General features: G+C 41.9%; 2 protein-coding genes and 1 long non-coding RNA gene across 10 annotated transcripts in view; 1 reads left to right on the top strand and 2 right to left on the bottom strand.

Annotated features, from left to right (window-relative positions):
• Nucleotides 1-1,959: 1,959 nt before the first annotated feature.
• On the bottom strand, nt 1,960-29,020 carry LOC130142084 (disabled homolog 2-like). Of its 2 annotated transcripts, none has more exons than XM_056323532.1 (13): nt 28,829-29,020; nt 18,160-18,285; nt 16,843-16,982; nt 16,006-16,104; nt 14,348-14,479; nt 12,123-12,206; nt 11,317-11,379; nt 9,554-10,195; nt 8,554-8,707; nt 7,447-7,974; nt 6,834-6,925; nt 6,101-6,168; nt 1,960-5,409 (listed from the first exon to the last, which is right to left on the bottom strand). In XM_056323532.1, the coding sequence occupies exons 1-12, from the start codon at nt 28,839-28,841 to the stop codon at nt 6,106-6,108; spliced, it is 2,136 nt and encodes a 711-aa protein (XP_056179507.1). In that variant the 5' UTR covers nt 28,842-29,020; the 3' UTR covers nt 1,960-5,409; nt 6,101-6,105. The 2 variants fall into 2 exon arrangements, with proteins under 2 accessions (XP_056179507.1, XP_056179506.1); XM_056323531.1 differs by having other exon boundaries at nt 9,545-10,195; nt 18,160-18,279.
• Nucleotides 29,021-39,640: 10,620 nt separating this feature from the next.
• LOC130142054 (uncharacterized) lies at nt 39,641-43,066 on the bottom strand. Its single transcript, XR_008819279.1, has 3 exons — nt 42,960-43,066; nt 42,639-42,857; nt 39,641-40,984 (listed from the first exon to the last, which is right to left on the bottom strand). It is a non-coding gene; the product is annotated as an uncharacterized LOC130142054 (long non-coding RNA).
• The window catches only part of LOC130142053 (zinc finger protein 131-like), a 19,896-nt gene continuing 1,428 nt past the window's right edge, over nt 42,673-61,140 (top strand). The window contains exons 1-8 of one of the 7 annotated variants that reach the window (XM_056323478.1): nt 42,716-42,797; nt 45,601-45,722; nt 46,341-46,479; nt 47,952-48,053; nt 49,176-49,320; nt 52,770-53,455; nt 57,882-58,012; nt 60,422-61,140. The exon at nt 60,422-61,140 is cut by the window's right edge and continues 1,428 nt beyond it. In XM_056323478.1, the coding sequence (XP_056179453.1) occupies nt 46,371-46,479; nt 47,952-48,053; nt 49,176-49,320; nt 52,770-53,455; nt 57,882-58,012; nt 60,422-61,066 (1,818 nt within the window). In that variant the 5' untranslated portion in view covers nt 42,716-42,797; nt 45,601-45,722; nt 46,341-46,370 and the 3' untranslated portion in view covers nt 61,067-61,140. Of the gene's footprint in view, nt 42,798-42,997; nt 43,130-43,165; nt 44,094-45,600; nt 45,723-46,340; nt 46,480-47,951; nt 48,054-49,175; nt 49,321-52,769; nt 53,456-57,881; nt 58,013-60,421 lie in introns of those variants that run through there. The other 6 variants (XM_056323479.1, XM_056323477.1, XM_056323480.1 and 3 more) reach the window with 6 other exon arrangements.

Below are 61,140 nucleotides of genomic sequence, written 5' to 3'. Positions count from 1 at the left end.
CAGATTCTGTGCTACTCAAAAATCTGGTTTTATCAAGTATTCATGAATATTGTATTTCATCTCAAAAATTGTAAATTAGTTTTTACAATGATTCGTTGCATTTCTAAAATGTTAATACTGATTTAGAAGATTAAATAAAATTAAATAAAATTATAAATAAAAAGAGCAGAAAAACAGTGGTAGTATCACTTTTAACTTTTCTGCCATATCAAGTCATGACACATGTATAAGACTCTTGTAATAGGATTATGTCATAGAATCATAGAATCATGGAATGGTTTGGGTTGGAAGGGACCTTAAAGATCATACAGTTCCAACCCCCCTGCCATGGACAGGGACACCTTCCACTAGACCAGGTTGCTCAAAGCCCCATCCAACCTGGCCTTGAACACTTCCAGGGATGGGGCATCCACAACTTCTCTGGGCAACCTGTTCCAGTGCATCACCACCCTCACAGTAAAGAATTTCTTCCTAATATCTAATCTAAGTCTACCCTCTTTCAGTTTAAAACCACTACCCCTCATCCTATCACTGCATGCCCTTGTAAGAAGTCCCTCTCCAGCTTTCTTGTAGGCCCCCTTTACATACTGGAAGGCTGCTATAAGGAGTCCCTGGAGCCTTCTCTTCTCCAGGCTGAACAACCCCAACTCTCTCAGCCTGTCTTCATAGGAGAGGAGCTCCAGCCCTCTGATCAGCTTCATGGCCCTCCTCTGGACTCGTTCCAACAGGTCCATGTTATTTTTATGTTGGGGGCCCCAGAGATGAATGCAGTACTCTACTCCAGGTGAGGTCTCACAAGAGTGGAGTAGAGGGGGAGAATAATCTTCCTCAACCTGCTGGCCATGCTTCTTTTGATGCAGCCCAGAATTCAGTTGGCTTTCTGGGTTGCAATCGCACATTGTCGGGCCATGCTGAGATTCTCATCTACCAACACCCCCAAGTCCTTCTCCTCAGGGCTGCTGTCAATCCATTCTCTGCCCAGCCTGTATTGATACTGGGGGTTGCCCCAACCCAGGTGCAGAACCTTGCACTTGGCCTTGTTGAACCTCATGAGGTTTGCACATGCCCACCTCTCTAGCTTGTCAAGGTCCCTCTGGATGGCGTCCCTCCCTCCAATGTGTTGATCACACCACACAGCTTGGTGTCATCAATAAACTTGCTGAGGGTGCACTCGATCCCACTGTCCATGTCCCCGACAAAGCTTTTGAACAGCACTGGTCCCAATACCGACCCCTGAGGAATGCCACTCATCATTGGTTTCCACTTGCACATCGAGCTGTTGTGGGACACCGGAGTTTCTGGTGCCAATCACCAAAGCTGCCATGAATCAGCAGGAAGTAGTGGGAGTTTGACTTGAACAGCATGCTTATCTCACAAAACAGATAACAAATGCAGTCTAACAAGCAAACTGACTGAGTGACACCCAGGGTGACATGTGTTGCTTCAGAAAAAGCAAGGAAAACTCCCGTAAATCTGTAACCATAAGTCTGTACCATGAATGTGTACCATAAATCTGTACTGAATCCCCCCCACTCTGTGATGAACCATGGGACACCACTGGCCTTCCAGAATTGACAATCCTTGCTAAGGACCAATCAGCACACAGTAATTGACTTAGTCCTACCTTGCCATGAGTATAAATCTGGCATTTTAGAATCCTCTTTTTTGAGGACAAGATCTCCAACTACTGGATGGGTTGATGAGCCTGGACCTCTCTCCTCCCCAAGCACAGACACCGCTTTGGTAAGACTTGCTCCTCTGACTATGTTGGATATTACCCAGGACAGTATAGTTAACAAGAGCATTGCACTCTTAACTCAAGCTCGATTTTTGCAGTAGAGTGCATTTATCAACGGCAATTCCAAACTTCTTATATCTGTCACCTTAATAAATCATCTATCATTTCAACTTTGTGAAACTGTGTCGCGACGGAGGGAAGACACAGTCACTCAATATGAGTGATCAGCAGACTTCATTTATTGTGCCTTACAGTCATCTTTTATACCTTGTTATAATTAGCTCATACATATTACAAAAGTTAAGCTCATTATTGGTTAGTTGCCTAAATACCAAGCCCGCCCCTAGTTTCTCTTCTGTAGTTATCTGTTCCCACCTGCAACATCCTTTTCCCACCGCAATCTTCCTGTTACTGTGTAACAAGAACAGCCAAGGATAGTGTATTTTTGCTTTACTTCAGATAAGCTGAGAGCGATGTGCATTTTTGTCCAGCCAGCTGGACTATGTCTATGTGACCTTTTTCAGCTAGCCAGTTATCCACAAAACTGTTTCAGTGAATGTCCTTGAGAGGGCTCTGACAGGCAAAGGCTGACTCTGATGAGTGGCTGTGTACATATAATCCTTTAGACCTAAACCAGGGGTCATCAAACTTTTTAAACAGGGGGGCAGTTCACTGTCCCTCAGACACTGTCGGGGGCCGGACTATAGTTTGGAAAAAAATGAACAAATCCCTATGCACACTGCACATATTTTGTTTGTAGTAGTGCACAAAAAACAGGGAAAAGAATGCAATATTTTAAATTAAGAACAATTGTAATCAACAAAAACCAATAATATTTCAATGTGAACTATGGGCCTGCTTTTGGCTAATGAGATGGTCAGTGTTAGGTTCCATATTTGTCACTGCCAGTCGTAGCAAGTGATGCAAGTGTTCATCAGTTAGTCTGGATCTGACTGGAGATTTCAGATGTTTCATTCGGGAAAAAGTCTGCTCACAGACATAGGTGCTGCCAAAGATGGTTGCAATTTGGAGTGCATGGTTCCTGAGATGTCTCTGAGGGGAGAGACGCATAGAAATTAGTAAGGCTGCTTGATTTGAATGCATCTTTCAGCGAGTCACAAGTCTGTAGCTCGGCCAATTCCATTTGGTAAATCGGATCAACAGTTTCAATGTCAACAGAAAATGGGTTCCGGAAAAGCTGCATGTCCTGTTCATGGAGACGAAGCTCTTTAAATCTAATTTGAAACTCCTTTTGCAACATTTCTAGTACATCCATACACGTTTTGTTTGGGAATGCGACTGCTGGTTTTTCTGCAGACAGGTTTTGAGTTGTGGGGAGATGGCAGAAGTTTTCCTCCTTTACTTGGTTAATGAGCAGGTCTAATTTGACTTGAAATGCTTTCACATGTGAATACACATCACAGATGAGCTTCCCCTTTCCTTGAAGCTGGACACTGAAATTGTTGAGTAGCTCTGTTACATCTGTCAGAAACGCAAGGTGCCATTTCCGTTCTGCATCTTTGAGCTCTGGTACTTCTTTGTTTTTAGAAAGCACAAAATCATAAACCTGTGGAAGTAAGTCATAAAATCGTTTCAAAACTGTCCCTCGACTCAGCCAGCGGACTTCTGTGTGGTACAGAATATCTTCATAGGCAACATTTAGCTCAGACAGAAATTCCTGACACTGTCTGTGGTTTAGTGCGTGAGCTCTAATGCAGTTAACACAAGAAAGCACAATTTTCATGACAGAGTCCAGCTTCAGTGATTTACAACACAGGGCTTGTTGGTGGATGATGCGGTGTATGGCTATTGGATGTGAATGGCTGCGTTTGTCCATCTCTTTGTTAATGTGTGCAACCACTCCTTTCATGGACCCCACCACGCTAGGAGCACCACCAGGTGTCACACTGAATAGTTTACCCCAGTCCAGCTCCAAATCGTTCATAGTTTGGCAAACTTTCTCATGGATATCCTCTCCTGTAGTTGTTCCTTTGGTGCTTTTCAGTGCAGCAAGCTCCTCTGTGACTTTGAAACGATCATTTGTCCCACGAATGAAAATTAGAAGTTGTGCAGAATCACGAACATCATTGCTTTTGGCGAGTGCCAATGAGAAACAGCAAAGTTTTTTTGAGGAGTTTTGCAACTGCAGATTCAAATTTTCCCCCATTTCTTCAGTCCTTCGTGTAATTGCAGGTCCTGAAAGCCTCACTGTACTAAATAAATCCGCCTTCTCTGGACACATCTCTTTGGCCACAGAAAGAAGGCATTCTTTAACAAATTCTCCCTCTGTGAATGCTCTGCCAGTGCGCGCTACGAGCTTGGCAACTTGATAGCTTGCTCGAAGTGATGACATATTGAGCTGCTTTTGCTTCACAAACGTATTTTGCTGAGTTGTCAATCCATGTTTCAGTCTTAATATTTTATCTTTTCTCACTTGTCCGACCAAAGAATCATATTTACCTTTATGTTGAGTTTCGTAGTGTCGACGCAAATTGTATTCCTTTGACACAGACACTGAATTCTGGCATATCAGACAAACAGCTCGCTCTTTGTACTCCGTGACAAAATAATCAGAAGTCCACTTTTCTTGGAACACCCCGCACTCGGAGTCAATTGTTCTTTTTTTTGACACGATGGTGCGCGCGCTTCCTACTGGTGCTGGCTTGCTTGTCCTGCCTGGGAGCTGGAGGGAGGGAGGGAGAGACGGGGGAGCCGCCCCCCTCGCTGATGCCGCCGCCCCCCTCCTCAGCCCGGCCGCGCAGTCCGGACAGGGTGGCCAGAAGGGACTGAAGGGACTTTGCCGCGCCGGGGCTCTGGCGATTCGCCCGAGTTGGCTGGACCTCGCAGTGCAGAGGCTGCCGACTGAGCTTGCCCGGCAGAGGAGATGGGTGTGTGTGTGTGTCTGTAAATACCAGGGGCCGGATTGAGGACCCTGGGGGGCCGTATCCGGCTCGCGGGCCGTAGTTTGGGGACCCCTGGTGTAGGCCTCTAGTACTCAGGACCCCAGCAGTTCTGTTATAGACCCCACAGTTAGTCCCTGTATTATGTGTTTATGGCAGATTGCTACTTTTACCATCAGTTGAATGGACAAGTATTGGATTTTTCCCTTCCTACCTTACAGTTTACATCTTTGTGGATCAGAGACCAAGTCATATGTCCAGTCACCAAACAGAAGTAGTGTCCACTTAACTTTACAAATGGCTGCTGTTGTGATAACATGCAACTGACCTAGTTGTTTAAAGCATGCAGTTTTAGCTACTAATTCAGTTCCCTTACATGAAGGCAACATTTCTTCCCCAGGTACATTCAGTTTCTATATTTTAAAGACAGTAAGTGCCACAGAGGCATTGTGGTGACCGTATTTACAAGATGCAAAACTTAATGTTTTTAAGCTCTTCTGTGGAAGATTGCAAAGAAATAAAGTAAAATGAACATCCACCAATTTGAATTTGGGTCTTCAGCATGAGTCAAACTTTCCATTTGCTTTGCCCTGAATTATCATCTTCACAGCATATTCTTTGAGGGTTCATGTTTCAATCCACCTGGACATGTTTTAGATTACAGACATCATGGAACAGCAGCAAGAGTGGCAGACAGCAAAATGAAACAAGTAAAAGAGTCATGTTGAGAAGAGGTCCAGTTATATTCCATTTGTACTTTTCTGGTTATGCCTAGCATGATGAAAAAGACTTAAGGTTAGGATGGCTATAAGTTATAGTTCTATTGCTTAAACTAACTTAGAGCCACTAAGAGAACAAAAACTAAAGCAATAAACAGCAACACTTGTCTTCTGTTAGAAGCTAAACAGTATTTCAGAGGAAGACTTAGAGGTGTGGCAGAAGAATAGATTTGCCAGTCTGATAGTTCATGTTATCTAGTCAATGATAAGAAGTTTGAGTTACGTTAGTTTCTGGTGACAAGAGCTCTAATAACCCTTATCCTGTTTTTACTCTGGAAGGGGTTAAACTTCAAAAAGCTGTATAGGACACTGTGTGCTAACAGGTTCCTAAAGAGATATCCAAAAGATTTTAGTCAGCCCCTCTGAGTTTTTCCAGCACATTTGTTCATTAACTTTCCTCAAGGAAGGGAAATCTAGATCTATTGTGACCTTGAGATTTAAGCCAGTGGAAGAATAAAATCTTTATTTCTAATAAAGCAAAGCCAGCTAAGGCTTAGCCAGAATGCAGCCATATACAAGTGTGAATAGAGGTACTCTAGCAGAAATGTTCTTTTAGGGACTGTTTGACATACTTCAGAGAAGCATTAAAGTTAAGCCAGTGTAGTTTAAGACAGCTCTTTGACAAAGATTTTCCAAATCAATTTTGGAGAATGAAGTAGGTTGTCTTATTAGTGAAGACTTACCCAATCTATGCAAATGGGTTGCCAAAAGAATCACCAAGAGGACCAGAAGGTGGTTTCTGAGACTCCTTCTAAGAAAGGGAGATCATAGGTTGTTAGTGGATTTACAGGTTTCATCAGATTTATTCTGCAAGTTTGTATAGTTACTGTTCCAAACACCTTCTGGAAAAAGAATACTGCAGAGTGCTTGCTAAATACATATTAACTGTACTGCTTTAATAGGAGAAAAGAGCTCTAAATTCATGTTAGCAGTTATCCTAGTCTGAGGCAAGGTATCTGTCAGAAAAGTCATGTGTGCTTAATGAACACTCATTTGGAGCTGAGCCAGTATAGTCATTAGGTCTGTTTTAGCCAAATGCTAGATGTCTCAAGTCAGTATTCCAGGATTGATCCAGAGTTTCCACCAAGGGCTTCAAGTGCTGTATCCCAAACAGCGGTTAAGCCACTTCCTCCCCCAGGGGGTACTGAACATGGGGGCCTCACATTTGTTCAGCTAGAGCTGCACAATCCATACTCAGTCTTTCTGCAGAGAGGTAAGCATAACCAAATTGGAAGACTTCTGCAGCTACATTATTTTACAGTCTTTTGTAAAAGCTCCCAATACAGGGCTGAAGAACTTCCTGGTAGGACTTGCAGCTTGGGGTACTAATCATAGACTCCTGGGGGAGGTGTTGTGGCTTTGGTGTTTTGGGGGGTTTTTTGGTTGGTTTTTTTTTGGTTTTGTTTTATTACTTACAGATGAGGCACTGAAAAGGTCTGGTTTAGCTTGACTTTCAAACAGGCCATCAGCTGGCAGCACAGTTTGTTGGGAAATAGGCTTTGGTGGTTCTAGGGAAGAGACAAACATACTGCTATATCACTAAACAGCTTAACAAGCACTCAGCTATGTCTGTATAGCAACCAAAGCTCATCTAATTAGGTGTGCAAAAACCCACACAGAAGTTGCTTTGAGCAACCTCACAATTTTATCTCCTGCTTGTCCCTCAATACACTTAAGCTAGATGGGACTTCTAACACTACAGACCTAATTTACTTCAGTCTAGCACAGTAGTTTAAGACACTAGGTGTCAGTGTTTGGCCACTGACATTGGTCAATTCTTTAAAATTCTTTAACATTATTAGAGGATAGTCCTTCAATCCTGTCTCAGTAACCATTAAATCAAAACTTTAGTTCTATCAGAAAAGAATAGTGATCAGCCATCCCTCTGCCTGAGCAGCTATCCAAGCAGAAAGAGATTTTTCAGTCATTTTGGCAGACAGCTTGTTAGCTTCCATGTTATCATGACCTGTACTATTTTGAGAAATGCCTACTTTACTACTAAAATAATTGCTGAAAGATCCAGAAGCACCTGAAAGGCTTTGCTGCTCTCCTCTCCTTGCTGGTACTGCAGGTGGCTTTGTCAGCTGGAAGTTTTTAAACATTTCCTTGACATCCTTCATCTCTCTATCACCAAGTGGATCCAGAGCAATAAAAACATCACACTCTCTCTTGGATAGCTCCTTCTGAGGTGTAGTTGTAGGTTGTGGCTGAGGTGGGCTAGTTGTCGACATGGAGGGTAGTACAGATGAGGTCTGAGTGGGTAGTGTTGAAGATGGGAACACACTACTCTGGAAAGGATTTACAGCAATGGATGGCTGTGTCCATGAAGTAGGTGGAACTTGTGCTGGCTGTGCCCAGAGCCCAGAGGTCTGAGAGGTTACTGGAACAAAAGATGCAGGCTGGCTCCAGCTTGGCACTGCTTGAGTACCAAAGGCAAGTGGTTGAGTAAATCCTGTAGGCCAAGCAGGCATCATAGACACAGGAAAGACTGATGCAGCCTGAGTGAAGGCAGATGTCTGTGCATGCCCTGGTGATGAAGAAGTTGCTGGCAAGCCACCTGGGGGGAAGATTGTTGTTACACAGCACTTCAGTGATCTGAAGACCTCTAGTAGGAGTGTATCAATTCCACCAAGGGTACTGGCAAAACATTTTTCATGTGCTGTTTTCAAAAGACTGTTGATTTACACTTTAAGTCATTGGAGGGGGAGAAGGGGGTTAACATTTTTTTACTTGGCTCCATTTTGGTCCTGGAAAAACAGAATTGAGCTTGATAGAAGTAGGAACACACATCTATTACTTCTGTGCTGGGACTAAGTATTTACCATTTCATTACTTCTGTGTAAATGATTACTAAAGACTGCAGCAGTGCTACCCTGTCCTCCTAAGTTGTGCTTGGCAAACTTGAACCTTGTCTACCTGAAGCAGCAAGCTGCTGTCAAAGTTTAAGCAAAACACCCTGTTCTGGTTAAGGATGTAAAGTTTAGGGGTCTATTTACAGAATTTAATAGTTTAGAGCAGACAGCACATGAGTTAAAGGGTGAGGTACTGCACATGAAGTAAAGGACAAGTAGAACCTCTCTGTTGGGTATTAACAAATATCTTAAACTGGAGCAAGAGCTTCACTTTGTGAACTAACCTAGACCAGCCAATGGAGGTGCTGTGGTAGGACTTGTTTTGAAGAGGTCCAATGGATTAGTTGGCATAGGTCCTGTCTGTGCCACCGAGGTCAAGCTGAGGCTCTCTGTAGTTGGCGCAAACAAGTCTGAGCTAAATATGTCATTTGATGCAGTCTAGAAAGAAAAAAAGTTGTTGTGAGATGCATGGCAGAACACATGCTAGCTTGATCAAGACCCACCAGTTCAGAGCTACAAGCTTTTATTTCAGCTACAGCAGAGCAGGGGACTTTGACACATCCTTTAGAGACCAAGTATAAGAGTTTCAAACCTCACCATTTTGTTCACACCTACTGAGATGCATGGCATTAAGTAGGTATAATATACAGTAGTTACAAGTTTGCAAGTCAACAGCAGAAGAATGAGACTTAAAGTGACCAAATTATTTACTAGCATAATGAGCTTCATACCACCCCCCCACCCCACCCCCCCTTATTCCTGCTCAGTCTGCACTGACCCCTGCAGTTGCGGCAAGGTCAGCAACTGAATCTTGCATCATTTCAGTGCAAGACAAATGCAGCTGACTCAGAGCCACCCTGTGTCTGAGGCAAGTGATTGAGATTGCTCTCAATAGGCAGGTACTGCAAAACTATATAGGTTTCTGTAAGCTAGTACTAGTTCATTGTTATGAAACCACAGGCTGATGGGCATATAACTATCATAACAGGTTCTGATATCATATCAAGTGACAATATACATAGCAGTATACTTACTAGACCTTTACAGAAGTATGGCAGCATTAAGGAAGAAAATATATAATTTAGTGATCATAGTTACTATGAAGCATTCATGAATGTTAGAATGTACCATGACTGCAGAGAGGTTAGAAAAAATGGTAGGTAAAAAGAGTAGGTGTGCTGTGAAGCTGTTTAGATAGTTACATAATATGAAGAAAGAAAAGCTTCCTTCACCCAGCTTCTTTAAGTAACAGCATGCATATCACCATTAATTCACCTTGTTCACCTTGACAGACCTCCTTCCTCTTCCTGGCTTAGTACTTTGTGGTGGTGGACTAATTGTTATAGACTCATGTGACATGAGCTGGATACTGCTTTCAGAATCCAGCTTTACTCCATTCTGCAGAGATACTCCTCTGGAAGGACCTTCCACAAACAGGTTTGACAAGGCATTAAGAAAGCCATTCTGTTCTTTCTCTGGTACCCCATTTGGCATTCTTGCTGCAGGCAACTTGCTTGCAAGTGGCCACTGGTTTGTTAGTGCTTCTTGTTTGCCAGTTCTATTAGAAATCTGGTCAAACTGTTTACCGATGTAGTCAATATCACTATTTGAAGCACCATTACTCACTGGTGTCAAGGTACTCAGACTTCCCTTCTTCTGATCAGCAGACTTTAGAGAATTAAATAAAGGCAGTGCAGGTTGGTCTTGGTCTGGCTGTGCAAAAGGATCATCACTGAAAGGGTCTTGATTAGGTGCGGGAAAGAAGCTGAGATTGGTAGAGAAAGAACTCTCAGGCAAGAAGGGTAGCTGTGACTTTGGTGGTAGAAGAGAGGTTGTGATGCCATTCAAGAAGAGATCCTCTTTTGCAAAAATCTGTTTGGTCTCAATTTCAGAGTTTAGATCCACTAACAGAATCTCTTTAGTTTCCTATTTGTTCAGAAAGAAAAAAAAAATGTTGGCTTTACGTATTACTTGCTGCATAATACACAAGCTCAAGGAAAATAGCTGAAACAGGAGAGATCCTGGTATCCGGAACATCATACTAATAAGTATTCAATGTCACAGTGAAGTTACACTAAAGCTTCATCTTATAAGCCATTAGGGCAAGCACCACAAACTGGTCATCACAGCTATTTAGTGTCAGAAGCTCAATGTTAAAAGCACCTGTTTTAAGATCCATTAGTTAAATATCAGATGCTTGTTCTACAGCCAAATATCAGATGCTTGTTCTACAGCCTAGAGACTGTAGAGTCATTAAGCACTAATTGTATCTAAACTTTCACTTGAGTCAAGAAGCCCTTGTCAAAGGACTAGAAATCAACAAGTTGAAGTTGCATTGCTTTAGCATGACTTCAAGTTGCTGTCTCAGCTTCAGAGTAAGATTAGAGAGCTATTTGCAGGTGGAAGAGGTGAACATGCCATCTTTCCACCAAGCTGGCAGTAGAAGGGTAAGACTTGGTCATTAGCTGGACTGTCACCTATTGCAGCGCCAATTGGATCACAGCTGATGGTGGCTTATAGTCCTAGGATAAGCCAGTAGGATTTGGGGGGGTCACACTGAGCTATGACAAGCTAAATGCATACTTTTGTGGAGTTAGGCCACATCTTGAGCTAGGGCCACCCATCTAGAATGGCCTGGAGTCTACTCTGAGGGACTTATTTAAATATTTGCTTGTCCATAAAATGAGCTTTAGCTTTAAGGGTCTTTAGTTGAGTTTCTGTAATAGCTCTCATAACACCAGAGGCATATACTGCTAGTATATATTTCTAAAGGCATCTGACTAACAATACAGAATTATCTCTGTCATGCAGTCTCAAGTGAACTCTGCTGGATAAGAATGACATTAGCTATTCTAGTTAGTAAGTAGATACTATTATAGCCCTAAGACACTTGTACACTGATGATAGCTAAACAGATGTCTCAGTGAAACCAGGACTAACAAAGTAAAAAAAAACCAAAAACAAACCACAAACAACACAGATCTATTACTAGGACAAAGTTTGCTCTCAAAGCAAGAGCCAAGACAGCTAAGATAGATTCTACTTACTGTGGGACTGCTCACATCAGGAGGTGTTGACATATCCCCGAACAAGTCCATCTGGTCAATTCCCTTGAAGCCAGAAATAGAAGAACCAGTATCTGTTACAGTTCTTACAAGAGCAAGAATCAAGCATTATGCAGATCTATTGCAAACACATCTATAAATACCACATTTCCCACACTGTAGACAGTCAGTTATTACCTCCTTAATAGCATCAGCATAAAACTCTAAAATGCAGACTACTGGTTTGTTTGCCAGCTTGATCAGCAGGTAGTACTTCACTACCATTCTGTAATAGCTAGACAATAGCGTCAATAACTGGAATATCGAAACTTGCCTTAAGCAAACAACTTGCAGGCTTGAAAAAGCAAGTAATGGAAAGAGGAAGCATGAGGAAGATCACTACATAATATTAATTGTGGAGAGTCCTTTTACTCCCATTTCCAATGCAACTGGGCATCTGATGTTGCCTCCATAATGCTAGCAGAAAGTTAAAGGTAGTTGTATCGCAGCAGCATACCAAATCAAGTGAAGCTGAGTTAGACTGACTTACCTCAGTCTTATTGCTTCTTCATTCTAAAGAGAAGGCTTTTAGTACCTAGATATCCCATAGAATATCCAAAGCCTCTTGCTTTGGAGAGCTTACCAGATCTAGGAGGTAATCAAACTGCTGGTACCAACCAATAGCCTCAAAGGATCTTGGCTCCAGACAGACCTCAGTGTAAAGTCTCACAAGAGCCCAAAAACCAAGCCAGAGCTGAAACAAGCTTTATTTCTATGCAGACTAATGCAGTTTCTACAATTTTACTTGCCTTTTTCTTGTCTTCCTCTTCCTTCTTCTTCATATTATATATTAGCTGGAAAAGGTCCTTAAGATCAACAACTAGAGGCTCAGCCTGAAAAAGAATATAGATTTTAGGCCATATACTATTTCACAGCTTGCTTCAGTAGAAGTCCTTATTAAACATGACTGGACTGATAGTGGTAAATTGGACACCACTCAGAATTTAAACCTAGCTGCACCTAACCTCCCACCTCGGTGAGGAGAGTTAGAAGGCAAGGGGGTTTATTTTCTGCCAAATTACTCCATCCCCTTTAACGCAACAGAACAGCAAGCCAAACTTTCCTAAATGGTGCAACACTAAGGTTGAGATAACGGGAAAAGCAAGAGTTTAAATGACTGTTGAGTCTCTGCATAAAAGAGCTTATGCAGAATCCAAGGGTAATGGGGCACAACCAGCTTAGAACTGTTGTTAACTCCCCAGGGAAAGTAACTGTACTTGTGCCAAGCCTGCCATTTTTAATTTTTTTTCTTCTAAAAGCATGTAGTGCAACCCTTTAAGTACATAGCAAGTCCTAATCACATTTCCTCAAAAGTGCAAAGGGTATCCAAACCCTCTGGTAGCCTGATGAGAAGAAAAACAATTTGCATCACTGTTTTCTGCCAACTCTAACACTGAACCTGGAAAAAGCTCCTATAGCTAGTACTACATTTACTTTAAACACTATGCAAATGGTAAATCAATGATGCAAGCATAAGGCAAGATTATAATCACCTCAAATTTGTGGAGCAGACACCAGTTTTAAGTGATACCTGTATCAGGATAGAAGTTTAGTGAGAATTAGAAAGGCACTGCATTCCCTGCACGTGCATTAACAAGAATGTTTTGAGTAGTTGCTGACATAGTGGCAGGTTCAGCTACACTGATTTGGACCTTTTGCTTGAGGCACATAGCAGCTGTGTCAGTATCTAAGAGCAGGACAAGTCCTCCTGTTCAGGCACTACCTTCTGCTCAAGCAGAGAATGTATTGAACAGATCTCACTGTTTACATGTGAGCATCATCCTCTCCTGATCAAGGGTTTTAAACATGCAACTGCAGGAAGAGCCATTTCAAGAGTTATCACCTTTGACAAACAGTACAGCTGCAGCAGTCTTGAGCTGCAGAAGTGCTTACTCATCAGCTAGACAAGTTTGTGTTAAAAACAACTAGCAGCAAGTCAAGAGCTTTCTACAGTTTGGCTATACTTATAGGCTGGCAAGCAGCACCCCATGGTGAAAAGCTCAGAGAACAGACTCCATTCCAGAGCACATACAGAAGGCTTATGTACTTGATCTACAATTCCAGTGAAGCCAGTACAACACAGGACTCTATAAACTAATAAAACAGGCTTAAGAACGGGTGTTACAGCTATTACTGGAGTAACATACTCCAACAAGGAGCCCTTCAGTCTCACCTGTAGTGGATCTGAAGCTGCCAACAATTCTCCAGGAGCATGGGCAGGGATGTGTATAAGGAAATTACTAGCTTTGAAGCCTTGGCTCTTCAAGTCATTTTAATGACTATTATAATGACAAGCTAATAAGTGTCAAATATTCAACTTAAGTTCATGTCATTTACAAAGCTGCATAATACTCAGGAGTAATTCCAAGTACTTGTTTCCAGTACTGCTTATGCATAGCTTCTCTTCATAGAGACAAACCCTGCATATGGTTTTCATCCATGCAGAAGTCCTGTAACAAAGATCAGTATCCCTCCCAGAAGTAACTCTAGAACCAGACATGCCATTCATTGGACCCAGAAACTCTGTTGCACAAGACAAAGCATCATGAGAACTAACTAGACTAGTGCAGTTCTAACAACTTTCCTGCTAATTCTGAGTGAAGCTCTGGATATCTAACTCAAGAATTAGCGTTCTCACTCACAGCAACAGGCCACTGTACAGGAAAGCCCATGATAATGGCTCCATTCATCTCACTAATGACTTCCATGGCACATGGACGTGTTAAGCAAGATCATAGTAAGCAAGGCTACTAGAGTGCTTTTATTCTGGACTACAGAGGAGGTGAACAAAATAAAAAGCCACTTGTGATGCAGTCAGTTCCTACTGCCCTTCTAGAAAAAGGCCAATCCATCTGTGCTGATGTTCTCCTACACCTCATAGGGCTACTAGCAAAACACTACACCCTTATCAGATAGCAATACTATTGTGTAAACACTTACTCATAGCAAGTGAAAAAGGGCCTCTGATCCATACCTGTTGTGCTGTTTTTATTGCAAAAAATTGGTGCTGGCCTTCTCCTCCACAAATATAGCCAAAGGCACGATTGTCTGTTACATCCCGAGCAATGAAGGAGACTTTGTTTACAGGATGCTCATGCTCTATGATCTAGAAGGGGTGGGTGTGTAAATATTAGTTTAAATTGAAGGAGACATAATAGTTGCTCTTCTCTATAGTTAGAATTAACATTTTTAGGAGGCTCCAGTTCAAGACTCAGATTCACCAGGCTTTGACTAACCACAATAGGATGTAGCTTTACAACCCATTCCACAAGCCAATTCTTACATGCAGAAGAGGGGCATGATCATAGAATGGTTTGGGTTGGAAGGGACCTTAAAGATCATACAGTTCCAACCCCCCTGCCATGGACAGGGACACCTTCCACTAGACCAGGTTGCTCAAAGCCCCATCCAACCTGGCCTTGAACACTTCCAGGGATGGGGCATCCACAACTTCTCTGGGCAACCTGTTCCAGTGCATCACCACCCTCACAGTAAAGAATTTCTTCCTAATATCTAATCTAAGTCTACCCTCTTTCAGTTTAAAACCACTAACCCTCATCCTATCACTGCATGCCCTTGTAAGAAGTCCCTCTCCAGCTTTCTTGTAGGCCCCCTTTACATACTGGAAGGCTGCTATAAGGAGTCCCTGGAGCCTTCTCTTCTCCAGGCTGAACAACCCCAACTCTCTCAGCCTGTCTTCATAGGAGAGGAGCTCCAGCCCTCTGATCAGCTTCATGGCCCTCCTCTGGACTCGTTCCAACAGGTCCATGTTATTTTTATGTTGGGGGCCCCAGAGATGAATGCAGTACTCCAGGTGGAGTCTAACCAGAGTGAAGTAGGGAGGTGATTCTCAACCTCTTGATCTCCTGGCCATGCTTCTTTTGATGCAGCCCAGGATTTGGTTGGCTTTCTGGGTTGCAAGTACGCATTGCCAAGCCATGTTGAGCTTCTTGTCCACCAGCACCCCCAAGTCCTTCTCCTCAGGGCTGCTCTCAATCCATTCTCTGCCCAGCCTGTATTGATAATGGAGGTTATCCCAACCCAGGTGCAGGACCTTGCACTTAGCCCTGTTGAAGTTCATGAGGTTTACATGGGCTCACCTCTCTAGCATGTCAAGGTCCCTCTGAATGACATCCCTTCCATCCAGTGTCAACTGCACCACTCAGATTGGTGTCATTGGCAAACTTGCTGAGGGTGCACTCAGTTCCACTGTCCATATCACTGACAAAGGTGTCAAACAGCACTGGACCCAGTACAGACCCCTGAGGAACACTACTAGTCACCAGTCTCCACTTGGACATTGAGTGGTTGACCACAACTCTTTGAGTGTAACCATCCAGCCAATTCCTTATCCACTGAGTGGTCCACCTATCAAATCCATGTCTCTCCATTTTAGAGACAAGGATGTCATGCAGGACAGTGTCAAATGCTTTGCACAAGTCCAGGTAGATGACGTCAGTCACTCTTCCCTTATCCACCAATGCTGTAACCCTCTCATAGAAGGCCACCAAAAAAACAGGTTAGCTGTTCACCAATATGATGCAATTAATGAAACTATAGTTCAGATTGGCCTAACTTCCAATCACCTCACTTGCTTTAAGAATCACATTAAGCGAATGAGTCCTATCTTACCCCAGTTTTCTCATCTGTTATCTTGATACCAGAGAGGGAGATGTTCACCGAGATCTTCTGTTTGTGCTGACCTTGGGAGCGGGCTGCCACTGCCATGCCCTGAAGAGGATGAATATCAAAGTATTGATGAGACTTCTGTTAGACTGAGCTTTAACTTGTTTCCTTACATTTCTTATAAGCACATGACTGTGACTGTACTAGTGCTCACCTAGATATTCCTATGCAACTGTACAATTAGAGCAGCGTTCTTCTTGCAACATGTCTGACTAGGTTAGAAATGTTACCTCAGAACTAGATTGCATTTCCTCTGTAAATGTTTAAGAATGTTAAAGCCTCTTATCTTAGTTCACAAAACTGCTGCAGTAGCAGCATCCTTACCAGCTTTCATGGCCTGATTGAAGCTATGTGAGGGTTCTGCTCTCTAGAAGTAGTAATTTTTGTTGCTGCAGGGTCTCATTTATTCTTTGACTTATCTATATCTCTTGGTGTCACCATTGCCATAGGATGATAGCTTGTGCTTTGAGTTCTTATGTTAAATTGCACAAAGTTCCCCCCTTCCTCACCCAAACCTCAAGCTCATTATTTTTAATCAAGTTCATGCTATTAACATCCATACTGAGTGCTAACAAGAGACCCAAAGGAGTATTCCCAAGCCATTAAAGAAACACTGTCCTTCAAGTAAGGGGTTACAGCTTTAGAAGTAGTGTCCATCTAGGAGGGTGCTGTTATTACATGTTACCAATAAGCTGTATTTTAAATTATGCTAAAGTGACTATTAGATCAGCTTTCTGAAGGCTACCCGGAAGATGTTCCTTACATGCTAGCTCAAGCTTTTACCTTCAGCTTCATCATTGAATCTTGACTCATTTTGTCACCTCTTGCCTCTGGGACATCATCAATGCCAATGAGTTTAGCTTTGTATCTTACACCATCACCTTTGAACCTGGCCAAGAGAGATTCATTTGTCTTTTCTGGCCCTGGAGACAGAGAAAGGTTTGGGTTATTTTGGGGTGTTTTTTTGTTGTTGTTGTTGGGTTTTTTTGGTTTTTTGGTTTTTTTTTAAAGAGAGAAACGTCTGTGCTGTAGCTTTGAGAGTTTTTTTTTATATATATAAAAATATGTCATATTAGTACATATTAAAACTATCCCTTGAGTATAACTGAATAATAACCTTAGTCCTTCCAGTAGTGCATGTACTGCGAGATAGTTACTCTTTTAAGGTTACAGTGTTCTTACAGAATCCGGCCTCAGTTTAGAGTGGAGCCCAATGCTTAATATTTGGGGACTTCAAGAACAGTTGTTTGCCATATATAAGGCTAAAATATTTATAGGCAACAGCCAAGTAGATATAAGTGCTAAGCAACAACACCAAGCAAAGAGGTACTTCCCATGGCCATACAGGATGTTCAATAAGCCTTTCAGATGTTAGCCTCTAGCTCTGGCACAGTCAGAACTCTTCTTGGCATGCAAGAATCATCTAGTCCCTGTGCTAGAACTTTCTATCAGTACTGTCATTTCTACAAGTCCTGGTACCCCCATCCCTGTAATCACTTGATATTTTAGCTATATTTGCTATTTCCACTCTTCCCACTTCTCAGAACTGTTTTGTTTTCTTCTCTGCATGCTCAACATACTCAGTGTGTGCATCTAGGTATGTACCTCTGAGGTTTTTACATTTACATGACCTAATCTATAAAAAAAAAAATCAATTATCTTATCTACAATAATTCTTATGAAGTGAGTTTTCTGGCTTCTCTGGACTAGAATCTGTATCCATGTCCAGCATGTCACTCCCTCTCTAGAGGGAGGGGAGAAAGCAAGTTCTTGTTCAGACTGACAGCTACCAGGATGTTCCTGAGTCTGGTCACTTCCTCAATAGGCTTTTAGTGACTTGTCAGGCTCAGCAAATGAGTCATTTAACAAGTGGAACTGAGAGCTTCAGATCTTAAAGCTAGAAAAAAAACCACCACACCCTTTCAAGCTAAAAGCCTGCTTTCTGGTTAGATTTATTTTACTAGCTTATTTATTCACTCTTCTAGTCAGCTTGAAACCTCAGAATTATTTCAGCTATGGTGTGAGAATGATCTTAGTTTTAGGCAAGTGCAAAAGATTGAGGAGACTGACTAGAGGAGGTGTTCAAGAAGTATTCCTTACCTTTCTTTTTTTCCTTCTTTGAAGGTTGTGCTTTCAGTGGAGCCTGTTGCTCAGGTTGGCTGTTGATAGTAGTAGTTTCAGCTTCAGTAGACATGATGAGATGGTGGTCAGCTATGTTTGCTGTAGCTTTTAAAAAACAAAATAACAGTCAGTAAGCAGACATAATAATTCACTTTGAAGAATAAATATTCTCATTAGACCTGTTAGTCCAGGGGTTGTTTTCTGCTGAATATTGAAGCCCACTAATGCCTGAAGACATGCTCTCTAGGAGCTGAGCTTTAGGACATTCTGTTCAGCTCCATGCTGAAAAGAAGAAACAGCAACCTCAAGGCACTAAGTCCTGCCTGTCAGTGATTCTGTTTCCCCAGTTTAGTTGGCAGAGCTATACCCAGCTCTGGTGTTATACAGCCACAGTATCTGACTCTGAAGTTAAGGGGCAATAACAAACAACCTAGGAAGGAGCAAATATACACAAGCAAGACCTCACTTTGGCAACTGTAAAGTGGTAGAACTCCAGATGGAAAGCTGTCATCTTTATACTCTAGTCATCCCTCCATTATTGCCATCTGCCTTCATCCCATGGAGGTCAGACCACTTATTTGCATAGAGCCAGACAGTCACAAAACCCCAAGGCAAGTACTTCCATTAGTTTGTCTCCTCTATGAAAATAATAAAATTAGTCTGTTAATAACTAGCATAGTCAGTGACTAATACACATGAAAGACATTAGCCTTACCTACAGGTAGGGCTATACCTGATATATATTGTTCACACTAATACATAACAAGTACCTGCTTAAAGACAAGTGGTGGAAGAGTTCATAGACAGCTTGGGAACTCTTCCCCTTCAGTTTATGCCATGTCTGGAATGCAAGAACAGCATCACTTGCCAGAAAGCTGACTAAATACAGGCTCTTATTCTGCCAAGTCTAACCCAAGCCCCTGTGCTTAGCCTTGTAAGAGAGACAACTGAAAAGGATGTTGACCTACATTACCTGACAAATGAGGCTATCATTCCCTCAACCAGTAAGGTCTAGATTAACGATGCCCCCGCCACTCAGTTTCTCCAGTGATTCCTTGACAGCAGGGAAACCAAGATCAGTGGTTTTAACCCAAGTTAAAAAACCTATTCAGCTGTCCTGTTTAGGCCATAGGAAGTTAGAAATGCAATTTGTGGTTAAGAGATCATTTGCTTGGTATCATGGCCTTGGTTAAGCCAGACACTTAGCCTGTTGGCCAGAGTATTTCCAGAGTAACAGGATTTTACTTTAGGGAGCTGCCTCTACTTCTTTCATGCAAGTTTTTTCAAGTCCCATTTGATGTCCTCTCACCTAGGAGACTATGGATCAATACTTTGCAGAGGTGTTAAGGCAGCCTTATGCCAAGGGCTTCCTCTGCCAGCAGGAATACCCTTTTGGAATATGCTACAGCTGTACTTACATATCTGAGATTAGGGCACATGTTCCAGCTGTCTTGATCATATACAGCCAGTAATGAGAAACAGGGAAGGGTGACGTTCATCTACTTAGCAGGATAGAAGTGTGGTAATAGACACCTCAGGGAATACCTCCTCCATGCTGCTCCCTTCCCCCCAGTACCTACTGTGAAGTATATAGAGATTTTATTACTCTAATTAGTCATGTCAGCTACAGTTGTTGGCATGTACCACAGGATCATGCCTGTGAACCACTACCCAGACATCTTACCATTTCAGCCTATTTGCCAACTGCTATTTTATTAATTGAACAGAACAGCATTCTCAGTCTCCTCTGAGCTGTTTGGTTTTTAGTTTAACTTTGTGTTCTTGCTAAGTTCCCAAAAGTGCTTTCCACACACTTGAATTACAGTCAAGTGAACATCACTAAGTTAACAGCTGGAACTGAACAGATTGCTCAGTTCAGGTGGTGCAATTGGACCAGTACTTTTCTACCATTGTACTATGTTTTTGAGCACATCGTTACTGATTAGATGATTAGTTACTTCTCAACCCAGCTACCACAGTAGCTCTTTTTTGAAATTTACACACACACACTTGTCATGGGAATCAATATAGCTGTTGCAGGACAATTAGAACAGAGGTCTTGGGAGAAGTCATGACTGGTTTAAACAAGCTGGTATGATATAAATAACTTGCTATGATATAAGCTAGCAACTATTACCCTCTGCTTACTTTTAAGGAAGAAAGTGAAATGCTCTTCATGTGCTATTGCTATCTGGTTCCCTGAAAACTTCATCTCAAGTTGAAGGGAACTAGCACTGTCACAGTCCATTTGATAGACAAGCTATTCTTCAACCAGGCACTTCATTGTTCAAAGGTAGTGTCCAGACAGACTAGCTAGTCTATCTCAACTTATGAGTTGTTCCAGGAATAATGCAGCATCTTGCAACAAGTCTTGGTCTTTCCAACCTCTGTGTTCAGCATTTAGGATACCAACCTATTAGTTAATTTCTCAGATTAAGAAACCCATTCAGTCTTAGTATCAGCAATACCAGCATCTTAACTCCAGACTGTTCTTTTACAAAGAGATTGATACTCTAGTACATTCTTCCTTGTTAGAGAGCTATTCAGTTGATAACACAGGTTTATGCTTAGATTATATAGTTAGATTATCCACTAGAAGTTTCTTCATATCAGCCTTCCAGAAAGACAGCATACTTTGCAACTTGCTAAGGGGCCACACCTCTATACCACTAACTCCAGACTCCAGTGCTGAAGCCCTATAAGCCAGTGGCTCCCAAGCCAGAGTTCAGTTGTCTGTTGTAGCTATTGCTCAGGAAAGTATTCACCTGCCTGCTCACAGGATGAGGAATCTCAGGCCATGTGCCTGCAGTGCCTACCACTCCGTCTTCTGTCAATACTACTTGTTGAGACTGGATATACCAAGCAACTGGGAAGCAAAGCAGTTGTTAATCAAGGTAGCTAGTGTTTACTCAGATGCAAACCAGAGTTTGAACTAGACAACAGCTCAAACACTTCACTTCCAACTGTATACCTAACACCCTACTGCCTAGAAGGATTATTTCTGATCTTCTTACTAGTTAGTACAGCAAAGGACTCTTGCCAATAGTCATGCTTTTCACCACCCCACCCCCCCTTCCTCAGAGCAGGAACTTGACACATATTGAAGCTGTTATCATAGGTTATTTCAGCTGCATGCTGTTAACTGCCCAGTGCTGGCAGAGTTATCCCTCTTTGCAGTTTGGGTGTATGCAAGCTGTACTGAGAGATTGCATATGTTCTGCATAGCCTATACTGAATTGTGTTCTCTACCTGTTCACAAATGTATCTGCATGATAAACAGGTTTTTGCTGTATTATTCTTTGAGTTTACCCAACTTAAAACCATGTAGTCATTACCACAGTGTCAAGGTACTGCAGTTTGCTTATCCAGAAAGTGCTTACCCAGCCTGATGATACCATGAGCAATCAGAAACCTATGCTTAAACATTTGTTTCAGCACAATTTGAAGAACCCTCTACCTAGCCCCCAGCTACTTGCTGGACTCTGGTTATATAAGTGTCCTAGTTTCAGCTGGGATGGTGTTAATTATTTTCTTAGGAGCTAGTACAGTGCTGTGTTTTGGCTTTGATATGAGACTTTTCAGTTCCTCAGGCCTTGTTATCAAAAAGGCTGGAGGGGCACAAGGAATTGGGAGGGGACACAGCCAGGACAGCTGACCTGAACTAGCCAAAGAGGTATTCCATACCATGGGATGTCATGCCTGGTATATGCCTGGGGGGTTGGCCAGGGCGGGCAGATCATTGCTCGGGGACTGGCTGGGCATTAGTCGGCCGGTGGTGAGCAGTTATATTGTGCACCATGTGTTTCTTTCTTCCTTTCCTTCTAGATGTTATTCATTTCCTCCCCCTTTTCATTATAACTGTTATTGTAATAATTTTTCTTTCATTTTTATTCTATTTCAACTATTAAATTGTTCTTATCTCAACCCTTGAGTTTTACATTCCTTTCCAACTCTCCTCCCCATCCCTCTGGGTGAGGGGGGAGTGAGCGAGTGGCTGCATGGTACCCGGTGTTAAACCACAACAATAAGCTCTCATACCAGTCACTGGTCACAAGAGTCACTCCTTAGTGTCTCTTAATAGATGCACGTTACCACAGAATGGTCAGGGTCAGAAGGGCCCTCTGGAGATCATCTAATCCAACCCCCTGCTAAAGCAGGTTCACCTAGAGCAGGTTGCACAGAATCACATCCCAGGTGGATTTTGAATATCTCCTGAGAAGGAGACTCCACAACCTCTCTGGGCAGCCTGTTCCAATGCTCTGTCACCCTCAAAGTAAAGACTGTTTTCCTCATGTTCAGGTGGAACTTCCTGTGTTGCAGTTTGTGCCCATTGCCCCTTGTCCTGTCACTTGGGCACCACTGAAAAGAGCCTGGCCCCAGCCTCCTGACACTCGTCCTCAAGGTATTTCTATGCAGGAGCGGTCTGCAAACTAGGACCATGCATGGCAATCAGTTAGCTGAGGGGAATTTGCTCGAGCTTGTCTAGACAACAATTAACATGATGAGGCATGTTTGCAGAGCACAGGGGAGTGGGAGACGGATGGCGCCATCCTTGGCGCCAAGGAAAGGTAACACCTTGCGGTTAATTGATGGCAGTTAACCACCAATCAATCGGGGATTGCCTAGTATGCAATGCTTAGCTTCAAGAACCAATCTGTTTAAAATGCGCAGCTTCTGAAAGTGTATAAAAACTCGTGCTTCTGTACAATAAATTGACATTTGCTTGCATCAAGCTGCGTCCCGTCTCTTCATTCGCCGCATTTCTAGGTATTGATAAGATCATCTCTTCCCCAGGCTAAACAGGCCCAGCTCTCTCAGCCTTTCCTCATAAGGGAGATGCTCCAGTCCCCTCATCATCTTTGTAGCCCTCAGCTGGACCCTCCCCAGTAGTTCCCTGTCTCTCTTGAACTGGGGAGCCCAGAACTGGACACAGATGTACTCCAGATGCGGCCTCACCAGGGCAGAGTAGAGGGGGAGCATAACCTCCCTCAACCTGCTGGCCACACTGCTCCTAATGCACCCCAGGATCCCATCGGCCTTCTTGGCCACAAGGGCACACTGCTGGCCCATGGGCAACTTGCTGTCCACCAGGACTCCCAGGTTCTTCTCTGCAGAGCTGCCTTCCAGCAGGTCAGCCCCAGCCTGTACTGGTGCATGGGGTTATTCCTCCCCAGGTGCAGGACCCTACACTTGCCTTTGTTGAACTTCATTCGGTTCCTCTCTGCCCAACTCTCTAGCCTGTCCAGGTCTTGCTGAATGGCAGCGCAGCCACTCTGCCCAGGTTTGTATCATCAGTGAACTTGCTGAGGGCACACTGTCCCTTCATCCAGGTCACTGGTGAATAAGTTGACCAGGACTGGACCCAGTACTGACCCCTGGGGAACACCGCTAGCTACAGGCCTCCAGCTAGACTGTGCTGCTGTTCACAACCCTCTGAGCTCTGCTATTCAGCCAGTTATGCAGTTATGTTCCTGATGTATTATTAGAAGGCTGATTAACTTGTTTGCACCTTATGGAGACAGGTTTTTCTACAGCAGTTTCAACCCTCAGTTAGGTAGTATCAAGCATACTGCTTAAGACAAGGGTTACTCTTGCCTTCAAGATTAGTCGTTACCAAGGGCCCCAGCTCTCCCTTGTATATGCAGTAAAAAAGGCAACAAATAAGACGAATCTAAAAAGAAGGTACAGAAATATCTGTACCAGAGGTAAAAAAAAAAAAAAAAGTAAATCTAACCATGGTTTTCAGAGCTCCACTGCAGCTTCTTCAGTAGTTGTCCCTACTGAACAGCTAGTCAAGTTTCCCTATAGGTAGTTGTAGTTACACGTTTGTGATGTACATTAGAGGAAGTTTACATTATTGCTCCTAAATCCAGACTCTGAAGTAATCCTGACCAGGCTCCCTCTAACTTTCCATCTCTGATGGCCTTGATATCAGATTATATGGATATCCCCATCCATCAGACATATGCAAGGGCAAGTGTCAGCCTTCCATCCTGCTCTAGAGTTTACCTTCCATCACCAGGCTAGCAGCTGTTTGCAGCTACAACTACTATTCAAGCTACTAGAAAACTACTTCTTACTCAGTGACCCATGTGCCCTCCTTTAAAGCAGAAATAACCCTGTTTTGAGGGAGAACAGAAGATAATCTGTAAGGTAGAAATGCAGGTTGCAATACCAACACTACATCCTTAGTGTTCCCAACTTGTCCTGTCCCTTCCTAGGAAGGGAGTCTCATCCCTAAGTGTTTTAGCCATAGGGCAGGTGTATTAGAGCTCTCATAGGAGGAGACTTGCAGTTATGTGACACATCAGCATTAAGAGTTCAGTATACTTTGTTAGAGGAGCCAGTTCCTAGCTGACATTGTTATGAAGCCTCCTGAAAGCCAAGGTAAAGGTCTATTATCCTGGGTTTGACCTACTTGTTCTCTTCAAGAGATAATCCTTATGAAACATTTCACTTACTGCTTCATCATACAACATGAACTGACAGGGCAGCAGGAAATTCAGCTCCAAATCCAATAGTCTGTCCTTAACTAGCCCTGTAATGTCTGAGCTTTGAGCTTTAAGGTGACATGCACCAGCTATGAAGCTTTTAAGAAAACCCACGTAGTTGGGAGTAAAGGTCTGCAGGGCATTTCAGCTGAGACACTTCATCCTCAAACATTTCATAACATTTTCAAGGCATATCCTTTCAACAGAGGGGAAACTGGAATAGTCTATGTCCCCATCAACCAGAGCTGACATGAGTTAGATGAAAGAAGATGCTTTGTTCACTCAGCTGCCCAGCTTATGTAAACAAGATAATCCTGTTGAAACTGGTACCTCTTGTTTATTGACTAGGCCTGCCACTATGCTTCATCCAGCTTATTTATAATGCTGAGACCCTTGAACCCAGATACAGCCTCAAAACCAGGTTCCTAAAGTCAGTTTGTTTTGTGAGCTATGGTATTTAGACACCTTATTCTATTTGAGCCTTCTAACATAACTCCAAGTTGTATTTCTGTGGAGTCCATGCTGAGGCAAGGGAGTAGTAGACCTCTTTTTGCCACCCTTTGCATCTATCATAGTCACCTGTTTAGAGTGCTTCTTTCTATATCAGCTCATGAAGTAAAGGCCTTAAGCAAGAAGTATATCCATAGCTGCTACTAGTCTGTAGTGTCCAATAATAAAATTATGCAGGCACTTTGACAAGCAATACTCTTCCCAATGAAAAAAAGTGGGTTGGATACTGCAGATATATATAGATACTTAGAAACACAGCAGAAGGCACACATCAGAATGGATAATCACCTCTACCTTTAGAAGAGGAAGCTGATGCCAGATTTTTGGCATTTGGCCCATCCTTCCAACTAATAGTGCTGAGCACAGCTGCTGGTGCTCAGCCAATACCTTTACTTGAAGTAAAAGCACAATAGTTGAGAATCATCGTAAGTCACAGGACTATCAGAGTAAGGTTCATCATTCTCCCAGTCTCCTGTCTGCAGTAACAAGCACAAAAGACCTTGTTAGATTCCCTCCCAGCAGAATGATCTCTATTTAAGACTTAGAGCAACAGACATTCACTACACTTTACCCCGAACGTTCCTAAACTAGCAAACTTCGTGACCTAAAGTTTTGATGGTTTGCCTGACAGTCATTTAGCACTCACATACTCCTTACTATCAGGCTTGGGGAAGAGTGGCTGGAAAGCTGCCTGACAGAAAAGGACCTGGAGGTGCTGGTTGACAGCCGGCTGAACATGAGCCAGCAGTGTGCCCAGGTGGCCAAGAAGGCAAATAGCATCCTGGTTTATATCCAAAACTGTACCCAGCAGGACTAGGAAAGTGATTGTCTCCCTATACTTGGCACTGGGGAGGCCGCACCTCGAATACTGTGTTCAGTTTTGGGCCCCTGTCCTGGTTTCAGCTGGGATAGAGTTAATTTTCTTCTTAGTAGCTGGTGCAGTGCTGTGTTTTGGATTTGGTGTGAGAACAATGTTGATAGCACACAGATGGTTTTTGTTGTTGCTGGGTAACGTTTATACTAAACGAAGGACTTTTCAGTTCCTTGGGCCCTGCCAGCCAGAGGGCTGGAGGGGCACAGAAAACTGGGAGGGGGCACAGCCAGGACAGGTGACCCAAACTAGCCAAAGAGGTATTCCATACCATGGGATGTCATGCTGAGTATATAAACTGGGGGAAGAAGGAGGAAGGTGGGAACATCTGGCATTATGGCATTTGTCTTCCCGAGTAACTGTTACATGTGATGGAGCCCTGCTTTCCTGAGGATGGCCGAACACCCGCCTGCCCATGGGAAGTGCTGAATCAATTCCTTGCTTTTCTTGCATGCGCAGCTTTTCCTTTACCTATTAAACTGTTCTTATCTCAACCCTTGAGTTTTACATTCCTTTTCAATTCTCCTCCCCATCCCTCTGGGTGAGGGGGAGTGAGTAAGCAGCTGCATGGTACTTAGTTGCCAGCTGGGGTTAAACCACGACAGCCCCTCACTTCAAGAGGGATGTAGAGGTGCTGGAGTGTATCCAAAGAAGGGCAACAAAGGTGGTGAAGGGTCTAGAGAACAAGTCCTATGAGGAGCAGCTGAGGAAACAGGGGTTGTTTAGTCTGGAGAAAAGGAGACTCAGGGGATCTCATTGCTTTCTACAGCTACCTGAAAGGAGGCTGTAGGCAGGTGGGGGTCAGTCTCTTCTCCCAGGCAACAAGCAACAGGACAAGAGGAAACAGCTTTGAGTTGTGCCAGGAGAGGTTTAGGTTTGATGTTAGGAAAAATTTCTTCACTGAAAGGGTTGTCAAGCATTGGAACAGTCTGCCCAGGGAGGTGGTGGAATCACTATTCCTGGAGGTATTTAAAAACTGCATAGATATGGTGCTTAGGGTCATGGTTTAGTGGTGTACTTGGCAGTCCTGGGTTAACAATTGGACTTGATGATCTCAAAGGTCTTTTCCAACCTAAATTATTTATTTCTACCACTTGGTTCTCCTCCTGTAAATGCAGACTCTAGTGAGTTACTATTAATAGCATTTTCTGCTTTAGAGTTGACCATGCCCTTGGACCATTCAGGGAATTTTGGAAGCCCAGTTATGCCTCAAGAGCAGTTCTGTTGGATGTGACTGCAGTGATTCTTTAAACATACATAGATGATTACTCCCTCAGACAATCCCCTTCTCACCTGAAAAGGCTTGTTTTGGTATCTGATTTGCTCCTCTGATTAGCCACCTACTGCCTCACCCACCTCCTCGAAGGTCCTATAATCACTTAATGGAAACTTATCTGAAGACCTACTAGCATAGTGACTTATTGGCAGTTATCAGACATCAGGACATGTTTTCAATTTACCAGTGCCTGATAAGTCTTCACAGCCAGCTAGAATACATAGCTTCATAATTGCTTTTCTCTAATTGAATCTGCATCTCTATTTTACTTATCTACATAAGAGTTCCCATCCCTAAGCATACCTATGCCCATTCCTTAACATACAATGGGCAAAGCTAAGCCTACATGCTCTCAGATTTGGTCCATTTTGGACAGTTTTGCTTATATAAGTGACAAAAGACATCGAGTCAAAAATATAACCTTTTAAAGGCAAACTAGCTTCATTAAGAGAAAATGGAAACAATTCCTTCCCAAGTTAATCCTACCTTACTAGTGGATTTGCATGCTTCCCTAGTAAGTGCTCAAATAACCAGCCTCAGCTTATCCAAGGGGTAGAAGCTCTGCTACTGATAAATCTAGCTTTATTAGCAACACCTGCATTTATTTTACTGCTCAGAGCACAGGTACTACCCCAACATAAGTGTTATCATAGGATGACCGTTAGACTTGAAGTCTCACCAAGTGAGACTTTAGTTTTTCTGACAAGAGAAAAGATTCATTTCTGTTAATCCTGGACATCTTTAACTATACTTATTTACTACAGACACAAATAGCATCCTGAGATTCACCAGCAGATAGACGGGTGCCCAGCAAGGATACTCTATCCAAAACAAAAACCCACCCCTGCTTCACAGCATCCTAACCCTTTCCTCCTCTCTGCTACTAGATTCTTTCATCTCAGTTAATTATGTGAAATTTTGTGCTTATATACATACTTTGGCATTTCTTAATCACCTCCTCTTCACGCACACAGAAGTGAAAACGCATATTTAATTTGTTTTGCGATCAAGCTTCCCCAGGGCGCCGGCCCTGCCAGAGCAGGATGCAGGCGGCTTCCACCCCGTCTCAGCCGGGACACACTCCCCCACAGCTCAGTTCGGGTAGCACGAGCTCCCCACACACACTGCGGCGCGGCCGAGCCCAACCGCTCCCGGCACCCTCCCCCACCCTTCCGCGCTGACACCGCCGCAATCTCGCCGGCTTTCAGTGGAAAAACTTAGCCCCACCGGCACCTTTTGCCCGGGGCTGCAGTAAAATGCGAGTAGATGGGAAAGGCCAAGCCCCGCCCCGGCCGCGGTTAGAGCCTCCCCTGGCGCCCCCTTTTTGATAGCGCCCACCACCCGCAGCCCGGCCAATCCAGAGAGCCAGTGGCTCGGGCAGCCCCACCACAAACATCTACTGTCACTTCCTTGGTGGAAAAAAAGCTCTCCCTTTCCCCTCGGGGACGACAGCCCCCGCATGCTTTGCGGGAGCCCAGCCACGCTGGCACAGCTACTTACAGGTTAAATTCATACGTCTCTGCACATGATCCAACTACAACCGGTAGCCTGGCTAGAACCGGGGACCCGGTTAAATATTCGGTTGTACTCTCGCCTTCAGATTAGTTAGCCACTCACAGCGAGAGATATGGTTTTAATCAGATGCTGGCAGCTGAGATCTACCCAGGAATGTGCTATGATGTTTTTGCTGCTTGGCCTTGGCTACTCCCCCCTCAACGCGTCGGTGCTCACAAGCTTAACCCCTTGCGAGCCGCCGCTTGGGCCCCTGCTGCGGGCGGCAGGGAGCTGGGGCCCGGAATAGCCCCCTCCCAGTGATATAAGAATTATTTACTTTAAAAAGAAAAAGAGAGTAAAAAAAGTAAATATAGTGAAAAACAAGAAAGAATTTGAAAAACAGAGGCTGTTAGTTAAATCCTTACAAACAGTTAACAACACATGGCCTTGGGAGAAGGAACAGACACCATAAATACATCAAGCTGAGGCACCACAAGATAAGCTCTAGGCCAGGGGTCCTCAAACTTTTTAACCAGGGGGCCAGCGCGGATGAAGTGGCAGGCAGTCATCTGCGGCTGCTTGGTTCCCCCCCCAACCCCCGGCGGGGGGGTTCTGTAAATACCGGGGGCCGGATTGAGGACCCTGGGAGGCTGTATCCGGCCCGCGGGCCGTAGTTTGAGGACCCCTGGCTAGGAGAACCAAATAGTTAATGAAACTAAACAGAAAATTACTGGAAATATGGGTGAACTATCCTAATTAGCATACTAAAAGATCCACCCTCGAGCAAAGAGAGCCCCCTACTAACAAAGGCCCTCCCCACAGAACATGCACGGGGGAGGGGGAAAACACGACAAAAAACCCCCCCCACCTTTAAATAGAAACGCGGCTTGTAAGAACCAATGAGAATTAAGTGTGACTAAACGTAATTGTAAACAATTGTTCAAAGTGTATAAAAAGTTCTACTACGTGTTAAGAGGTGTGATAGCTTTGTGGATTTATCACTTAGTGCTCGTCTCTGCACAGACATGCAGTAAACAAATATCTCGGCTCTGTGTGTGGGTCGGCTCTCGCACACCGGGTGAAGAACCCAGATTTGTGATAACACCAGGAGATCAGAACCCCCCAGAGGACATGCCGGGAGGGGAGTGGGGTGGGGGGCCAGGGGACCCTGCGGGGATGCAGGAACGCATGGCATCCACAGTTTACAGGGCACGGATATTTATGCTTCTTAGGCAGCTATAGGCCTGAAACACTCTTCTAGAAAATGGGTCCCCTCATCTGTCTGTATAAGCGTGGATGTGGTGATGGTATTTAAAAGTTCAAATCTAAACCAACAGCTTTTTTTGTTTGTTTTGTTTCACAAAAGCACCAAAATCAAAATACCACACACACATACAAATCTGTGGCTATCTGTATCTGAACCAAAATATTGGGTCAGTGCAATTCAGTTTCTGGGTCACATTGATTTAAAGAATCAGCCACCAATATTCGAGTGAGCAGAGGTTATCTTTATTCGGCAGCACTGGGTGCATGGGGGATCGCTCCACCAAAGTCATGCACACCGAGGGGACTTTTCAGTCCCCTCTTTATACGTCACTCATACCTATTCATTAGTTTTCCAGAAAATCGTTTACATATTCATTACAATTTCAGGAACTCATTTACATATCTCACTAAACTAGTGACCATGATTTAAGTCTTTGTCTTTGCCACATTGCATAAACAACAGGAACTTAGGACCAGATAGCCTTTTTAAAGATGACAAATCCAAGGACTTGGCAATTAGTACATCCGTCATGTTAGCAATAAGGGTCCTTGGACATTTCCCAACTTTTAGATAAACATAAGTACATCATCCTATAGATAAGTGGTACATCATTCATCATTCATTCCCCCCTTTTCTAGTAACTTTTGCAAATTCTTTCGCAACTACAAAAAATCATTATGCCTTATGATCATTCTTTGACAGCACCAAACAAAACATTGAAGTAATACACATATTATTCCTAAAACTATTACAATAAGTATTATAATAAAAGCATGCTTTAACCATTCCAAATTAGGTAACGATTAAGTCAGTTTGTCCCATATAGCTTTAAAACTCCATGATAAATCGTCTTTAGTAATTTCATGCAGGATCTGCACCTTGTTCCATATCTTATGGATGTCTGTTTAATCATTCCATCCATCAGATTGGGAACAAGTATTTTGCCCTGGGTTTCCAGGACATGTTCCTCCTGTCTTGTTTGAGCTTTCCAATGAGAGTTATTATCACTTTTCATATCTACTGTGGTGGTTAGGTTTAATATTTGTAAATGAAATCTGGGACCCAACTCATATGTTTTCTTATCAAATAGGCAATATCCTCCACCATTGTTTGGCTTTTTCCAAACGTCTGGCCAGGTAGGCCATTTGTCATCGAGATAATTCCAGTTTTGAGAGCCCACCCCATACAGGGGTGTTATCAAGCCTCCTTTAGGAAGAGAGGTACATATCCAGCATTCCTTAGCTTTCGTAGCATTAACAACCATTTGCAATGTTTGAAGATGGGTATTGTTTACCCATGCTTCAGTTTCTAATATCTCTACAACAGTTACAATTAAGATCAGAATAACTTTACACAAATGTCCCTGATCCTTTTTGACAGTCCATTGTGTCTCCGGAGATTTCTTTAGGATCTAAAGAACTGTAGTTTCATGGGTCCTGCCAGGGTGACTGCCCATGATTTCTCAGGAGCTATCTTTATCTGATAGTAGTGAATCCAGGCTGGTTGTTCTCTTATCTTGACGGTGGTGAAGGTTGTGAGCAGCACCTGATAGGGTCCTTCCCATTTTTCTTCCAAAGGTTTCCCTGAAAAAGTCTTTATATTATACACATAGTCACCAGATTTAAAGGAATAGACTGGTTGATCCAACCCTCTGGCCCTTGTTCCCAACATTTGTTTATTTATAACCTTTAATTGTCCCTGGAGGGCCTTCTCATATTCACACAAATATCCCTCCCCTAACCGCCTTAAATCTTCTCCAGCAAATTGTAACTGGTACGATCTCCCATATAATATTTCAAAAGGGCTCAAATTCTCCTTTGTTCTCAGTTTAGTTCGGATTCTTAATAATGCCAAGGGAAGAGATTGTGGCCAAGTTAGATTTGTCTCTTGTCCTATTTTCGCTATCTGTTGTTTAATTAAATGGTTTATTTTTTCCACTTGCCCACTTGCTTGAGGCCTATAATGAGTGTGTAATTGCCAATCTATTCTTAATACTGCACTCACTTGTTGTATTATTTTGGCACAAAAGTGTGATCCTCTGTCAGAAGAGATTGTTGCTGGAACCCCAAAGTGGGGAAAAATTTCATTTAACAGTCCCTACGTTTCCTCTCTTATTTTATTTGTTAGACAAGGGAAAGCTTCTGGCCAACCTGAAAACGTATCAGTCATAAGTAATAAATATCGGTACCCCCCTTTTCTTGGGAGTTCAGAAAAATCAACTTGCCACTGTTGTCCTGGATAATTTCCTCTACTAATGTTCCCTAGTTTTATTCTTTTTGCTACATTGGGATTATTACGTAAACACACTTCACATTGCTGAGCCACTTGTTTTATTACAGTATATAAATTTCACCCTATCAATTTCTGATTTAGACTTTTATATAACGTATCAGATCCCCAATGAGACTTATTATGTTCTGTTAGGGCTGTGGTCCATATTAAATTTGATGGTACCACTATATGGCTATCTGCCAAATAAGCCCACTTATTTAATTTTACTTTACCATTCATGTCCTGAATTAGCTTTAGGTCTTCCTTAGAATAGTTTGTTTGCTGATCTGTACTTACAGTTTGGATTTTACCGTCTGGTATTAAGGATAATTCCTCCTTTCCCACCTCCCCTGCTACTCGTCTGGCCTCATGGTCGGCCAGGCGGTTTCCAATTTCCAAATCATTGCCTCAATGGATCATCTTATGTTCTTCCTTCCAGAATGACCCTCTTATAACACAGGGGGGCATTCCTCGAAGAGGGTCCCCCGTGGAGAGTCGGCCAAGTAATGACAATCACATCAATATGGCTACATGCCGTGCTCACTTTATTAAACAAACAGGTCATATTTATAAATTAAACCAGTCGCTCACCCAACTCTACACACAGGTGATTGGATAAAAGTTTCTGACCACGCGGGCGTCCGTTTCTCTGATCGGTGAGCATGCTGCAGGCACCTGATCAGAGTGTGCCGATCAGAGTGTGTTGATTCCGCGGTTCCCAGGACTTGCTCTGCATCTGGCTTCTTGTTTGTGCATAGCTTGTTTTCTTTCTCACACTGCTTGTTCCCAGGACAATTTAAAGCTGCTCTGCAGCTTCACCTAACAGGCCTGGGTTGTCCAACCCGGAATATCGTAACATAAGTCCTCAGTACTTTAAAAATTCCTCTACATATCCCCCTATCTTCAAACAAGAAAATAAACAGCTAAAAACATAACAACAATGATTATAACAAAGCGTATTCCTTCCATCAATAACGTCTTTAACCAACCTCTTATCCCCAGTCCTCTCAACCATTCATCGAAGGGATTATCATCAGCAAGAATATGCTTCATGTTTCCCTGCAGTTGTGACAACTTCTTGTGCATCGGTATGGAATGATCGGAAAGGTTCATACAACACATCCCTTCAAAATCCTCACAACCGTGTCCATGTGCTAATAACAAAAAATCTATTGCAGCCCTATTCTGTAATGTAGCATGCCTAACACTATCTACATCAAGCAATAATGAACTTAAAATCTGTGATGTAAGATTAAATTGTTTCTCTCCCCAGCACACTAACCTTCGCATATTCTTAGCATATAATGCAGTCATTGCCCCCAGAATAAATATGGAGGCTAGGACATTTGCTGTTAAAGACTGTAGATCGACTCGGTCATTACATGTTTCATCAAAAGTGCGCAGTGTCCTCCGTGATCTGTGAGATTGTTGAGTCATCTTTAATAAGTCTTTCATACGTGGAGCAAACAAAGTCAAACGCCCTAAATAACATGGTCCACCGACAGGATACAAAGGAATCCCTGGCCACGCTCTGTCCCCACATATCAGAAAGACTCCCGGTGGCAACTGATAACCCCCTGGTACATCTATATGGAAACCCCCAGTTTTCAATTCTCCCCAAATAGGTGAACCGGTTAGATTTTGAAACCCTGTATAAAACCCCCGTTCACCTGGACGTGTTAGCCATAACTGCCACGGGTCACCAAACCAAATTACTCCAGTGCCATTCACGGGTTAAAGTGGTGATGACATGCGGGTACAGTCTGCCATACCAGTTGCAGTTACATTAACATATTCAACAGGTACAACGCTAGCCAATAGGTCTAGCTCCTGCAAAGGTAAATGATGTGGCTGATTTAAATTCTCAATAACCGTCTTCTGCCACGCTGCATTACGCATAGAAGGCCAAACATATTGCCCATTTGGACTCATACATGTACCATTCTGATTGGAAAACAGATCCACTCTTTTAACATTCCAAAAAACATCAAAATTTGTTTCCTTCTCTTGCAGGGGAATACCAATTAAACAAGTTCTAAAGGGTTTGTCTAAATGTTTCAGAAATAAAGAAAAGTCTGTTACTCCCGTGATATTTGCCCATGTCACCCATATGTTTGTCCTAGGCGGATGTCAAAAATACTTTGGCCAATGGGTAAAAAATTCATCAAGACCGTAAACCAAGTCCACCACTCAAACATGTTTACTCCTACAATTTCCATTTTTTAATTTTTTTTTTACAGCCAAATTGTTTTAAACAAATCTTTTTAGTCTCTTCCCCATCTTGCCCTAAAACAGACCAAATCTCAGAAACAAAAATGAGTTTACTGCGTTCCACACCACAAATCTGTGCTTTCACAGATTCGGGTGATGTATACCGTCTCCAATCAGCATGATATTACTCTAGTCGTATGTTTTCCCTTGCTTCATGCCTGGTTACTAAATCAAACACATACACTCTTTACACCATTTACATTTAAGCTTTGGCTTACAGAACCGTTTTACCCCACATAGCATACACTGGCACAATACCCGCGGGTTACATCCCTTACAACACAGACAGTTTATTCTGTCTGCTCTCTCTCTGAGTCTTCTCTTCCGTCTTCTGATCTTGACATACAGGTCGCACAAACTTGCTAGGGACCCATATAGGTCCTTTATCTGTGGAGATACAAAAATAACCTCTACCGATAAATAACACCGGATTAGGTCCTTCCCATACGCCTGAAGCCATATTTTTATACAGAACATTCAAACCAGGAACTGTAGTTGTTTGGTTCCCTCGCGCTGTTTGGTGATGTATAACAACAGGTGGTCCCTCTCTATCCTCCGTAAGGGAGAGATAGTTTAAGGTAAACAACACCTTAGTCAGCCGTTTAGTTACATCTATGTCCCGCGATACTTTCTGTCTCTGAAGATAATCCTTCAGGGTACGGTTTGCCCTTTCAACAACTGCTTGCCCCGTTGGGGAGTGAGGAATCCCTTTGACGTGTTTAATTCCCCAAGTTGTCATAAACCTAGCGACTCGTTGACTACTATACGCTGGACCATTGTCTGTCTTTATTTCTACAGGTACTCCCATGACAGCAAAACAAGACATTAAGTGTCTCTCCACATGTAATGCCTTTTCACCGGTTTGTGCAGTGGCCCATATGAAATGAGAATAGGTGTCAGTTGTGACATGCACATACTTAAGCTTCCCAAAGTCAGGTACATGTGTTACATCCATTTGCCAAACCTGAAGTGCCTTCAGACCTTTTGGGTTAGTGCCCACACCTAAACCAGGTCCATGATGACTACACTGAGGACAGGAGCAGACAATACCCTTTGCATCTGCTATGGGTATTTGATACTGTCGATGCAAAGACTTTGCATTCTGATGAAACATCTCGTGGCTGTTACGAGCGTCTTCAAACTTATTTGTTGGAGGAGTTATTGCCAGATAGCTGACTGCTTCATCAGCTCTAGCATTACCTTTGCCCAAACCAATGGTCCGCTGATGACTTCTAATATGCATAATACAAAATTCATGTTTTCTCTGTCGAAGAGTACTACGCAGTTGTAGAAACATTTCACCAAGATGTTGGTTCTTTGTCTCTCTCAACAAGGCATCTTCAATGCGCTGTACTACACCAACTACGTACAATGAGTCTGATACTATGTTTACAGGTGTGTTGTTCCAGCTTCCCAATGCCCAACACACTGCTTTCAGTTCTAAGGTTTGAAGGTTGTCCCGTGGTTCACCAGTGATCACGTGTTTCTGCCACTGATTATCGGATTGCCAAACACACGCAGCCTTCTTCATCTTTCTTCCTGCATCTGTGAACACCGTTGGACCTTCAACTGGTCTTTTTGAGCATAACGGTCTCGCAATCCACTGGTAATGCTCTAACATCTTCCAGAGAGGTCCTTTTGGCCGGTTGTTGTGAACAACACCCGTATAGCCCATCAAGGCTTCCTGTATGGCTGTTGAATGTCTCAGGAGCCACTCATAATCCTCACCACGGACTGGAATACTGATATCTGCTGGTTCAGTCCCATCAATTCCAACAATCCTGTCTCTTCCTTTTCTCACCAAGGCTGCTACTGCTTCAGGACGACTTAAAATACGATGTCTGGGTTGCAATGGCAAAAACAACCACTCTAAAACGATCGCCGTATTTCCCCCTTTTTCTTTTGCCATTGCAAAATAAGGGCAAAAGGTGAAGCGGCAACATTACAAACCAAAAAAGATAACGGATGATTCGCCATTCGGCGACCACACCAGCCAGTCTGAATCTTGCGGGACACAACATCTAGGGCAGCCCGCTGTTCTGGTGAACAAGTTCGAGGACTGTTGGCTTCGGTGCCATGCAACCAGGATCGGAACGGTTGCAAATCATCGTTAGTGAGTCTCTTTGTGTGTCATCAGGGTGTAAGGGAATCGTGAAAAAGAGTCTTTCAAGTCTATCACAAAAATTTGCCAAATCTGAGGGATCATCATAAAAGTTGGAAGACCAGGTTGCAACACTCCAATCACTAACATCTGATCATTAACCTTCCATAAATCATATTCCAGTTATGTGCACCAAGATTATTAACCTACTACTGGACAAGCTAATGTGCTGGTCACACGTCAATCACCCTCCAAAACAGCATCACGAACAACACCAAACCAACGCTGTAGAATTGGATCTTTTCTCGAGTTCAGCATCGGAGGGGTAGTTGGGCTAACTGGAGGAACTACAGGTATCGAAGTAGTAGGCAGGTTCATTTAAACTCGCTTTACCAGGTTTCTTAATTATCTATTACCTCCTGTAAGGATTTCTCTGTATTGTTATCACAAAGTTTCTCCCCGATTTCCTCCTCAAATTCGTCCAATGATGTTTCAGAAGGAGGAGGATACAACCCGCCCTGATGTGACCTACGAGCTGTCGCCACCCTCCGTTTTGGCCTTGCTCCACCCACAGCTCCGATTGGTGCAGCAGGACTCGCTGCTCCTCCTTCCTGGGGAGGCTCAGCTGCCTCTTCCGGGTCCGGCTCAGTTACAACAGACCCCCAAGGAGTAACTTCCGTTTTGTCTGCTGTCTTATCTAATACTGCTGTACTGTTGAGCACGCAGGGGCTGACATACCCTTCCTAGGACGAGTATGCCCAACTCCGAAAAATGTAGCCAAGAGAGAAGGCTTAGGTGAATCACCCTTCTGCTCCACCGGCTTTTCTACCACATCTCCTCCCAAGGCTTCCATAGCTGCTGCTGCTACTTTTTTTTCCGCCTTCATAGTTTCCAGAGTGTTAATTATAGACCGCCACGTAGCTCCGAACGCTTTAGCTTCCTTTCCTTCTTTGCCTCCTTTGATCGTAGTATCCCAGAGGCAATTTCCCATTTCTCTCCATTCCGCAATACTAAACAATAACGCGGGCTCGGGGACCTTATTCTTTTTTCATGCCCAGCGAACTAAGGTCTCCATTTCTGTTTCTTTAATGCCCTCCCCTCTCTCAAAGAGGATGCTAGTTAACGGTTTAATTGCCGCGTCTAATTCCATCGCGGTCTTCTCAGAGCTCCCCCCTCTCACAGAAAGGGGATCAGCAGGGAGCCCCGCCGCACTCATCACGGTCTTCCTGAGTGCCCCCCCCTCACAGAGAGGAATTCAGCTGAGACCCCTGCCGCGATTTACTAGACGCGGTCTTACCTCCGGCGGGGGTGCGATCTGCAGCTCTACACCGAACTCTGGACTCCGCTTTTCGCCTTCCAGGTTCTGTCCGCCTCCAACCTCCAGCTCCCTAATCGGACAACTTCCCTTCGGGTCCGATGCACGGAGACTTCCGCATTTAAGCGAACATCATTTAAGCAAACCGCATTTAAGTGAACCGCATTTAAGCGAATAAATGGGTCCCTTTTCGGGCGCCAGATGAAGAGGGTCCCCCGTGGAGAGTCGGCCAAGTCACAACAATCACACCGATATAGCTACATGCCGTGTTCCCTTTATTAAACAAACTGGTCATATTTATAACTTAAACCAACCGCTCATACGACTCTACACACAGGTGATTGGATAAAAGTTTCTGGCCACGTGGGGGTCCATGTTGCTGATCGGTGAGCATGCTGTAGGAGCCTGATCAGAGTGTGCCGATGAGAGTGTGTTGATTCCCCGGTTCCCAGGACTTGCTCTGCACCTGGCTTCTTGTTTGGGCATAGCTTGTTTTCTTTCTCACACTGCTTGTTCCCAGGACAATTTAAAGTTGCTCTGCAGCTTCAACTAACAGTCCTGGGTTGTCCAACCCGGACAATGGTAACATATGTCTTCAGTCCTTTAAAAATCCCTCTACAGATTGTCTTTCTGATTATCATGCTAGTATATGCTTGTTTGAAGAAAGTTTACCAATAGAATTGCAATCAATCGCATGATCATGAGAGAAGTACCAACTATTCCACCAAGATATAGTCCACCACCAAAATATGCTTAAACAAATGTTATGTAAATAATGTGAAAGTATTGAGATAATAATTTTCAAAACTTTCAAAGGGGGGAAATATTATAGATCTGCTAATAAGTTAGAATTAATTGACTTTATTTGATTTTATAAAATCATTTGGAAAAATAAATATATTTTAATGAAACTTGTACTTGCACAGCAAAAGCTGCTATGAAATCCTCTGTACAACCCTGTACCAAGGCCAGAAGAATGGGCTAGAATCATTGTTTAAAACTTAGGTAACAAATTTGGGATTTTACAGATTTCTTTGTATTTGACTAGTCTTCTGTATGTAGAAAGTGTATTGAAATGTCAGAATATAGAATTAATGGGAACTGGGGAGAGTCGACTGGAACAACTCGTAGCTACCTGCCAAGAAATCGTGAACTTTAGTAAAAGGTAATTCCGGCAGGGGGAGATTGCGACCACCGACCCAAATACCACCTACCCAAATTGTACCCCAGACCCATTTCTGGACCTTTCTAACCTTTACTGCGCAGAATCGGATATGGGAGGAGGGTATCTTAATGATTTCGGGAAATATTATGATTATGTATGAATACTTAATGAATATGTATGAATAAGTTCTATATAGGGTGCATGATTTTGAAACTTGGCGTGCGTTGATCGTGAGAGGACTCACTCATGCACCCGGCTGTCAATAAAGAAGTGTCTGCTTATCTGCATCACATTGGTGTTGATAAGTTCTTCATTCCGAGATTTTGGTAACAGTTTAACCCCAGCCAGCAACCAAGCACCACGCAGCCGCTCACTTACTCTCTCCCACTTGGAGGGGTGGGAAGGAGAATCAGAAAGGAATGTAAAACTCAAGGGTTGAGAGAACAATTTAATAATTTAAACAGAATAAAAAAGTAAGAACAATAATAATAATAATAGTTATAATGGAAAGGTGGGGAAAAGGATAAAATCCAAAGGGAAAGGGAGAAAGGAAAACAAGTGATGCACAATACAGCTGCTCACCACCTGCTGACCAATGCCCAACCAGTCCCTGAGCAGCTATCAGCGGACCCTGCCCAACTCCCCCCAGTATATCAATACTGAGCATGATGTTCTGTGGTATGGAATATCCCTTTAGCTAGTTCAGGTCAGCTGTTCTGGCTCTGCTCCCTCCCAGCTTCTTGTATACCTGCTCACGGGCAGAGCATGGAAAACTGAAAAATGTTCCTGATTTAGAGTAAGCACTACTTAGCAACAACTAAAACATCAGTGTGTTATCAACATTATTCTCATACTAAATCCAAAACACAGCACTGTACCAGCTACTAAGAAAATTAACTCTATCCTAGCCAAAATCAGGACAAAGGGGCTCTACAGAAATGTTTTTCTCTTGCGTAATAGCACACATCTGGCTTGCTCTAGGCATGACAGTAAAGTCCTTTCATGGACAGAACAAGTCATTGTGTAATGTGACATGTTGAGTCTTCTGATACAGAGTTTTACTGCAAATGATTGTACCATTACAGTAATGAGCAATTGATTTCATAAGACTTTTTTTAATAGATGAGACCAGAAAAGGCCACGTTGTAGCTATCTGAATTCTGCACCTCCCTGGGTGAATGAATCATTTGGTCATAATGCAGGACAGTGTGGTGGGAGATCTGGCTGTGTGAGTGCACTAAGCAGCTTTCAAACCTATTTGGCGAGCCAGAAAGAACTCTCCAGCAAGCTGGGTGTAGGTCACAGGCTGCTAGGTGGATAGCCTTGTGATAGATAAGCTAATGGTCCCTTTTGTCCTTCATTTATAATCTGAATCAACTGCTTTTCGAAAATAGTTATCTACTCAATTCTGCACATAAGCATGGCTTCTGAATTTTTGGGTTTACATCTGCAGTTTATTAATTCCTTCATTTCTTCAGACAAGATGGGTTTTTTTTAAAGAAGGGAAATGTATGATTCACACTTTTCTATGATTAGTTTGGTATTCATTTTTGTCTGTTTGCTACTTCACAGCTCTCCCTGGGAGAGGCAACCAACACTCAGTCTGGCTGGATGTTCTCTGCCTTCTTCAACACTGCCATGAGAAGCTCAGAACTGGAGGAGAACATCTATGCTTTAATATTATTCCCAAACTCATCTGCATGTCGTGTTCAGAAGGCTTATCAGGTTGTCTTAATTAATACAGATTTCTCCAGAGTGTCATTGAGGTGATTCTGGAAAAAGAAAAAAAACATAGGAAATTTTTAGTCATAGAAATGGCTAATAAAGATTAAACTAGAGATATGGATAAAAATAATTTGAATGTTTGGTTAACATTTTTTTCCCTAATATAAATAAAATGCACTATAAACCAGCTTATTTTGAGACTTACAACTACATTGTATTGTTTTGTAACATAACTCTCAGAAGTCCTAGAGGTAGGAGGAAATCCTGGAGGAAAAGGAGAACCTGAAAAGTTTGGAATTAATTTTTGCTTGGTATCCAGTCAGTCAGCAAAATAGAAATTATAAAGGTGTGCTAGTCCACCCAGCACCCAAACTTGTGCAACTTTGTATTAAAGGCAATATCTCTTATTCTTAGACTTTTTCTTTGATTTTGCACACTGGGTAACAAAGTCACTTTTGAGACAAGGTAGTGCTCAGCTGTTTTCTTCAGCTGTGGGGACTTGAAGCTACAGGAGCAGGGCTGGGCACCATGGAAAGGAACGCTTAGACTTGCTGAGTAGTATTTCAGTGCAGTTTTTGACAACCCTTAAGAATAATCATTTCAAGTACCACTCAAATTATAAAAGAAAAACAACACAGCGTGCATGCACCGCATATAAGAATGATTATGTAATGGAAGGAGGTTGGTTCAGTGAGGGGAGCTGAAGAGAATCATGTGTATTGATTCATGCTGGTAAGGGCTGGGGTTGTAAGCACTCCCAGGCCTCCCCACTAGTCAGGCTTCCAAAATATTTTGGCAGATCACATTAGTCACTTGCACAAAATACTTTCCAATATAACTTGCACAATATAACTTTCCAAAGCACATCTAGAAGAAGAAACATGCATTTTCCTTCAGCAATCAGAACGTACCCATGTATTTGTTTGTTTTGATCTCACAGTTGTGCAATTTGGTATACTAATACAGAACTTGTTTAGCATAACTTGCTTAGCATTAGTAGCTAAATTTGCTGAAGCTTTAGGCTGCAAGCTGTGAACTTTCACCTAGTCAGCAAAAGAAGGCCCCAGAGCTGGTTTAAGCTGGAAGATAAGGAAGCTACATTCATTAACAGAAGCTGCAACCTTAGAAAAAAAAAATAGCCCGCCTAGAGACAATGAAAAGACCCAACGAAGAACAGGGAGACCCCAGACCCTAATATTACTACTGATCCAAACTGTCACGAGGGGCAGGGAATTTAGATTGTAAGGGTATAATTGCCTCTTTGTTCAAGGTCCCTCTTCAGAGGCACCCAGCTCAAGCTGTAGTGCTATTAATAAAAAGGACTTTATAGAAGAATCTCTTTGCAGCTTATTGATTCAGCAGAAACCCTGTTATGATTGCTGGCATGTGTAATTTCCATAACACAGCAAGGGCTGTCAAACATTGCTAGCACTTTGTTACAACGGTAATTTGCAGACTTACTGATTCATTCATGAAAGCGGTGAACACACAGACTTGAGGTCTGGGAAAACGGACGGTGTTTCAACTTATCCTAATAGTAAATTTAATTGTATTTTTCTTTCATATTCAGAAAGCAGCCGTACCCCTCCCAGGGGCGGAACAGCCAAAGTCACCTCCCCACCACACCGCCCTCCGGCGGAGCGTCAGGCGGCACCCAGAATGCACCGAGAAGTCGAACCACGCCCCGCGCCACCTGCGCACCCTGTCATGTGAAAGGTGACTCTGCCATCATTTCCGCCGCGTAGTGCAGGCCGGGAATGCGAGTCGCGATTGGCCGGCGCCTGCCTCGTTTTTCAGCGTGCTGGGGAGCAGGAAGCGGTAACGACAGAAGGAGCGCGGTAGGGTGAGGGGCTCCTTACGGTGAGTACCTAGCAGAACCGTCTCCCCACTCGGCGGAGTGGCGTGCCGCTGGGGCGCGACCTGGCCGGGAATTGAAAAGGGATCGATTTAATGCGCGCTTTGATGACGTAACAACGACTAACGAGGCGGCGGTGCCGCTAAACGCGTGGCTCGGGCCGGTACCGGTCTGGTCCTCTCCTCGGAGGCGCCCCTGTAGGATACCCGCGCCTGCTGGCGGTCGCCCGCGCCGCTCTCAGAGCGCCTGTTCCCAGCTGGTATTCGGCGTTGGCTAGGCCTTCCGCCTTCTCCTGCTTCTGGGACTCGGTGGACGCTCATTGGTTCCTCTGCCTAGGGTGGGCTATGATGCCGCCTTACGATTGGTGGGGATCGCGCTGACTGCCATCAGCGCCTGCTAATGGGGCTCTGGCTGGAGTGCGGGAGGCTGCGGCTAACCATGGGGTCCGCGGGCTGAAGTTCGGAGGTGGCGCGTGCGGCTGCAAGGGCCTTCGGCGGGCCTCGCCTCCAAGAGTTCTGCAGAGCCTCGGGCCGGCGGGAACTGCAAGAAATATCGATGCCATGTCGTGGTGCTGTATCGCAGTCGCTATGGGCAGCGTGAGGCCTCTCCTGTCCCTTGGCAGTGCGACGCTCGCGTGTGCCCTGCTTGGCTCGGTAGGGTGTAGGTGCCTAGGTCGCCTCTGCCTCAGCGGTAGGCCTCGGTCTGTGGCTGAGAGGGGACCGAGGGCCTGGCTCGCATCCATGCTTTGCGGTTGTTATTTTTGAAAAAAAAAGAAATGTATAGTGGAGTTCACAAGAAGTTCTCGTTTCTGTGTTATCGTGAAGCAACCACTGCTGTTACCCACCAAGTACCCTTCATTCTCTTTTCTGGAGATGGCAGTGGCTTGGCCAGTGTGCAGTCTGCTGATCCATGTTGTCTGAATTGCCATAACTCTGCTTTGCCTGCCTGTGTTTGTGTATGATCCATATAGGCAAAGAAAACAAATGTCTAGTGCCTAAAATAAGAGGAGTTCCTGCTGAAGTCCAGGATTATGGAAATAATGAGGTGGCTTCATTGAGGTAGATTTATATGAACAGATCTGTAAATTGCATGCATATCATGTGAGATGCATCTAGTGTCAGAAGTTGATGAGGTTAAGTCAGTGGTCAACTGAGTCTCCCAAGAAAATGCAAGTAAATAACTGAATTAATCCAGTTTCCATCACTCATCTATGAGCCTGCATGTAAGCATCAACTTGGATTGCTTCCGTCTGCCTGCCTTGGCGGCTTGTTTTTTCTCTGAGGACTCTTGCTCCAAAGTAGGTATTGAACATATGCTGTTCTGTTGGGCTTTCTTCTGCAATGTTACTGAGTTTAAAATGAGAATACTCAATGCTGCAGCTGTATTTAGATATGTGATAAATTCATGTGTTTTTATTAGCTTTGTGTTAATTTAGGACACTAAATTACTTATCGTTAGTTGTTTTCTTATTCTTACTTTTCAGTGTTCTGAAAAATACTTGAACTTTAAAATTTCTTAGATTGGGGGGGTGGTTAGAAGATCTTCCTATAAACATGCAATTTGGAAATTTGGATAGGTGGAAATCTTGATTTCGGAGTCAAAATTTTGTTTGGTTTAACTTTTAGGGAATTATGCTTTTAGCTGCAAGTCATCTATACTTGTACAATGTGTCAAAAATGGGCAAGAAGAATTAAATGATGAAGTAAGTGGCTGATAACTTCCCATGTGAGACTTTATGTGGAATACCAGATAACAGAAGAAAGCCTGGAGCTGTTGATCATCTGTCTTAGACCCATTGTTACAGATGAGGTGAAGTGAAGGCAGCAGCGTTCTCTTCCTTCAACCTCACCTTCCCCCTTGTGCCCTCACAAGATCCTAATGTGTATTTCAGCATCTGCTTGGGAAAGTAGTGATAGCAGATAGAACTAGACTTCCATAAGCAGTTGCTTCTGCTCATCTTTTTCATACTTTTGGCAAAATGACTTCTCCATTGGACAGTTTATCTGAGATGCAAGAAAGAGTGTGTTTTGTGGTAAAAATAGGAAATCCACAATTCCCTTTATTTGATGTTAGTCAGTCATAAGAAAACTTTGCTTTTAGCGTAACCAGGTAGTGCTGCTCCTCTACTTCTATTGAACCTCATATACCAGTATGTGTGTTTGTTGGGAGCGAGGTAGAATTTATGCAGCTGCACGGGGGAGTTAGCAAGCATGGTCGCATCAGCTCAGATGTGGTTAGTACACGTAAGGAACAGGTTTGTGCTCGGGACTTTCCAATTCTAGTTGCACACAAAATCTGCACCAGAAGTTAGGGACCACCTGTTATCTAGTTTCTCCTAGCACTCTGAAGATAATTCCCCAGAATTTTCTGTCTCTTTTGTTTGCAAACAAAAACCTTCAGAGTTGTGTGCCCAAGCTCAAAATGAATGTTTGGTTTGATACTAACTGCTCACCTGACTTTCTTCCTTCTGTTCATACTAAGTATAACAATAATGGAATTTGAGACATACCTTCACTCATTCAAGCCTAATCACTGTCTTCTCTCAGAAACAATGCTCTTTAAAGTGAGTTACTGTGAAATGAAACAAAGTTTCTATGTTAACGTGACTTTGAAATGTCTCTGCTTTTTCTGTGGCATTCTCAGCATGAGAGTCATGTGAATGTGGGAGTTGAAGATGAGTGCTGCTGCACAGAACTGAAGTCATTTTGCTTGGAGTTAAACCATTTCACAAATTAATTGAAGCGCTTGGCCTCTCTCCAGAGATTCTGCTGCATAAGCAGCAGACTAACATCTGTGTCTAATCCACAGGCACAGAATTCTGCTAAACCTCTTCAGGTTTGAGAACCTCTGCAACTCCTACCCCCAGCTATGTTTGCTGTATAAGTGAGGAAGGGCCATCAGGTTACAAGCCTACATGTCTCTTTCAAAAGGTTGGCAAAGAATATTTCACCTTGCAGGGGGAGAAGCATAAGAATGCTGGGTGAATAAGAAGCTCTTTGCTCTTGAGCATGACAACGCATTAAATCCCTGGCAACTCCTATGTAGTCAGAAGCTGAAAAGTGCTGCTTTATTACATCCTTATTTAAAGGAAGTAAACATCTTCTGTTCACTAGATACAAAATGTGACTTAAGTATGAAAATTTTCAGAACCGTTCTTCCACCAAATGGATTGGTAGAATTGCAAGAAGTAACTTTAAAGATTCTGATGTTATGCTGCTGAGATGTTGTAGAATAGCTAGCTATGGAGATACTAAATCCCTGCAGTACTTGCTTTGAGGGAGGTGGGCCCTTGTTGAATCTGTAGAATAAAGAAATGCACTTACCCACTTTGTTTTTTCATGTGTATAAATAAGGCCATACTCTAATTCATTAACCTTAATGTTTCCTACCTGTCAGGTAAACCTGTTACCAAGGCAGTTTGGTGGTTTTTTTCAGGGACTAAAAAACCAGTAAAGTGCTAGTTAGTTCATGTTTGTATACTAACCTGACTGTGCATAGTATTTACTGAGTGGCGCGGTATTTTTACTGTCCTACCACATCTTTTGCAGGCTAGTCCTTTTGCCACGGAAGCTGAAGAAATGATGGAATGTATCCAGGAATTCCCTGAACACTATAAAGTTATTTTGGATAGACTGAATGAACAACGTGAGCAGGACCAGTTTACAGATATAACTCTGATTGTTGATGGTATGTACAGGCCTGAGAACCAGTTGGTATACAGAGAATTTTGATAAGCTGTGCTAGGAAGCTGTTTGGTTTGTCACAGGTCAACTGGGCTGCTAACAAATTCTTGGTTCTATATTGGTGTGCAAATTGCTTGCAGAGTTTCATTTAAAATCTTGGGCTGAACAATCTCTCCAGCAGTGATTAATAATTTTGCTTCTGCTTTTCCAAACAAGGGGCTAAATATTTTCAGATAGAAGCCCACTTTGAAACTGCTGTACTACATTTAATGTATTGTCTAAGGATTTCCAAAACATTGTAAAAATATCTTTTCCTAACTTGAGCTGACTGTTTGGATTCGGAGAACTTATACATATATTGATATTTTTTAAAAAAATTAATATTAAACACAACCCAGAAAAACGAACAAGCAAAAAACCAGCATAAAATAGGATTGCCTTCTTGCTTCTCTGGTATCTGCCTACTCTTTTAATATATAGTTAAAATAGGGTAGAACAACTCTCTTTTTTTCTATGTGTTCTAAAGATACTAGTATTGGTTTCAAAGGAAGATGAAGATATAAATGCTTATTATCTCATTAGAAAAGGAGGTGTCTGATAGATCACCTAAGACTGCTTCTTATCCCAAACGTGTCTTAGAATGGATGAGCACTTCAAGAAAGATAGGCAGTGTCCACTAGGACAGAACTAGCTAAAGGAGTACCACTTGATCCTTAAAACGATAGCAAGAACTCACTTAAAGGAAAAGGGTCCTACAGAGCCTAGATTAGAAAAAAGTAAGCAAATGAAGAAAAAAATTACTCTTCTGGAATCACCATAGTTTCACTGGCATTTGCATAAAATCCTGAATGTTTGTTCCTTCTCTAGTATTACCAAATCCACATGTTGAGCTCAAAACTGTTTTCTTGTGTAGCTGTGTAGTTCTAATCCATGTTGCTTCTCTTACCTCTGTCCATGGAGCCTTATGAATGTTCATGTCTGCACCAGGGAGAAGGCAACACAGTGATGGGGAATACACAGCCTGGAAAACGGGAGGAACAGAGCAGAACTATTCTGCAGGGGTCTTTATGCTGGCAGAAGTGATGATAAAATACATCCGTATGTAAGAGCAGTAAAAACAAAGGAGAGCCTGGATAAAACCTGAGAGCTGAGCCCAAGACATACAGGAGAAAGTTTGCACAGGAACTTCCCATAACCTAAATATCTGAAAAGAGAAATGCTCTGGAGTGGGTCCTCCAGTTGACTGAGTTGCCTCTGCAACTTCAGCAAAGGTCTGTGATGTCAGCAAGGGTCTGCATGAGATAGGACAGGCTAGCTGCAGTAGTATCCCATGTTACAAGGAGACATACTAAGTGACTATATGCTGCTGGAATAGATTTGTAGACTGTGTGGTCTCTGTTTTGCATCTGCACTTATTTGGCACTATGAGTGAGGAAAGGTGTTATCCTAAACCAGAATTTTTGTCTCTCTTTGTAGGTCACCATTTCAAAGCCCATAAGGCTGTTCTTGCTGCCTGTAGCCAGTTCTTCTACAAATTCTTCCAAGATTTCACTCAGGAGCCCTTGGTGGAGATTGAAGGTAGTCCAATTCATGCAAATAAAAACCTTCAGAGTTGTGTGCCCAAGCTCAAAATGAATGTAGTATCCTTGGTATGGGCTTAAATGCGTGCTTAGTCATATCGATTAGCTTTCTAGATCTCAGCTCTTGGGTTGTTCTGAGGTAGTATTGTGGTTTAACCCTGGCTGGCAACTAAGCACCATGCTAGCCAGGCTTGCTCATTCCCCTCCGGTAGGATGGGGGGGGAAGAGTGGGGGAAGAGTCAGAAGGGTAAAAGTGAGAAACAAACTCATGGATTGAGATAACAATTTAATAATTAAAAAATAATATATTTTTTAAATGGTAAGGAAAAGAGAAAAAATAAGAGAAGAAAATAAAACTCAAAGACAAGTGACACAAATGAAAACAATTGCTTGCCACTAACTGACTGATGCCCAGCTAGTCACCGAGCAGTGGTCCCTCTGCCTGCCCCCCCCCAGTTCTATTGATGTGTCCCCTCCTAACTTCTTGCGCACCCCCAGCCTGCTCACTGATAGGGTGGTGTTAGGAGCAGAAAAGGCCTTGACTCTATAAGCACCTCTCAGCAGTAACTAAAACATCCCTGTGTTATCAGCACTGTTTTCAGCACAAAGCCAAAGCATAGCCCCATACTAGTTACTATGAAGAAATTTAACTCTGTCCCAGCCAAAACCAGTACAGATAACTATTGCCACTAGAAAAAACTTCCCCTGAAGAAAAATTAAAAAGATACCTTGGCTGGGGTGCAGGAACAGGATAGATATAGAACAATGCTTGCCTGGTAGGCAAGGAGTAATTTCTTAGAGCAATACTTCAGCTTCTAGTAACTTGCTGCTCAGAGGTCTTTTGAGAGAGCTATCATATTTTTATGTTTAAATTTATACATTTTTATTATTCTATACAAACAGCTTTTTGTCTATCTTATCCTTCCTTTTATCTTTGTCATGGCATGACTTTAGTTATTCCAGATTCACATGCTTCTGACTTCTTATTCCAACGTGAGGCTTTCAAGGGCGGCATCTTCATGAAACTGGCTGTCAAAGTACTGTAAGCAAAATGGTGAGCAGGCAAGTGTGCAAAACTGAGGAATTGCTGAAAGAGGCTGTTTGTCTTGCTTGTAAACAGGTGTAAGTAACATGGCATTTCGTCACCTAATTGAGTTCACCTATACAGCAAAACTAATGGTCCAAGGTGAGGAAGAAGCAAATGATGTTTGGAAAGCAGCTGAGTATCTACAGATGTTAGAAGCAATCAAAGCACTTGAAATCAGGTAAACACATAAGCCTATTTTTTTTCCCACCACTGAAATGTTGAGTCTTAAGAATCCTTTTATGAGAACTGGCTGCCAGTGTTTTGGAGTGCTGTTCTTTATCCTGGAACCTCCTAAACTTGTGTGGGACCATATACTCTACTGTAAAATATGGGTCAGAATTATAAAGGCTAAAAAATGAATGTCATGTTCTTTGGGCTGAAACTTGATGACAAGTGATATAGCTGGTAAATGTTGCAGACATTGTAGGGCTGTGAGTTGGTGGTAATTAATACCAGGTCTCTGTGGTATCTGACTGCCCACACCTGATTGAGAGCTGGATGTACAGTGATGATGTCTCTCAGGTAATTAGACCATATTAACAAGCTTGTGCTGGTGTTCTGATTTCATGTAGCTTTCTGCTTTTGAGAGAATAGGCAGTGATTTTAAAACTTCTTGGTGCAAAATTAATCTCTCAAACTTTTTGAACAAATGTAATTTTTATAATCTGTTTTATATGGGATCAGTACTTAATCAAACATTGCTGTGGCACCTTTTATCCAGTATGAGGAACTGTACTCCATTACCGAACTCCAACTTGAAAAAAGCAGGTGCCATTCCCATCATGCTGTTTTCCTTCCCCTTCCTTCCCTTTCACAAAGTGCTGTCATGTTCTCATTCCTTCTGTATGCTGCACCATTCTTCTGTCATGAAGCAGAGGGAAGGGCAATAAATACCTCCTGACATTACAGTTAGCCTTGCTTTCTCTTCTAGACCTGCTGGAAGGTTTTTGCATTCAGGCTAAGGAAAGACTGTTGCTGCTTCTTTATCTCCCCATAGACATGCTAGCTAAGGAGAGTGGCATTGGCCTCGAGTTTCTCTAGTAGCTAAACAAACAAAACCTCCATTGCATGGTACACTGGGAACTTGGTTTTCAACATTAGCGTTGATTTTTATTTTTTTTTTTAATCAATTTCTGTGGATTGGTAGCAGAGCTGAATAAGTGTGTGTGTGTGTATATATATATATTTTTAATAGGAAAGATGGGATTGTGCATTTCTAGTCTTACCCTCCCACCCCACCAACACCTTTTTTTTTGACATTATTAAGATTAAGCATGGTAACACCAAAAGAACTTTTTTTTTTCATTCAGGAAAAAAGCAGACCTTTGCTGTATTCTTAAGAAAATTAAGACATTTGAAACTGAAAAAGTATGTTCTAATTGGTATCACTTTGAATCTGTGTACACTGGTAAAGCTGTTGAACCAGGACTCAGATCAGTCAATCAAACTTAACTGTCCAGCCTTCAATTATTTCCCACTATTGTATAATGTTATGCAATTTGTTGGTTATGCATCACTAGTAAATGCTGTAATTCTTATGTTACAAGGAAACAAATGTTTTGCTTAACAAGCACACATGTAAGCCAGTCTATTCTTAAAGTTATTACCATTGTTCATAGGTTTTGAAAAAAATAGTGAGGGTTTTTTTGGTTAGAAAAACAAATTTGAGTACCATTGTCAGTCTGGTTTTCCCCTCCACAGTAAGAGGGGGAAGAATTGCAGTACAGTGCCTCTGTCTGAGCTTTAACTGAAAGGTGTAAGCTTCAGAAAGTTCAGCTAAAGTAGAGATTATTATAGAACCATTTGTGTAAGGTATCAGAGTTGCACATCACATAATCTAGACTAAAAAGAAAACAACCAGCTGTTATTCCTTGAAGTACAGTGTTGTATGTGTGTACCCCATTCAAAGTTTCACACCTGAGCCACACAATGTGCTCAAGGACGGTAGCCGCCTCTTTACTGAGCGGATTATTATTTTGGTACGTGATTCTAGAGCTACTTGCAGTAATGTGCAATGTAACTGTCACCTACTAGACATCAGGAATCTAGGCTAGGTGAAACTTACAGTTTAGCTGCTCTGTCTTCCTGTATCTGAATATAGTAAGGTGCAATTTAATAAGCTGTATCCTGCATTAGATCAGTAGCCATACATCTCTGCCATATGACATACAGATAGTGGAGAAAAACCTTATCTCTCCTATTACTAGAAAACTTGAAAGTAATAGGGAACAGGTTACATAAAAGGATTCATAAGGCTGCAAAGGAAGGTAAAAGCACAAATTACTTTTGTCAGTCTGATTTGAGGGGAAGATAGCCAGTCATTTTTGAAACCAATAATCAGTAGTAAAACCTCCAGCATGTAAGGATCGTGGATAGTCATGAGGGTGTGACTTGAAAGCATTGGCCCACTCAGCTCTGTCTGTGTTTGAGATGGCATGCTGTCCCTGACATCTTGGAGGAAGGGGGTTGTGTGTTTATGGTGCAAGGAGAAGAGGAATGGAGCTGGGGGTTGTGTTTAAGCCCAGAAAATTAAACTAGAATATTCTTTCCACATCCTGGTGGCTTTTTTTTACCTCTGCTGTTAGCTGTGTGCTTTCCTGAAGTACAAGATGTTATAATAATCATTGTGTGAAGTCACAGCTGCAGTGTTTTCTAATAAACTGTAAGTGCAGCAGGCAGTTGCATGCACTCCAGAGCTTAAGAGGTGAATAGCATAGGAAGGACTTGAATCTTATTTCTGAGTAGGCAGGCCAAAGAACTTCCTTTGGGGAAGTTTTCAAGTACAGAATTTCACAAGTTTCTTAGATAAACCTATGTCATTATGTTGGAAGAAGGGTTCGCCGGAGTCAAGAAGATGCTCAATATGAGTTATGCATCTTGCTCAACTTTATTAGTTTCTAATACTACTTATATAGAACCGATACACATGCATATTCGTAAAGCAGAAATATAATTGGTTAGTAGTCTCTAAACGCGCGCGGTTCTCACACCCCTAATAATCATGACTAAAATAAGCATTCTATCCATGTAGCTAATTGTGTTGCTGTGCTTCAGCCTTGTAGTTTGTTACTCCCTATTTTCCCATACCGCTCCCTATCTTTCTTGGCCCTGCACCTGCTTTCCCAGCAGCTGTAGCTTGTTACAGCCACAGCCTGTTGGCACAACATAATTACTTGGTCTCAGGATTCAAGAATAGCTCAAGGCTACCTTTCTTGTTAACTTCAGCACAGCAACTTCAGTACAATTCTGATTACAGGCCTATTCTAATACCAGGCCTGCGTTGTGCAGATCTTCAGAGATTCTAAGGCCGCACTTCTGCAGCCATTCTTCTACATTATTAGGCTAACTGGCCTCTCTTCTTGATAAGTGTCATGTATTGTTCAAGCGGAGCTATTTAAAACACTTTAGTAACCCTATGTCAAAGGCTCTGCAGCTTTAACCATGCTATTCTACAGCTCTAAGGGGTATAGGTTAAGGACAAATTAACTTCTGAAATGCATGCAGGTTATGTCGTTGTTAATCATTCAGCTTTGAGAAATAGCGAGTGTTTAATGCAGAAGCTCAGTAGCAGGTAGGAATTGTTATGTAAGTGCTTATGGATCTTAACTTTATGCAAATGCTTTGCAGGAACAAAGAAAATTCATCACCCTTAGAATCAAATCAAATGCAAGGTAAAAATAAACCCAAAAAGAGGAAGATAGCTGAAACCTCTAATGTTATCACAGAAACACTGCCATCTGCAGAATCGGAGCCTGTTGAAATTGAGGTTGAGATTGCTGAGGGGACAATTGAAGTGGAAGATGACAGCATTGAAACACTTGAATTAGCTTCTGCAGAGCAACGTATAAAGTACATACAGACAACGGGTACATCGGATGAATCTGCCTTGGCTCTTTTGGCAGATATCACCAGTAAGTATCGTCAGGGAGAGACAAAATGCCAGATCCAAGGAGAAGGTGATAGTGCAACTGATCCCTCGTGCAAACAGGTAGAAGGTATTGAAATTGTGGAACTTCAGCTGTCACATGTGAAGAATTTATTCCACTGTGAGAAATGTAACCGTTCATTTAAATTGTTATACCATTTTAAGGAACACATGAAAACACACTCTACTGAGAGTTACAAGTGTGACACGTGCAATAAAAGGTACCTACGAGAGAGTGCTTTGAAACAGCACCTCACCTGTTACCACATTGATGAAGGTGGTGCCAGCAAGAAGCAAAGACCTGGCAAAAAAATACATATATGCCAGTACTGTGATAAGCAGTTTGACCACTTTGGACATTTTAAAGAACACCTCCGGAAGCACACAGGTAAGAGCACTGCTATGGCCCTGTATTTGTGGCTTTGGCTCTAGCATTTTGGGGTTTTGCATGTTTGGGGGAAATAGAGAATATGTTGAAGAAAACACGTGAGTCCGGAGTGCTAGAAATACTTGGCTTCTAGTTATAACTAAAATGTTCTTTTGGTTTTGGGTTTTGTTTTGTTGGGGGTTTTTTGTTTCTATTTATATAAAATTTGAGGGATTGATGTGGTTAAAAATAGGTACCCAAAACCAGCTAAAAAGTGCTAATGAAGCTTCTCTCTCAAGTCTATTAAATCTTAAAGATTTTTTTTCAAAATCACTTCTTAAAGCACGTGTTCTTCTTCAAAAGTACCAAACTGAGGAGATTCTCTCTTATTTTCCTTTTCTTATTTATTATGTTAGTAAATGTTTCTGTTGAAATATCATCCGAACTGTGAGCTTCTTGATGGAATAAACCATTTAAAGGGTTTCTTTAACTAACAGAACTTCTGAGCAAATGCTTATTAATGCATTAGGCATAAAATACTTCCCTAACAACTCTCTCTTGTACCACCTTGTTTGAAAGTTTCATCCTTGCTCTTGACATCTCACGTACGATTTCATTTTCTTTGTTAATTAACGCAGCAAAACATTTCTAGTGACTATAGTAGACTTTATAATAGTTATATATATAATATTTACTGTAAAATCTTCCTCTCTGAAATCTGGATAGCATCTTTTGGGTACAAAATTACTTGTGCTCCTTCTTCTGTATAATATGGGAGGTTAAGATGTTATTTTTTAATCTCGCTGAAAAGTCTGTACTATCTGAATAGGTACTGAGCATCATATATTTTACATTCAGAGAGTTATCTATATATGTTGTCCTGACCTTTCAAATGCTTTTGTTTAATATGTCAGTCATGAGTCATCAGTAAGAATTTAATGGAGGGTAGCAGTCCTATTTCTTTCATGGCTTGTTGTTGCTAAAGCCTTTAAATTAGAATTTCTTTGTATCTGTGTATGAGACTGCTGGGTATTGATATATGATACTCTAGCCTACTCCCAATAGTCCCTTAAAAGTTGCATTTTATAAAAAGTCTTTGATAAATCTTTATCCCCTATGAAGTAGGGAGTGTTTCTCCATTATGACCAAGCCAAATACAAGCTACTTAACAAGTCCTTTCAGAGAAAAGTTTGTGGTGGATTTAACAGAGGTAACCCAAATATCAGTGTGGTGGTTGCTGTTGTAATGAAGGATTTTAGGGATGAAGCAACTTTTAGCGTATCACAGGAGATGCAGAGTACTTTTGAAATATTTTTTGATACAAGTATAACATATGGAATCTAATTAGTTTCAGTTCAGCATTTTGAAAGCCTTAAGCTTAAAATTCAACTAGATACTGCTGTTTAACTGTGGTCTCCTAAGGTCAGTGGAAAAACTCCCATTGAGCCAAAGGCTTTTGAAGTTCTTAATTCTGTATAGCACTGGTTGAATACAAAAAATTAAAAGGCATGGGAGAAAATGGCCTACAAAGTATTTGATACTGTTGCTGCTTAATTGCACCAGCAGCAATAACATGAAAGTAGCAATTGGAGCAGAAATAGATACCTTATCAGGGTTAGTAATTCTTCTTGATGTTGGAATTTGACATTACCAATGGCTATTATCTTTGTCTCAATAAAAGAAAGGAAGGAGAAATATGGCGTTTTTCTCATGCATGTGTACAGTGCCTTAAGCAGTTTCTGAATCTCGGGGAAAAAAAACCTCAAAATTGTCTTGTATGTCATGTAATAGAAACATATTAATATAGTCATCTCCAGAACTTACAGAGAGGGAAGCTTTTTGGCCTGATCTAATGATTTTTATTTTTTTTCCCTTAATGAGAATGAATGAAACTTAGCAATCATAAGTAATTCATAAGACAGAAATTCTGCAAGGCTGCATTGATAATAATGTATATCTGCTGAGTTCAATAGCTCTAACTTGTCTTATACAAGAAAAGCAATTTTTTCATACAGAAATCAATCTTAGAATTAAGCTAGATCTAATCCTAATATTTTGCAAAGTTTATATCCCCTAGCAGACACTGAATAGCTTTGTTTCCCTCTGACTTTATTGGGAGTTTTGACTGCTGAATATTTCTCAAAGTTAGGCCTTCCTGATTATATTTTTCTTTTTATGGAGAATGTGTGTGTGCTTATGTGAGCAAAGGTGGAATGAAGGAGTTGTGATGCGTTCCAAGCAGCTAAATTAATCTGACCTTGTCTGAAAACCCTGTAACTGAAGTAATTTGTACACAGATTATACAAACTTCTTGGGAAAAATTATTCAAGGTCTTTGCCATTCTTCATAAATCTAAAATACATTTTACAGGTGGTGTACTTCGAACTGCAAATAACATCTTCAATTAGAGTGAATAAACCGACTCTATTTACATACCTTGAATAAATGATCCCAAGAAGTTAATTTGATAAATGCCTGCCTTTGTGGTGGTGATGGGGGAAACCAACCAAAACCCCCCAACTAGGCTTACTATTTCTTTCTAAACCCAATCTAAATAATGATATGGCAGCTTTATGGTTATGGTTTAATTTCCTGGTATTTTTTACATATTAGGTAAATAAAAGTCACTGTGGTGTTATGAATGTCTTTGGGTTAAAAGAAAATCCACCACTTATTTTGGGCAGTCTCCTTCCTGTGGCTGTAGGATTATAAAGGACCAGTGCAATATTGGACTGTCTTAGATCAGAATTTCTGTCCTGTGAGTTAGTTAAGACTGGCAAGTGAAATCTCACCTGTTCTCACAAATGGAAAAAAGATAATTATAAAGGAGGGTTCCGGCCTGATTAACAAAAATCTCACTTAGATGAGACTGAACTTGTAGTTGGATGACACCTTGGGGAAAGAGAAGCAAGTTGTCACCTTTAGCAGAGTTGTTTATCCCCCAGTTCGCCAGTGTTTCTTAAGCTGGAGGCAGGCTGACATGCTCTCTGTATTTTCCATTGCCGCTGTGACCAGCGCAGCTGAGGTAGCAGCATTGATTTACACTGTGCAGGAAGTCACACAATGTCTTTTGGCCTTTGGATATCACCACTGTTGTCTTTGAATTGTCACTTTCAGATACTTTTGGCAGAATGCATTGAAGATTATTGAAGAATTTGAGTAAGACTAAAATAAATCTGTCCTTGACTGGGTGGTGCCTTGCTCCAAGTAACTCTTTAAATGTGACCAGATTGTAGGGTAGGTGAAGATCTGTGGTGTTTTGTTCTGTAGTATCCTCTTGGCTGACCAATATATTTGGTTGCTCATGCAAAATCTATGATTTTTGATCTGTAAGACTGGTGGCAGTTCAGCATCCTCTGTGTTACCTGTACTACAGTCTCAAAAAACAGCCTTTTATAACCATCAAGGGGAATATTCCCACCATTTAACACTTTTCTGTGGCCTTTAGGTATATAAGTGAGAATTATAGGCTACTTGGCTATTTCTTTTGAAAAGTTAGTTAGGCACTTCTGAATATCTTTTTATTTCTGAAAATACAGGTTTATTGGCTTTCCATCTCAGTAGTCAATAACTACTGCGCTTCTGAAAATGCATGCTTTTAAACTTAATCATCTAGAATAGATTATTACATTTTCACTGAAATGTCTCGGCCTCTTTTAGAGTTCATTAAGCAGTTTGTTTCAGTAATGTTTGTATCAGTACCTCCACAGATTAATTATCAGACTTTCAGAAGAAACACACTGTTCCTAATTTTTTTTAACGTTAATTTCCTTGAATTTCATTGTGTTTGTGTATGATAAAATTAGTAAACAGACACCAGTTCTTTGTTACTACTTGATGATGGTAATAACAATGTACAACTTTGGATGAAAGTTTCGGGTTTTGTTTTCTGTGTTTTAATACTGATGCATTGTTACTTCATGGTCATTCTGTGCCAGCTTCTTTTTCTGGAGCTCAGTTTCAGCTCTCAAGCATAAGCTATTATTCTTGAAAATAAAACTTTGTATTATTTATATATGACTTCTTTAATGTGTCAGTATACACAAATTCTGAGTCTTTAACTGTTAATATTATCAGGTAAAAAGAGAGAAATAGCTGCTATTTTTTTAAGATATTTCATCAGAATAATAATTAACTTACGTAAAAACCTAAGTATACCTTAAATAGCACTGGGAATTATGTTGGGGTGGGTTTTTTTGTGGATGGGTTTTTTGTTGTTGTGTTATTTTTTTAAATAAATGAGAGCTATGACTTGATAGGTTTTTGCCTTTTATTTATATTTTAAAAGTTTATCTAGAACATCTTTCACTTCTGCAGAATAATCTGGTTGGCCATGTCTTTACAGCATGTTTATCAACCTACACAAAAGGGAGAGGGGAAGAAGGGAGAACTGACCAATAACTGGCTGGTTTTATACACTTACAAATCCCTGCGTCTGTCTTAACAGGTGAAAAGCCATTTGAATGTCCAAACTGCCATGAACGTTTTGCTAGGAATAGCACGCTCAAATGTCACCTGACGGCTTGTCAGTCTGGAGCTGGAGCTAAAAAGGGAAGAAAGAAGCTGTATGAATGTCAGGTGGGCAATAGAAGTAGCAGAATCTGAGGCTAGATAACCTTCCTGTCCTGAGGGAGTGTGGAAGTACTGAGCAGGAAAGGCAACAAGAGTGGGCTTATGTCTCCAAGAACTACTTTTAGTAAAATAAATTATAAAGATTGCATTCAACCACAACATGAGGGTAAATTCTTATATCTAAGTAGTTCTATTTAAAATATGGAACTACTGATGCGGAGCTTCATAATACTTTGTTAATCAGAGAGATTCTTGTGAGTAGGTAAGTGTTCACCTGCATCTTGCTGATCTTTCTGCTTCCTTTTTAAGGTTCTTGATGCACTGACCTAGACCTTTCCTGCTTGTGAGCATGCTTCACTAAAGTCCAAAATATAAAGTACTATTTTGTTTCCTATTGTATTATTCCATTTAATACCAATATATTGACTTTGTTTGGAAAGTCATTACAGATTGTCATCATAAGTTGGAATGTTTTAAGCAAATATAAATGCTGTAAATGGATAGCTATGGTATTTGGTCGCTGTACGTAGCTGACATTTGAAAAGCTGTTCAGAAGAATGTTACTTAACTTTTAAAAGTTGATTTTGAAAAGCTATAAAATATGAGAGCTGAGGTTGGTTGTAGCATTGTTATTTGCCATTTTGCTGCTCCACTGCTGTGACAGTCTCAACCCCCCTGTTAAGGCTCACAGAATGGCTGTGGTTTGAGGTTAAATTGGGTTGTGTAGTAAGCAAAACTGCTGGATGTTAGCTTTATTTGTTCCAAAAAAACAGTGATCTTATTCACAGAAAGCAGTGAATACTGCAGGAGATGAATGAATTGTGTGTTACTAATCAAATAATCAGAAGTTTCACTGATGCTGTTGCATCGTTTAGTTGTTATGCTAGTCTGAAGTTTATACTTGGGAATATGTGTTTGTCTTAAAGATAAGTTTGTTTGAACATGAAAACGACTGTATAACACAAAATTGTACATAGTAGCTTCAATGAAGCTACTGTTTTGTATTTGTGACCCTTTGGTTTAATTGCGTTCTCTGATACAGATATTGTGAATACGGGTTAGTATTATTTCAGCCTGCAGCAACTATGGCAATTCTTGGATATTTTTTTTCTTTTCCTCTTTAGAACTAAATTTGAATAGTGTTCAATAAATTAAATCTTGGCTCACTGAACAAAGAGGAGAGAACAAAATTGCGCTTGCTTGATAAGCGCTTTTGGTGCTCTTCATTGTATGCCTTGAATACTGAATTAGGCTCAACATGGCAAGAACGGTAATTACGTGCTTGGGCATTACCAATAGTCATTACCTTTATGATTAAGTAATTTTGAGTACTTATCTATAAGGTTAGTATTTTTAGTGTGTGTGCAGCTTCTTTCTAAAGCATGAGCCGAGGGACGGACACACACAAGAAAGCACTGGCATTGCAAACATGGTTTTAAGATCTCAACAGCAAAATGGGGATATTCAGCTCTATTACATAGACCTGTTTCTTGAGTTAATCCCTCTCAGATACTCCATCATCCTTCTGTGTTGCTGAAAATTGAGAAGGAACATTCTGTTTCAAAAATTTGCTAAGTGACACACATGTTCTTTGCTTCTTTCTGCAGCCAAGAACACTTGCATGGACAAAGACCCCTGAGCCTGTTTCTTTACTCTGAGCCTGACTCTACCCCACTCTTCTCTCTCTTCTACCCTGGCATCTCATTCATTTCTGCAGTCTCTGTGTTGTTTTCAGGTTACTTAACTCAGTGCCAGCTGAAGGGAAGGAAGTGTGCTCAAGTGCTTTGTGAAAATACTATGTCTGCAGTCAGAGCAGTACTTTTAGCTGGAAGAGACTTAAAGGGATGGAGTTTTGAGAGATTTTTATCTGCTGAATTCAATCAAGTATTTTTTTTTTTATGGCAAAATGGGAGAGTTTAGTCTAGCTGGGTAAATCTTACAGTGCCGTGAACAAATGAAAGCTGATAAGAAAAGTTGGCTAATAGTACTGCATCTAGAACTTCAGTAAAAGGACAGTTTGTATTACACTTTAATCATATAATATTATTACATAAATGGCTTTCCACCCAAAATTCTAGCACCAGACATTTACTGGGGTGTGAATCTGTATGTGAATTTCACATAAGGTTAAAATAAGAAAACTTTCAAATGCTGTACTGACTCATAAATTTTGTAGGTATCCTGTGTATGCACAACTCAAAATGGCACACAGTTTCTTAAAAATAAATATGCCAGGTCTTATGTTCATCTGAAACTGACTTCTCAGCTTTTAACTCTAATGTACGTGTGGGTAGGTGGTTTTTTTTTTAATCCAAGTAGCAAGCTACACTGTGTGAAGCTATGATCTCAAATAGGCACTATATTTAGTCATATTTTTGTTGGCACTGTTTAACATACTGTATCTTTTTTTTTCAGGTTTGTAACAGTGTGTTTAACAGCTGGGATCAATTTAAAGATCACTTGGTAATACACACCGGTGACAAACCCAACCACTGTACCTTATGTGATTTGTGGTTTATGCAAGGCAGTGAGCTGAGAAGGCATCTCAAAGAAATGCACAATATTTCAGAACGAATAGTAACAGAAGAGGTTCTCCCAGTGGAAGCTGAACCAGTAACATCAATGACTATAATAGAACAAGTGGAACAAGTCCATGTCCTACCAGTAATTCAGGTACAAGTGGATCCTGCACAAGTAACTGTGGAACAGATGCACCAGGATCTCGTACAGGACGATCAAGTGAAAGGCACACAGATGGATGAACTGCAAGAACAGGTGCAAATCAGTTACTTGGAAGTTGAACGCATTCAGACTGAACAAGGTGCTGAAGTTCATGTGGAGCAGTTACATGTTGAGCATGTAAATCAAATACAGATGGAAGTACTGGCAGAACTTATAGATGGAACAGACCTGGAACAAGTAGAATATGAAAGCATTGATCAAGGAGAAGCAGAAGAAAAGGAAACTAGTCAAGTAGATGATAAGAAAAATCATGAACAAGCTGAAGACTTAAAAACTCCACAACTAGTGGACACACAGAATGAAAAGATGGATGACTAGGACAACCACACCATGCAGGTTTAGGAATGAAATACTCAATTATTTTTGTTAGCTTTTACATTGGTTTTTGAACC

This window comes from Falco biarmicus, chromosome W (assembly GCF_023638135.1).
Source record: "Falco biarmicus isolate bFalBia1 chromosome W, bFalBia1.pri, whole genome shotgun sequence".
Taxonomy (NCBI): Eukaryota; Metazoa; Chordata; class Aves; order Falconiformes; family Falconidae; genus Falco; species Falco biarmicus.
This window is presented reverse-complemented; position numbering and strand designations above follow the sequence as displayed.

Bases quoted from the DNA above. Each gene is read 5' to 3' on its own strand.
- LOC130142084 (XM_056323531.1), bottom strand. The intron at 16,105-16,842 runs GTAAAAGCTTGA...CATCCTCTTCAG, and splicing joins ATTCAATGATGAAGCTGAAG to GGCATGGCAGTGGCAGCCCG. The intron at 11,380-12,122 runs GCAAGTAAAATT...TCTGGCTTCAAG, and splicing joins AAGAGGAAGACAAGAAAAAG to GGAATTGACCAGATGGACTT.